Source organism: Schistocerca cancellata, chromosome 11 (genome assembly GCF_023864275.1).
Source record: "Schistocerca cancellata isolate TAMUIC-IGC-003103 chromosome 11, iqSchCanc2.1, whole genome shotgun sequence".
Taxonomy (NCBI): Eukaryota; Metazoa; Arthropoda; class Insecta; order Orthoptera; family Acrididae; genus Schistocerca; species Schistocerca cancellata.
In genome coordinates this window covers 57017353-57089441 of record NC_064636.1, presented here as the reverse complement: position 1 = coordinate 57089441, position 72089 = coordinate 57017353, and the positions used below count along the sequence as shown (strand labels likewise).

At 40.2% G+C, this 72089-nt stretch overlaps 1 protein-coding gene across 1 annotated transcript; it reads left to right on the top strand.

The window, feature by feature from the left end:
- Positions 1-33949: 33949 nt before the first annotated feature.
- Positions 33950-37324, top strand: LOC126108976 (uncharacterized). The gene has a single exon (XM_049914377.1). It carries the CDS (start codon positions 35142-35144, stop codon positions 36537-36539), a length of 1398 nt encoding a protein of 465 aa, XP_049770334.1. The 5' UTR covers positions 33950-35141; the 3' UTR covers positions 36540-37324.
- Positions 37325-72089: the final 34765 nt, after the last annotated feature.

The window sequence follows — 72089 nt, the reverse complement described above, 5'->3', positions numbered from 1 at the left end:
ATCAAAGTTTTTCTTACTGAAGCAAAACGCCACAGAAATAAGCCTGCCTGTGAAATGAAACGCTTCACAATTTGTCTGATGCTGGTTACTCAGCAGACTGATGTGAGTGCAGTCAATCCATGATAAATAACTGATTACTCGAATGCTCTAGGTTTTAGAGTTCAATCTTCCAGTGTGGAATATTCCATTAAAGTAGGACACACAATATTTAAGTTTAAAGTTTTGCACTTTATAAATTTTTTGAAAAGGCTGGACTTTTTACTGTATGGCAACAATGGTTTGTGACCCATTATTGCTTTTCCTCATTTTGTAGCCATTTTTATAATGCCATATGTTTTTTGTCTGATGGGAGTGTGAATTATTAGGGATTTTGGGCCTTCGTTTTAACTAATCTGCAGGTAAGAATTATTAGTATTACTGTTACATACCCTAATGTATTGCATAAGGAGTATAAAACTGAAGTACGTATATTACAGGTTGGAGTAAACAATGTAATACAACAGCATTAACTTTAATGTAACATGAGTCACTTTCATGTAATTAAGTTTTTATACCAAGAGAGAGATTTGAGATAACTTTATCTTGTTCAGTAATTTACTTCTTGGTGTGAATGTGTAACTAATATTACTACTACAAATTTCCCAATGTCAACCAGTATTTTAAAAACAGAAAATTAAATGTGTTATGGGAGTCACGTTATCGGAGTCACAGTTGTATTATTTTAAGATTAGAAGAATAGGATTCCCTTAGCAGCAGCAGCAGCAGCAGCAGCAGAAAGACAGAGTAGGAGGAGGGAAAAGTTAGAGTGAAGGAAAATATGGAGAATTTAAGAAGCATCTGGAAGAAGCTCAAAAATCCAGCAGAAGCAGAAACAAAAGTTTCTGCAGTTGAGTCAAACGTACATTAGCAAGGTGCTGTCAACTGTACCTGAAAATGTGAAGGTAGTTTCAATCTGGTCAGATGGACCTGCCTCACAATTTAAAAAAGAATATATTACTGCTGCTGCACCTCAGTTTGTCATTTCATAATGTGGAAATCTATTGAAACATATTTGCTACATCCCAAGGCAAAGGAGCCATAGATGGAATTTGTGCAGTTGCGGAATTGCTAGTGGGAATGTGGTAAAAAGTGAAAATTCATAGTGGGTGATGCATCAACTTTAGCTCAGGTAGCTGCAAGTACCATGACTATGCAGGTTTTTTCATGTCTCTATTGTTGAAATTCAAGGAATCAATGTGAAACTTAATCTGGCGGTAATATTCTCTTCGGCACCTCAGTACCACACATTAAAAGCATTCATTGTTTTCACTACAAGAAAGGAGTACTACAAACATATCTGCTATCTCCAAAGAATTTTATGCTGCAGATCATCATACTGAAGAAACTATAGAAAGTGTGAAAATTGGAGACTGGTACAAAGTATAATATGATCTTAAATTCAGTGCCAGAGAAGTACATGAAGTTTTTGGAAATTCTTACTTAATCTGTGCACTGGAGTGTGCTGGTCACTATTGGAAATAGCCTGTAAAATATGATGAAATTATAAAGAAAATCAATCCACTTGATGTCGAGGATATTTTCAATTCTGACTTTTAATTGAATTTACAGTTCATTTTCCCAGATGTTGTGCTCTTATAATCTTTCATAGAGTTTGAAAAGTGAAATGTTAATGTTAGGTTTCTTATTTGCCAATTATATTTTTATTTTTCTGCTTGCAGAAAAAATGTTTTTCCAACCAGCAAGTAACATGAGTCACGTAACATTGAGTCATGCGCTTTTTCATTATATCACAATATTTCTCATGGTATAAATATTTTTAGAAATCTGTCACTTGAATGTCAACCTAATATACATTTTCTATGATTTAAACCTGACCCATACTCCTAATATTTTTAGGACACTTTTGACTTAAAATGCACTTTAGGACTAGGATGTCCCAAATTTGTAACATGAGTCACAACATAAATTACATTCTTGTTCTTTAAGTTTAATGCTCTTCCCTGCTTAAACAACACTTAAAGATCTTTGCCTGAATAACACGATTTATAATGATTTACAAAAGAAAATATTTGTTTATAGACTGGTAACAAGTCAACATAAACACTGATTTCAAAAGGTAATTTGAGCCACCATGGAATCTCCCAGTGTATTGAGATGTTTCTTGTTACATATGAGTGCCTGGTAGAAGTTGGTTTTGCTAATTATACAAAGATTTAAATTTGGTCTGGTCTGCTGACCGACGAGGTGAAGAGGCAAGTTGTGCTGAGCAGGTTGTGAATATGAAGATGCGGTGTTCCGCTAGTTCTTTACTGCAATATTGAATGGCAGTCTTATTGAATCTGAGATTTCCTGTTTTCCTATATCGCTTATCTTATTGTTGGGAGTTAGAGTACAAATCCGACATCCATTCTCAAAATAATTCCTTTTCTGTTCCACTCACAAATATAGAGAGGGAAAGAAGACTGTCTATGTGCCTATGTATGAGCCCGAATTTCTCATATCTTACCTTAGTGATACTTGCGTGCAATTTATGTTGGTGGCAGTAGAACCTTTTGGCAGCCAGCCTCAAAAGCCACTTCCCTAAATTTCCTCAGTGTTCGTCAGAAAGAATGTCGCCTTCCTTCCAGGGATTCCCATTTGAATTCCCGATTATGCAATGCAAAAGTGCTTCATGATTTGAAACGTCACAATTATGATGGTAAGGACTAAGTTCAAAAGTGGTCTCTTATTTAACAGATTCCAATTGAGGCCGTGTATATCCAGTTTTCTCTTGTCTCCGTGATGTCACAGGCATTGTCATTGCTGCTCTTCCTCTGACATGCACCATATCTCTGAGGCATTAACTGACAACATGGAATAGACTCCAGAATGAGATTTTCACCCTGCAGCGGAGTGTGCGCTGATAAGAAACTTCATGGCAGATTAAGACTGTGCCGGACCGAGACTCGAACTCGGGACCTTTGCCTTTCACGGGCAATTGCTCTACCACCCGAGCTACCCAAGCAAGACTCTCGCCCCATTTCATATCAGCGCACACTCCGTTGCAGAGTGAAAATCTCATTCTGGAAATATCCCCCAGGCTGTGACTATGCCATGTCCCCGCAATATCCTTTCTTTCAAGAGTGCTAGTTCTGCAAGGTTCGCAGGAGAACTTGTGTAAAGTTTGGAAGTTCTGCAAGATTGACAGGAGAGCTTCTGTAAAGTTGGGAAGGTAGGAGACGAGATACTGGTAGAAGTGAAGCTGTGAGGATGGGGGCGAAACTCGTGCTTGGGTAGCTCAGACGGTAGAGCACTTGCCTGTGAAAGCCAAAGGTTCAGAGTTAGTCTCGGTCCAGCACACAATTTTAATCTGTCAGAAAGTTTCATAGGATAGACTGAATGACCAACACGTACTGCAACTGTGGTATGTTTTTTGTTGTCTGGTTTTGCAGATCAGCTCCATCCATCTCATGTGATGTGTGTAAATAAAACATCATCCAAACAGTAGGTTGTCTAATTCACTACAGAAATAAATTTTTATAGTGTTGATCATCATTTGTTGGTTTGAAAAATGCTTGGACAACACACAACTTCATCCAAGTTGTACGTTGCCCACCCCCCACCCCCCCCCCCCCACCCCCTCCCTCCCTCACAAAGAGCATCAAATTCTCTGCAAAGCATGTTAGCCACATTGTGGAAATTTTGACTGGAGATATTTTGCTGGGATCTCTGGAACACGCATCAGAACTCACCATGGTTCTAATTGGGTGTAGGAGGTTGGTTAGAAAGGTAATGTTTTTGCTACTAAGTTTGATTTCTTGGAACACTGGAGTTTGTAGTTTCAATAATTTTGTGTAATTTGGGGATGACTATTTTCCTCTGTTCAGGCCTCATTTTTGTGTATAACTGGGTGTGTTTGTAACACATTGTCAAAATTTTTATTGCACCATAGGCATAAGTAAACTTGTAGGCTTGACAGTTGTTGAGTCTTTGTTTGCAATCCATAGCAAAAGACATAATGTTTGATTAGCTACTTAAAATTGGAGATGGTGGTAGTAATATAATCACAAGTTCTATATAATAATTACTGCCATCGCTCCATACTTACAAAATCCCTTTCAGTTTATAACAACATAAGCATGATCATGCAATAAGTGCTTGGGTTGTATGCCATTATTCTGTCCTGTGGGCAGTGAAGGTAAATAAAGAATGTGGCAGAGGCTACATCCCATTTTGTCAGTTTTTATGGTTTTCCAATCAGTTAAAGAATGGAGCATTCAAAGAATGTGTATTGTAACTAGTCTAAACTTACCATAGCTGCTATGGGAGCAGTATGTAGAGGGTTGGAACTTACTCCTAGATTAGGGTGAATACGCCCTGGGACAACTGGGAAATCTGGGATGAACCAGGTAATATTTTCATGTGGGAGAAAACCTGGGAAATTTTTGTTAACTTTTTGTAGTTTTTATTGGCAAGAACTGAGACTCTAACAACTATTTATGCTTTAGCCCACTACTGCAGAATAATACTGCAACATTAAAACAAAAATGAGAGGGAAAAAATGCAACTTAAATTGCAAAGGAAATGTGCCATTTACACCAACAAAATACAGTGCACAAAAATTGCCAACAGCAAAATTTGTTAAAGGCTTCATGATGAACGCTACGTAACACTTAACACAAAATGTTTCCAATGAGCATGACATGACGGTTTACATTAGGTTACTTTGAGCAGTTGCCAGCAGGCTCATGTGCACATGCAGTTGAATCCCATATGAGTAGCATCTTCTTCCACTTCCGGCGACTTGAAGTGCGGCTGTTAGCTGCATCGGCAGTAGTAACAAGCAGACGCATGCTACTCCTGAAAAAAAAATCTCTGGCGTGCCCAACCTGCCAGACTTGCGCATGCGCAGAGTGGTTGAGTTATAGTGGGAAGGGAAGGGGGTTAGTCTCCGTGTGACCTGTTTACTTTTGGTGATTTAGCTGTTTTTCTTTATTTACAGCTTCCATATCCAGAAGCTATAAGCTGCTTTAAAATACATTCAAATAATTATGGAAGGCTAAAATATGTTATTAGTTTGATTCTCTATTTTATTTCTTATTTCTAGGTTTTTGACAGTCAGGCATTAATTGCCTTACAGAAAAATGAAGTTATTGATGTCAAATTTCCAAAGAAATTGGCATTTTATTAATCTTTTCTGCAGAGGCAGTAAATTTGTTTGAAACACTGTTGGCTAGCGTCAACTGTTTGCTGAATTTCAAGTGCATGTTTTTCTTATGGCACGTATGGGATTATGCCATAATAAAGAACCAAATACAAGATAATACAATACTAGTACTCTGACAATTTGCATTCCGGAAACCACAGGTTGGGGCCTATTTGTTTGAATCTGGACCTATGAATGTGCACTTTAAGCCAAGTTGTGCATTAGAGTATGGTTTATGATGTAATGTAGGGTCTCTTAATACTGTATACGTATGAACATAGCTTCCTACTTGATTGTAGCTGCACATGTGCAATAACTCGTATTTTGTGGCACTGACAGCTCCTCAAATGAATTCCAACCAGTTGCAGGAAAGTATTGTGAATGGTGGTTTTAAGTGTTACTTTCTAAGTAAATTTCATTTTATGCAATATGAATTGTTACATGTGGAAATGTGCTTTGAATTTCTTAAATCGGTGTTTGATTCTTATTTAAAACTTAACACTTTGAGGACCAGCCACTTGGAAAAATTTCTAGCCCAGAAGACTAGACATTACATTGTAAATAAATTTTACTGGCACATTTGTCTGATGTAGTGGAACACACACACACACACACACACACACACACACACACACACACACACACAAGTGAATGTTATATTATATGTGAAAGTTTAGCTTTTCGTGTAGCTACACTGTGCATGTTAATTTAAACCATTAACTTTTCCTATTTGTGTGTTCGTGAAAAGCAGGGATATTGCTAATGGCTGACTACATGATTTATCCTATGTTCTGAATATCTGGTATCATTGGCTGACACAATCATGTGACATGAACTATGATTGAGCGCAATCCTGATTTCAGTTTTTGGAAACTAATTGCTGTGTTTCGTGGAATTCGAATTTATAATTTTGTAACACGAAAATATGCAGTGTACATGTTGCAGTACATCAAAGAGCTTTCCAAAACATGTTTCTTTCAAGGGGGATCGTTTTCTATAGTTCCAGGGGGTTCTACGCAGGTGTACAAGACATTAACCATTCAAAGAATCGATAAGTTTCATGGTTCCAAGGGAAAATATACTGTCACTGTGTTTTCACCCAGGAGAAAGTGTGGTTTTAACTGGGAAATCCAGGCATTTTTTCCTTGTCCACGTATACATCCTGTAGATGCTTCACTGAAAGCTAGTTCTGTAAATTTCTAGATAATCTTTCATGGGATAGTTTGTCTGCTTCTGCCAGTACATTTTTCCACCATCTCTGAAATGTTCTCCCATGGATCAAACAAATCTTCCACCATTTGTTTTGCCAGTCTTTTAATTCAGTGTCCTTTGTTAGTCATATGTTGTACAGATCCCACACACTTAAACAGTTTTCAATGATGCTTGAAATGAATGCTTTGTTAGCAATCTCGGTTGTAGACTGATTTGATTTTCCTAGTATCCTGCTAATGTTAGAAGTAAAAAAGATTTACAAGTACCGCCCTAAATTAAACTTTCCAAAGATAGCAATATAATGTTTAAAGATCTCCAGAAATGTTGTGTAAAGTGTCTGATGAACAAGAACTGACAGAGGATTTGACAGATGAAAAGATTAAGATCCCCCTTCTTGAATCTTCAACTCAGAGAACCTTTTTTAAAATGAATACCCTAGCCAGCAACCCCTGTGCAAATTAAAAAATCTTCTTGCTTATTCATTATTGGAATTATCTGATGGCAAAACATGGAAAAAACTTTGAAGCTTGGTCCTTTACAATATTTCTCAATGAAATTTGAAGGAACTAGCAAGTTTCTATAGACCTGATACTTCTGCACTGTATAGCTGCTGATGCCTTTGGCTTATATTGCTAGTGAAATTCTTTTGAAACTGAAGGACTAATATCTCTAATTTATTTGTACTTGCTTTAGTGTCTGAAAAGATAACATCCATTCCAGATCAATTGTTCCTGACAGGGATTTTTTTTCATTACTTTCAGGTGGTGTAGCAGAAGTGGTAGAAAATAGCACTGAATGCAGATCCTTTTCGGCTTCATGGATTGGTTCATTATGTGATGTGCGAACACTGAATTCTAAATCTGGAGCTTTTTCACATGAGTTAGGGTAAGTTTTGGTCAGTAACTACCCATGTTACCTTCTCAATTAGTATGATTCAGTGTGTCAAAAATAACCTTATTTTGTGAATAGGAACTTGATTGATTGAACAAAAACAGGTGCATGCTAAGGAATGTGGCATCTGATGGTACCACCTTATCAGAAAATGAGTCTTCACTTCCCCTCGGCTCAAATTGTTTCACATTAATAAAGATACGCATTTAAAGACAAAATACTGGGAATACTTCCTTAAGTGCTTGTCATGTGTGATGAAGCTGCTCTTCTTTATTGAAAGCTATGTTAATCAACTTTATTCCACAAATTGATCTTCTACACTGTCTGCTCTTGTCTGACATCGGGTTTGTATTTGTACAAATTTCAATTGCCTATAGGCTTAGTAGGTGAAAATCAGCAGATCTGACGTCAGAAAAACTGTTTGTGACTTGGCTTCTGCCATTCTTTGGAAACATTAAATGTGCTGAAACAGTAGAGGCCATAGTGATGTTATGGTTGACTGTTGTCTGTTATTCTGCATTCGTTTGTGTATTCTCTGGGGAGAACTGATTGTAAAAATAATTCAGCATTTGAGTTGTTCACCTCCATAGGACAGGCTCAAATGTGTTGTTCCAGATTGAGAATTGAGAGGTACTGTTTGTCAGATCTTGGGTTGTCAGCATCATGTGAGGTGAGTAAAGTGTCAGGTCATCCTATCCCCCAACCCCCTCTTTCTGCCAATCCCTGTATGCCTTCTGCAGAGTGAAGAAAAAAACTAGTCTTACTGTGTTTGCAGTGCCTGCTCGGCTAAGACGTGCTGGCGCGGGCCAGGACACATGCGAATATCAAACCCATTCTTTTGCATTGAAGAGTTCAGACTGGCAGCTGGGTGGCAAGTGTGTGTCTGCCCCACACTGGTGAAATTCAAAATGTTTAATATTCCGGTCACAAACTGGTGGAGCTACATGGCAACATTCTACAGTAAGTGTATCAGATGCATCCCATCCATTATTTTATCAGAAGTATCACACCAAATGTTAACCTGACTCTGCCACTGCATCACTTTCATCAATAGCTCTTCTTGGGAAAGGTAAAAGATTTGCATTTTATGTTATTTAAAGGACAAGTTCCTTATGGCATCAGTATTTACAAGTATTTCTATATCCCAAAATACCGTATTTACTCGAATCTAAGCCGCACCTGAAAAATGACTCGAAATCCAGGAAAAAATTTTTCCTGAATCTAAGCTGCACCTGAAATTTGAGACTCGAAATTTGAGGGGAGAGAAAAGTTTTAGGCCGCACCTCCAAATCGAAACAAAGTTGGTCCATTGTAATGAGATACAATTTAGGTCGAATGAATGACGATACAGGTACAGTAGTTTGGTTCGAGACGTAAGCTTAGCAGTTAAGCTTTACCAGATAGCCATTGCGTTCTGTCCGTATTTATACAGGTACCCTTCCTTTTTCACGTGCTTCGTCTGGTTCGAATTGATTGCTTATTTTTCTTTGATCTGATAAGTGCCATTCTCTTTGTTATAAGTGTTTACGTCACTCTAAGCTGAAGATGCATTACTGTACTGTGTCATGGATTGTTTGTCGCATTCTGATAATGAATCTTTACGGCCTGTCGCTGCTCGCAGTATGGCTTGCTTTTGTGCGTGCTACTGCCGCTTACAATTTAAAAAAAAGAGAGGAATTGTCTCATTAGCGAAACAATGGCAAGAGACTGCTATTTGTTGTTACTTACACGGCTGCTTTCTTTGAAAATAATCAACAAGAACCAAATAACAGACTGCGCATGATAGAAGATGTTCTGAACGAGAGTTTAGCAAAAATTTTTCTCCATTTGAAAATCTTTGCAGACGCCTCTTTAGTACATTACATTCTGCACAGAAATTAGTCATCTTAAGTTTAAAAATCTAGTCAATTGCCGTGCTTCATTTCTGACTGTATCACTACTACGCATAAGAATAATACGAATATAAACATGACATGGTATGATATGTATACTCTTCTGCGTTTGCTGTTGTCTCACTCTAGTTTTCGTAGATTATTAGGCAGACAGCATTTAAATGAGATAGCAGCAAACACGAAAGAATACGTGGCAAAATGTTTATATTCATATTATTCTTACGGTGAAGAGAACACTGCGTGTGATTCACAATTCATAAAAGTTCCTATTAGCAACCATATCTTCTCACAGGTAGGAAAAAATTCGGAACGTAGAGTTGGCCATATTGACAAACATCCCTAACAGTCTTGCCAGTCGGATTTTCGTAGTACATTGAAATGTTGCAACATTCGAAGATGAACAACACGGAATTTGTATTTACTTCGATGGATAATGTATGAAAATGCAGTGGTCGAAACTTGGGGTGGAGGAAAACAAAGCCCGTCTTCCACCTTTTTAAATTTATTTGCTGACGCAGAGGTTTTGGCGCCAGTATTTATCTTTGTGCCTGCAAAGCATGCCTGTGTAGTGCTACATATATTCGACGGCAGAAGTTAGTTGTGGCGGCACCTACCAACATTTTTCAGAACTTCCGCTTACTTTGCACTCGATTCTAAGCCGCAGGTGGTTTTTTGGATTACAAAAACTGGAAAAAAAGTGCTGCTTAGATTCGAGTAAATACGGTACTCTCTCCTTTGTGTTTTGTCATTTATTGGAAAGCTTTCTCTGATATCTTAAACTGTACTAGTATTTCCCACATTACGTGAACCACTGTGTGTAGTTTTCTGACATAGATAATCTTTTCCTGCATTTGTACATACTCCTCCTCCTCCTGCCCCCCCCCCCCCTGACACACACACACACACACACACACACACACACACACACACACACACACACACAAATTGTTATGCACTCATTCAGGCTATGCATGAGAGAGCAAAATGCATCTCTACAAGATGGCAATGTCTTGTAATGTACAGCATCACTAACAAAAAGAACAGTAGTGGGCAACATCCTGGGGAACTTATTAAGGCTCAAAAAGGACGAATCGACTTTGATGAAGGCGCACAAAGGCATAATCCAAAATGACACTTACTTCTTCCTGATGATGAGTCAAAGAAGTGTGATAAACTCATTTTCTCATTAGGGACAAATGTTCTTAAAACTTACAATGCAAGGGCTTGGGTGTTATGAATTTGTGTCAGTGAGTTCAGTACAAAACAATGACTGTGCACTAATTCAACTTTGTTCATTGTACTAGATATTTTTGCTTCTTGTGTTATGTGCCTGTAAAAATGTTCTGATTCAAAAATTTTGTCTTGAATGGTCTTTAGCTGATACTGAAATGTATAAGAACTCATTTTTCAATATGAAAAATTTTCAGGTACTTTTTTGGTTCTTCGTTTAGTGAAGAAATTATCCTAAATGTAAGTCGATGTTCACGAGTCTATAACCACACATTTCTCGTGTGCTTCAAAATTCGACTAGTTACAACAATGTGAAAACAAAACCAACAGAACTGTGAAATCATTGTTCTGTAAGATGGCTCTAATAGGATAGTGGTGAAACCCTTCTGGCAGCACCTGTTATCTTCAACCTTCAGTTGCAGAAGAGAGGATCTTTTGCTGCTGGAGACAAGCCCACCAAATGGAGACTGAAACAGTCACACACACCTCATCCTTTAAACTGGTTTGAACTGCATGAGGATCTGACAAATCAGTCGATAGAAATTCATTTACCTGTCCTGCAGTGTTCGGGGGTATGCCAAATCCTCTCACTTCTTCTTTCAGTTAAAGTAGAAAAATCGAAATGGAAGTGCCTTAGAGGCAAAGAGAATACTTTTGTCATCTAATGATCCAGAAAAATGTCAATAGAAATGCAATTCCACTTTGTCTTGGTTTCATTGCAGTAATTTCTTAAAATAAATGCTTTTCGTAAGAGCTGTGCAGTTATTTGAAAGTGGAGGTAGGATCGAGCTAAAGAATTTAAGTATTTACACCATGTAGTACTACGTAACATCTTATGTATTAATCAAACCTTCCCCCTGCGGGTTCGGGGGTTAGAATAGGCCCGCGGTATTCCTGCCTGTCATAAGAGGCGACTAAAAGGAGTCTCAAATGTTTCGGCCTTATGTGATGGTCCCCTCTCGGGTTTGACCTCCATCTTTCTAAATTATTCCGAAGAGCGAGCCAATTGGGGAAGGGCGCCTTACATGGTGCACTGTATCCGTCGTGCATTGAGACGTTGAGCCAGCTTTTTCGTCGTTGCAATGGTGTCCCGCTTGTTTTCCATCTCTTGGGCGAGGATGCGTCCCTGTGTGCAATTACCACGCTGCACTCTGCAGTGTTGCTTTTAACTGCGACGACCACCTTGGACATTTTTGCACCTAAGATCCAGCACGGTAGCCAGTCCGTTGTGGTGGGGCCGCCATGTACCCTGTTGGTTGTAGCCCCCTGACAACACAGGGATCGCTCTACTGATGCCTGCGCCGTTAACGCCCCACGTATGCCAAGGAGTAGATGCCCATCTCCCTGGGGCATCGGAACTCCCGGCAATGGCCATCCTGCCAGGTGGCCCTTGCTGTGGCTGGGTGGCGTCCGTGGGGAGGGCCCTTGGTCGGAGTAGGTGGCATCAGGGTGGATGACACGCAATGAAGCGTGGCACATCTTCTCTCGCTGGGGGCCAGCCACCAGCAGTCTCTAAGCGTTCGAGGGCCCATTTTAAAGGTAACGTTTATGACCCCAAATCGTTCCCCTCCCTCGCCACACCATGGGAGGAACGAAAGGCATTGAATGAAAGTGAGACGTATTCACCCAGGTATCTTGTCTGTACCAGAGCTGATGGCGAATCCTTTATATCCATGAAACCTCAGTTCTTTGTCGAGCATTTAGGGGACAAGTTTGGGGAGGTGGAGGGCTTGTCGAAAATGCGGTCCGGATCGGTGTTGATAAAAACGGCATCTTCTGCCCAATCACGAGCCTTGCTCGCTTGTAATAAGCTGGGGATGTCTCCGTTACTATCACGCCCCATAAAAGTCTGAATATGGTCCAGGGCATTATCTTCCACAGGGATCTCCTTTTACAGTCCGATGACGAGCTGCGCGCCAACTTGGAGTGCCAAGGTGTCCATTTCGTTCGGCGCATCCATCGGGGTCCGAAGGATCATCAAGTTGCCACCGGAGCCTTCATCTTGGCCTTTGAGGGTGACACATTACCTGAGAAGGTCAAGGTGATGGTGTACCGTTGTGATGTCAAGCCATATATCCCTCCCCCGATGCGGTGCTTCAAGTGTCGGAAGTTCGGCCATATGTCTTCATGCTGTGCTTCCGACCTCGTATGCCGCGATTGTGATCGACCCTCTCATCCTGATACTCCCTGTACGCCACCTCCCATCTGTGTGAACTGTGGAGAATACCATCTGCCTTGCTCGCTGGATCGTCAGATTCTGCAGAAGGAACGGAAAATCATGGAAATCAAGACCCTGGACCGACTGACGTACACTGAGGCGAAACGCAAATATGATAGGCTACATCCGGTGCGTATGACATCTTCTTATGCCGCAACTGTCACTTCTGCTACAGTTCCATCAGCTCCAGTCAGCTCTGAGTCGAAGGACTACACCTGCCCCCTTGATGGTGGGGGGCACTAAACTCCCTGTTGCTCCTGCTCCATCTACTTCAGGAGCAACACCCCCCCCCCCCCCCCCACCATCGGGGACGTCAGTTCCCCCTTCCCAGCCGGAGAAGCGTAAGACTTCTTCGGCTCCTCTCGCCAGGAAAGGGTCCCCAAGGCTAACAACATTGCGGTGGCACCGGTCCCACCGCTTCCTACTAGCTCTGCATCTGGGGATGAGGTGAAGATTCTGGCGTCTGCTGAGGACCTGGATCTCGCCAGTCCCTCGGATGCAATGGATGGCTGTTGTACAGGTGGTGACTCAGTAGCAGCAGGGGCCCAGGAGGCGTAATCTGCCTCCCCAGTTCCTTCACACCTTTCCCATCCATGGACAATACCATCCTCCAGTGGAACTGCAGCAGTTTCTTCCACCATCTACCTGAGCTCCGCCAACTTATCAGCCTTCACCCTTTCTTCTGCGTTGCACTTCAGGAAACTTGGTTTCCAGCAATGCGAACCCCCGCCCTCCGTGGCTATCGGGGTTATTATAAGAACCGGGCAGCTTATGAAAGGGTGTCTGGTGGTGTCTGCATATATGTCCTTAACTCTCTTCACAGCGAGTTTGTACCTCTACAAACAGTTTTAGAGGCTGTCGCTGTTCGGGTGTGGACGCCACAGGCTGTTACCGTCTGCAGTCTTTACCTTCCACCAGATGGTGCTGTCACGCAGCGTGTCCTGGCTGCTCTGATAGCACAATTGCCGCCACCTTTCCTGCTACTGGGCGACTTCAACGCCCATAACCCTCTGTGGGGTGGTTCAGTGGCAACAGGTCGAGGTGCATAACCCTCTGTGGGGTGGTTCAGTGGCAACAGGTCGAGGTGCCACCATTGAGCATTTATTAGCACAGCTCGATCTTTCACTTTTAAATGATGGTTCCTCCACACACTTTAGCGTGGCGCATGGCACGTACTCCGCCATTAACCTTTCCATCTGCAGCCCTAGCCTCTTACCGTCTTTCCAATGGCGAGTGAATGACGACCTGTGTGGTAGTGATCACTTCCCGATCTTTCTGTCACTACCACAGCGTCACTCTTCTGGGCGCCCTAGCAGATGGGCTATGAATAAGGCTGACTGGGATTTGTTCTCCTCCACTGCCACTATTGAGCCTCTCTCTAATGATGACATTGATACGGTGGTTAAATCGGTCACCACCGGCATCGTTACTGCCGCCGAATCTGCCTTTCCCCGCTCCTGGGTCCCCTCGGCGGCGGACTGTGCCTTGGTGGTCGCCTGAGATCGCTGCAGCGATTAAAGATCGCCGGCGGGCGCTACAGTGTCACAAGCGACATCCCTGCATTGAACACCTCATCATCTTCAAACGGCTGCGTGCGCGGGCCCGCCGCCTTATCCGCCAAAGCAAGCAGGAGTGCTGGGAGCGGTATGTGTCCACCATTGGCCTCCATGTCTCTCCATCGCAGGTCTGGGCCAAGATCAGGCGCCTCTATGGCTATCGGACCCCAGTCAGCGTCTCTGCGCTCTCACTGAATGGAGCAGTTTGTACAGACTCCGACGAAATTGCCAACAGCTTGGCAGAGCAATTTGCTTTTAGTTCCGCTTCTCCCAATTACCCACTGGCCTTCCGCTCCATTAAGAGCGGATGGAACGTCGGAGCCTTTCGTTTCACACCCACCACCCAGAATCTTATTATGTTCCATTCAGTGAGTGGGAATTTCGCAGTGCCCTAGCCGCTTGCCCTGATACCGCTCCTGGGCCAGATGGCATCCACTGTCAGATGCTGAAACACCTTTCCATGGATGGCCAGCGACGGCTCCTCGGCCTTTACAGTCGTATTTGGGTCGAGGGCGAGTTTCCGTCGCAGTGGCGGGAAAGTACTGTTATCCCCATTCTGAAACCGGACAAGAACCCTTTGGAGGTGACAGCTACCGTCCCATTAGCCTCACCAACGTTCTTTGCAAGTTGCTTGAACGGATGGTGAGCCGGCGCTTGAATTGGGTACTGGAGTCTCACGGCCTTCTGGCTCCGTCTCAGGGTGGGTTCCGTAAAGGCTGCTCCACCGCCGACAATCTGGTGAGCCTGGAGTCGGCCATCCGTACTGCCTTTGCCCGCCGTCAGCACCTGGTCGCTGTCTTTTTCGACATGCGGAAGGCGTACGATACGACATGGCGTCATCAGATCCTTTCTACGCTTCATGGATGGGGTTTTCGGGGCCCTCTACCGATCTTTATCAGAAATTTTCTGTCGTATCGTACCTTCCGCGTGCAAGTCGCAGCCTCATATAGTTCCACCCACGTCCAGGAGAACGGCGTGCCACAGGGTTCTATTTTAAGTGGCTGCCTGTTTTTAGTAGCCATTAACGGGCTCGCTGCGGCCATGGGAAATTGTCTCCGCTTCCCTGTATGCTGACGACTTCTGCCTTTACTACAGCTCTACTGGCATTGCAGCTGTTGAACGTCAGCTACAGGGCGCTAGCTGCAAGGCGCAGTCTTGGGCTGTAGCTCATGGGTTCCAGTTTTCGGCAGCCAAGACCTGCGTTATGCATTTCTGCCGGCGAACTTCTTTCAGTGGTGGAATCGCACAGGTTTTTGGGGGTGGTTTTCGAAGCCCGGTTCACTTGGCTGCCTCATATCCGGCAGCTTAAACAGGCGTGTTGGCTGCATCTAAACGCTCTGAGATGCTTGAGCCACACCCGCTGGGGCGCTAACCGATCTACCCTGTTGTGGCTCTATCAGGCGTTAATCCAGTCCCGTTTGGATTATGGGAGCCTGGCTTATGGCTCAGCATCCCCATCTGCCTTGCGGGTGCTGGACCCAATTCTCCACAGCGCGATACGCCTTGCCACTGGTGCTTTCCGCACCAGCCCTGTGGACAGCATACTAGTGGAGGCAGGTGTCCTTCCACTGCGGTCACGATGCCAACAATTACTGGCTGCTTATGCTGCCCATGTTTTTAGCTTGCCTGGGCATCCAAATTACCATGTCCTGTTCACGCAGTCAGTCGTCCATCTGCCAGAACGTCGGCCCCGGTCAGGTTGTCCGATCGCCGTACGCGTCAAAGAGCTCCTCTCTGGGCTTGGGTTTTTCCCTGTTCCACCTCCTTTCCGGGCACCTCTGCGCACGCCCCCATGGTGTGTGCCTCGTCCTTGCCTTCGGCTCGATTTGGCACAGGGGCCGAAGGACTCAGTCCCTCCGGAGGCCTTCTGCCGCCGCTTTTATTCCGTCCTGGCCGTGTATCAGGGCTCTGGCATTGTTTACACTGACGGCTCGATGGTTGCTGGTAGTCGGTTATGCGCTCACTCTAGAGGACCATTCCGAACAACGTTCCTTGGCGGCTGGCTGCAGCGTTTACACTGCTGAGCTCGTCGCCATCTTTCGAGCCCTAAAGTGTATCCGCTCCTGCTCAGGTGAGTCCTTCGTTATCTGTAGCGATTCCCTGAGCAGTTTACGAGCTCTCGACCAGTGTTTTCCTCGTCGTCTGGTGATGGCTATCCATGAGTCCCTGCATACTCTTGCGCGTTGCGGCCGCTCTGTGGTCTATGTGTGGACCCCCGGTCATGTCGGTATCCTGGGCAATGAACATGTTGACTGCCTGGCAAAAGAGGCCACGAGACAACAGTCTCTGGATGTTGGCCTCCCAGAGACTGATTTGCGGGCAGTCCTCCGCCGCAAAGTTTTTTAGCTGTGGGACGCTGAATGGCGCGATCGGATCATGCCCAATAAACGCAGTGCCATTAAGGAGACGACGACTGTGTGGCGGTCATCCATGCGAGCCAACTGCAGGGACTCAGTCGTCCTTTGTCGGCTCCGCATTGGCCACTCCTGGCTGACACACAGTTATTTACTGCGCCGGGAGGACCCTCCTGTATGTCGCTGCGGGGCGGCTTTGACAGTGGCCCACATTTTGTTGGCCTGCCCCCTTTTAGCTGTGGTCAGGCAGACATTTTTGCTGCCTGATACGCTCCCTGCCCTTTTATCTGATGACCCTGTTATGGCTGACTTAGTTTTATGTTTTATTCGGGCAGGGGTTTTTTATTCTTTAATCTGAGTGTTTGTTTTATTTTGTCTTGTGTTGATTGTGGCCTTTGGCCTGCGGTTTTAAACTAAGTTTTTAATGTGTTTTCAGTGGTTGGCTTTTCCTTTTTTGTTCCTATGGTCGGCCAACCACCGTCACACTCCGTGTGATTTTATTTCGTTTTGTCTGGTCCTTGTCTATGTTTCTTTTGTTCTGTGTCATCTGTCTCCTATTCTGTTGAACACTTTTTTATTCTCTGTGGGTATTTTTAGTATTTTGGAAAAAGGGACCAATGACCTCTGCAGTTTGGTCCCTTTAATCCTTAAACCAACCATTAATCAAACTTAGACTTAAAAAAATCTATAAATGTAATTATATTTTTCAGCATATGCCATTTTAATCTCCAACTAGAAGGTAATTAAGTAGAATGTAGCAAGCTTTTATTACAGTCCGTCCACAGAAAAGTCTCCTTAATTTTTCATCTCCTCTATTTCCAGATACAAAAACGTACATTCTATTTGTGGGATGTGGATAACAAGTAATATTTTGCCTTATAGTGTAAAGTGTGGCTCGCTGTGAAACCATAGCAGATGATCATCTAGTATAATCTGATGTTGCCGAGGGAAAATTTCATTTATATTTGTGTTTCTCTGGGCAAGGATCATTAAAATAACATGTGGGACCAACAATAAGCCTTAAATGATTGCAGTGGCTTGAGATGTTTAGGTGCTTATCATTCTTTATGCAGCCCTCTGTGCTAGTCTATCCTGTGCGAGCCTCTTCACCTCTGAATAACTACTGCAGCCTACATCCTTCTCAATCTGTTTAGTGTATTAATCTCTTACTCTCCCTCTACAATTTTTACCCTCCACGCTGCCCTCCAGTACTAAATTGGTGATCCCTTGATGCCTCAGAACACGTCGTACCAACTGATCACTTCTTCTAGTCAAGTTGTGCCACAAATTCCTCTTCTCCCCAATTCTGCTCAGTACCTCCTCATTAGTTAAGTGATCTATCCATCTATTCTTCAGCATTCTTCTGTAGAATCTAATTTTGAAAGTTTCTATTCTCTTGTCTAAACTATTTATCGCCTGTTTCGGTTCTATACATGGCTACACTCTGTACAAATACTTTCGGAAAGGACTTCCTGACACTTAAATCTATACTCGATGTTAACAATTTTCTCTTCTTCAGAAACGCTTTCCTTGCCATTGCCAGTCTACATTTTGTATCCTTTCTACTGCGACCATCATCTGTAATTTTGCTTCCCAAATAGCAAAACTCATTTACTACTGTAAGTGTTATTTCCTAATCTAATCTAATTCCCTAAGCATCATATGATTTGACTACATTCCCTTATCCTCGTTCTGATTTTGTTGATCATCTTATATCCTCCTTTCAAGACACTGTTTATTCTGTTGAAATGCTCTTCAAAGACCTTTGCTGTCTGACAGAATTACAATATCTTTGGCAAATTTCAGAGTTTTTCATGCTTCTCCCTGAACTTCAATTCCTACTCCAAATTTTTGTTTGGTTTCCTTTACTGCTTGTTTAGTGTACAGATTGGATAACGTCAGGGATGGGCTACAACCCTTTCTCACTCCCTTCTCAACCACTGATTTATTTTCATGCCCCTCAATTTTACAAGTGTCGTCTGATTTCTGTAAAAGTTGTAAATAGGCTTTCGCTCTCTATATACCTCTGCTATCTTCAGAACTTCAAAGAAAGTATTCCAGTCAGAATTGTGGAAAGCTTCCTGTAAGTCTACAGATGCCAAAAACATAGGTTTGTTTTTCCTTAACCTATCTTCTATGATGGGAATTCTTAAAAAAATTTGTGTAAGGCATGTATGTAGGTGTCTTTCACTGTAGTTAAACTGTAATCACTCTGTGTAAAAAAAAAGACTAATGTCAAGACTTATCATAAAAATGTTCAGTACGTTGTTGTATTTTTCACTGTGAGCAGTCATTATGACTGAAACTTGTTCTACATTCTAGTGAGACCAAATTTATAATCTTTGGAACAAGCACCAGTTAGCCACCTTTTGCGAATAACGTAAGTGCTGACTGATAACATCAGAAACCGACTAATATCTAGTCGGATAATTGTCCCTGACATTTTAAGGAATTTTACAATTTGTGCCTTGAAAATGACAGGTGTTGACCTGTGGAAATACCTGAGTTTTTGACAAATTTATCCAGAGCAGTCTTCAAAGTTATAAGAGAATAAAACTCGCTGGGAAAGGATTAACATATCCTTCGGCAATCTGTTGAACATTATAGTTTGCATACTCCATAGGATACAAATTCCTTATCAGTAGAGACTAAGTAGTTCTTATATACTATGTATACAATTGAAATGTTGGCAAACATTTTTTGAAGAATTTCAGCATGCCACATGCTGAAGGGAGGACATATGTTGCTTCATGCACAAGTGATTCAGTGTCCGCTATCTTGAATTCCTCTCCCCTCCAAACACCCCCCCCCCCCCCCCTCCCCCAACACACCCCACCGCACATAGCCTTTAACCTTTGATAAATTAATACTGTTTGATTATACTGACAGTGATATGTGGTTTGTGGTTAACTTTGTGACCACAACAACGTGCAAGAAAGTAATGTCCGTTTGTTTCGTTGAGTGACTTGTATAAATTAATGAGCTTCAGTAGTTTGGCATGAGTAAAATTTATACTGTACAAAATATTTTTATTTTTAAGCCAGGGTAAAATACCCACTTTCCTGGTGTTTGATGTTTTCTCTGTAACAGCAGCTTAACAACCAGCAATGACCACCTTTGAAGCAATGTATGCCAAGAATTGTTCAGTGTACCACTTCATGAAACTACTGTGTTCATTTCCAAATGGTAGTCAGTGCTTTTTTTATTTATGCAGCTGTTCCAGGAATGATTTTGATCACACGTTTATTAAGGTAATACACTGTTGAATTACCTCCTTATTTATTGTGCATCTGTATAAGTGATGTGGTTTGTGTTACACCTGTGTCCTTTCTTTCAACTAAAATGTCTCCTCTTAACACAATTGAAACCAAAGTCTTGTAAAATTCTTTGATTGACGAAGTGCGACCTTTGGAGCCGTGCATAGTTGCGGCAAGTTTTTGTGATGTTGGGTAGTCACCATTCACAAAGAATGCTTTAAAACATCGTTGTCAAAACTACCCATTTGTTACAGGTTTCTTGCAATTTTGATGCTGAACGGCTGAAAATTGGGCCATCTCACTATATGACATGGACTTAAGTAATGAATATTCTACTTCTACTTTAATATCATACTTCAGACATAAATGAGTAGATTCGCTCTGCTGTTTTTGTGGATTATAATCTATTTTTGATACGGTCTGTACAATTACACGCGATACTTTTTATCGAGGCGAAACAGCATAGATGGTGACACTTCCTAAGGAAGGAGCACTCTGCTCAAATTGTGGTAGACCAGCTGGAAATGTGTGACAAGGTATCACTAAATTTTTCATTTATATTGCTAAGAACACCCCAGTTGCTGCTCAGATCAATGTATTTTGTAGACAGCGCAATTTTCCAACACTATTTCAGAACAACCACAGACAGCAAGAAAACATACATACACTGAAATGATTTGAACTGTGGAAGTTAAATTTAGTTGAGTGAACAACTTGACTCTGCAGAAATTACAAATGACATTTTTAGCAAAGCATACCTGGATCAGCCAAGACAGGAAGTCACGTGAAGTACATATGGGGAATTGAGAAAGAGAAATACCATTGATCAGTGTGTAATTACACCAAAGTGTGAGACATTAACATAACCTATTTTGAAATAATGTTAACTGTTGATCATAAACTTGTGCTTTATACTTTCTAGTCAACCTTATGAACTGCTCATCTAACTCGCCTTCAACTTTCATAGTTTGTCAAATCGGAACAAGTTAAAAATGACAGATTTTTTGAAGTGTTAAATTACCACGTACACTTAAGATAGCTACTGGAGATCACCATTTGCCTCTGCGTAAATGAAATATAAGATAACTTAATCATTGTTTCACAGATGGGTTAATAGCTACTAACATGTAACACAACCGATCAAACTGCTACACGGACAAAGCAATGATGAATTTAGTACTTGCCAACTTTGAGCCAGTAAATAGACACCATCTTCATCGCTGTCGGACTACGACGAATCTGGCTCGTGGTGGTTTAGTACAAAAGGTTCCCTAATAGTCCTACTAATATCTTATTGCTAGTTCTCAGTCTGCAACTTTCTGCATGCTTCACACACTCTGCCCGTGCAGAAATCATGATGCTCTAGATTGCTGCATGTGTAAGACTAGACATCTGCAGTTTAAAGGTATTATTCTTTTCTGCAATGTAAGCTTTGTGGGAATGTAATCGTAATGATACGGTGGTAATAAGAATACTTGGTGCCCGTGTTGTTTAGCGATCTTATCTAGGTACGACAAACTGGCTTATTTGCGTTCACAATCAGCATCAGTTCCTTTCTGGTTTGTGACATTGTCAGGGATGTTATTACTCAGTAACTAAGTGATACATGAAACTTCATTGATTTGCACTGGGTGGACACTGGCACGGCATTACTGATTACAATAACTGAATTTGGGCAAAGGTATGGTAATAACTGTTTTGTGAAGGATTGTTCAAATGCACTGTTCGTCATTTCACTGTGGTAATCATCAGAGCTCTTTGACTTTGAAGTATTAAATACCAGTTTACTCTTAGGAAAAAACTGTATCTGCTGACACTTCATCTATAATAGTAAGTAAACTGCCTTTATCTACTGGAACTTTTAAGACTACCAAATCCATCACTCAATTTCCGGCACACTGACCTTGCACAGTTCCGGTTCATATACGTTTTGTCGATATAATAAGTGTGAGTTGTTTCACTGTCGACAATCTCCTGCATTCTTAGTAAAAACACTGTCCTGCAGTTCAAACCGCAGTATCACTTCCCTCCGTGGCCTTTAATATTCGTAGCGTTGTCCATCGCGCTATTTGTCCACGAGACTCAGAGGGCCATAGACACGGGTTCACAGGTAGATGTGTTCTTGACTTCCGCAAGGTGTTCGATACAGTTCCCCACAGTCGTTTAATGAACAAAGAGCATATGGACTATCAGACCAATTGTGTGATTGGATTGAAGAGTTCCTAGATAACAGAACGCAGCATGTCATTTTCAATGGAGAGAAGTCTTCCGAAGTGAGAGTGATTTCAGGTGTGCCGCAGGGGAGTGTCATAGGACCGTTGCTATTCACAATATATGTAAATGACCTTGTGGATGACAGCGGAAGTTCACTGAGGCTTTTTGCGGATGATGCTGTGGTATATCGAGAGGTTGTAACAATGGAAAATTGTACTGAAATGCAGGAGGATCTGCAGCGAATTGACGCATGGTGCAGGGAATGGCAATTGAATCTCAATGTAGACAAGTGTAATGTGCTGCGAATACACAGAAAGATAGATTCTTTATCATTTAGCTACAAAATAGCAGGTCAGCAACTGGAAACAGTTAATTCCATAAATTATCTGGGAGTACGCATTAGGAGTGACTTAAAATGGAATGATCATACAAAGTTGATCGTCGGTAAAGCAGATGCCAAACTGAGATTCATTGGAAGAATCCTAAGGAAATGCAATCCGAAAACAAAGTAAGTAGGTTACAGTACACTTGTTCGCCCACTGCTTGAATACTGCTCAGCAGTGTGGGATCCGTACCAGATAGGGTTGACAGAAGAGATAGAGAAGATCCAACGGAGAGCAGCGCGTTTCGTTACAGGATCGTTTAGTAATCGCAAAAGCGTTACGGAGATGATAGATAAACTCCAGTGGAAGACTGCAGGAGAGATGCTCAGTAGCTCGGTACGGGCTTTTGTTAAAGTTTCGAGAACATACCTTCACCGAAGAGTCGAGCCATATATTGCTCCCTCCTACGTATATCTCGCGAAGAGACCGTGAGGATAAAATCAGAGAGATTAGAGCCCACACAGAAGCATACCGACAATCCTTCTTTCCACGAACAATACGAGACTGGAATAGAAGGGAGAACCGATAGAGGTACTCAAGGTACCCTCCGCCACACACCGTCAGGTGGCTTGCGGAGTATGGATGTAGATGTAGACTGCAGTTAAAATCAAAAGTTCTCGTTCATTTGTGAAATTGAATTGTTTGCAATTGGATATTCACCTCTCGAGAACATACAAATATTTTCTAACGTAAAATGTTCTCAGAGAAATTGTCCAGATCACTTACTTCCTTCATAAGACTGGGTCACTTCCCTGGAGATTTAAAAGATGCTGACCCACTGGCTTTAATAGACACAATAGTGTTGCTTTATATACGATGCTCAGTACGCAGTCACTCTTGTCTGTCTGTAGACTGTGTTGGGACGAGCACCACGTTGTGGCAAGTTGTCTGCTTTTACCTCTTTTAAAGGATTATACACTCGGAGCACAATAGCTCTTTCTGGCTCGGTAACACTTGGTGCTTTTCTCATGTCAGCCGTAGTGAACATTTCGCAAGTAATATAATTGGCCACACAAGTACACTGGAGAAGAGGTCACCACCACCACACGTTCAGAGCAATGTGTGAAACAGACTGAAGTGGCAGAATGACACTTGTGGCTGAAGCGTCACGTTGTACCCTGTTCCTTGCTACTGAGCATCGCCCCATCACCTGCAGTCTTAGCTGGAGATAGCTACAGCACTGTGCAAAAATTGATGACTGAATTTTTTTTCTTCTAGTCGACCTTTATTGGACTTCGTTGACTGGGCTAATTGTTATGATATGTTTTTTCTGATAATGTACTTATTTGTGTAAGTTCACTGTCATGGTGTAACACATACTAATGATGTACCTCATTGCATATGAATTTGCCTCGTCTTTCATTTTTTACATTTTATTGCACCTGTGTATCAAAGGTTGAGAACAGATAACAATATTCAGTGTTTTGTTTATTTTATCTTACAGGTTGAGAACTGGCAGTGGTCTTTACTGTGTCTCGTGGTACGACACGCATTTCTTCTCGATGTGGAACTGGCGCGGCTTGCAGTCGTGAGAAGCTCTTGCCCTCGGGATTAGCACAAGGCAAGGACGTACTGCAGGAAGCTCTACACTGCACAATGCACGCTGGCAAGTCACTGTCCATTGCAACTATTGTCATGGCCATTCACACTTTCACTTTGAAGAATGAGTATATTGGAGCAGGTAAAAATTGTACGAGGTCTGTCTAAAAGTATCAGACTTGATTTGAGCAAAGATACTGCTTCAGTTTTGTCAAAAGCTTGGTGATTCTCAAAGCGAAACAATTTGTAAGATTCAGCAGGTATTCGGAGAAGATGCGATGGGTGTAACACAAATTAATGGGTGGTTCAACCAATTCAAAAATGGCTTCACATCAGCGGAGAGTGACCATCGTTCCGACAGGCCCCAAACTGCTTGGAGTGCAGCTGTTGAGAGGGTGCAAAATTTGGTGAGGGCAGATCATTTGACCGTGCGGGAGATTGCCCGAGAGGCTGGAGTGAGTAAAGATTCTGCACATGCAATTTTGGATGATGATTTGAATATGCACAGAGTAGCTGCGAAATTCGTGCCCAAGTTGTTTTTGCCTGAACAAAAAAACCTCCTTTTTGACGTTGCGCAGTATCTTCTGGACACTGACACTGTGATAACTGGAGATGAGTTATGAGTGTACGGGTATGACCCAGAAACAAGACAATCGTCACAATGGAAGCATCCTGAGTCTCCAAGGCTGAAGAAAGTGCGGTAGGTGCAAAGCAAAATCAAGGTGATGCTGACTGTCTTCTTTGAAGTCTGTGGAATTGTGCATTATGAATACACACCGGAAGAACAAACAGTGACAAAGGAGTACTATCAATATGTTCTCTGGTGACTCCATAGCGCATTCAGCACAAAAGTCCAACATGGACTGTGAAAAACTGGCAACTGTATCACAATGCCCCCCGCACATTCATCCTATTTGATCCAAAATTTCTCGGCCAAATGTGGAATTAAAGCCGCTCGCCAACCTCCCCACTCTCCAGACATGGCTCCTTGTGACTTCCGGTTGTTTCCAAAATTGATGACACCACTGAAAGGATCCCATTTGAGAGTAAAGAAGAGATAATGTGGAACACGACGACGGAGCTGAACACCATTCCAAAAGACTTCCCGAGGTGTTTCTGGCAGTGAAAGGATCGGTGGCAAAGTGTGTGCAAGCACAAGGGGCCTACTTTGAAGGGGATTAGGGTCCCAACCCCGTCAGGTGTTAGAAATATTTTTTCTGGCTGAAGGTCAGATACTTTTTAGACAGGCCTCGTAGTTATTGAGGTGTTTGCAGACTATTTACAATGTGAAACTGTCAGATTTCATTGAAGGAAATGCTGATATTGATTCAGTTAGAGATGATAAATAAAAGGAATGTGGATTCAGGTCCCTCCTTTCATGCCCAATATGGAACAGGTCCAGCAATGTTCATAGAAGATGCAGAAGTATTTGATGTTTTTAATATAAATTACTTTCCTTTGAACCAGCAAAAAATATTTGTTTCAGTTAAAATGCCTTTTGCAAGCTGAAAAGTAATGTATTTAATTACCCAAGTGCATCTTGCTTGTGTTAACAAGCCATTGTTGCTGTGTGTCCTGATATGTTGGCTTACCAATGTTGATTTTAGGTTTAGTGTTTACATATAAATTTTAATGTAAAAAGAAAATTAGAAGTGGCTCATTTCCTTCAACTGTTGAATTGCACTTTTCCATTCTTTTGCGTGTCATTGACATGTTGGAGTCAAAATTTCTGTATTTCACTAAATCCTTTCATATCTTGTGGTCTCGTAATTGATACAAATGTTGCAGGAAATGGCCAATCCAAGAAACTTGAAATATTTGTTATGTTTTTGGCACATTTGTGTCCTATTGTAGAAATTGTTTTATTTGAACATTTTAGTGTGTGGAGAACATACTAATGGCATTGTTTGCAAATGGACAGGCCTGAAGAATTTTTAATATGCATTCACAAAACTTCTCATATTTTCGAAAATTGAAGTACAATACTTCAAACGATTTTTTTTCCTTCTTCGGCTCCAGGCATACGTATTGTAAACAGAATCTAATTTACAAATTAAAACATATGAAAACAAAATTTTAACTCAAATGTTGCTAGATGATAGCTCTTTGCAGGGATCTGAAGTGTGTGGGGCAATGAGTAAGCTACTTCACTGGTTTATAAAGTTTTGATGCCATCTGCACGGCCACATTCCAGTCCAGCCCACTGAAAGAAAAGTGTCTATTTCCCATTTCTTTGTGGGATCAGGACTATGACTTCAGTAAAAGTTTAAAGTTCCAATCAAGATTTAAAGTTTCTTACAAACAACGCTTAAAATTGCATTACGTTGAATTGAAAAGAGTCTTTCTAATCTAACAGCACCTTTAAGCAGTTCAGAGGAGACCTCTACGGTAACTTCCTACCAGATTGGTTTTCGCCCTGACTAACATCACTCAATTGAAAGTTCGCATAAAAGTGAAAATAAATTCACCACTTGCCACACGGAATTGAATTTCACACTGACGGCACACTAATAGTTATTTTATCGAATTCTAAATGGTCCAGGACGGTGTAAAGTCTTCGCAAGTTCACTATCCGTTTTCACTGCCAAATACGTGCTTGTCACTGCTCGGCTCTGACGTCATCCGAGGCAGAGTGTGATCAGATGTTTAACTGGCGTGGACCTCACAGTGTCTGAGAGCGAACCGAACCTTCCTACTGCTTCGGTGGCTGTATTTATAAGGTGCCATTGTGGACTACCGAGAAAACATCTGTTGTCTCTATTTGCACATGGCGGCAGTCTACAAATGACCGCTATCTCAGGCACATAATACCAATTACTTCAGAAACTTCTTAAGTTTTGCAGATGTGCAGTGTGAAAGCACGTAGAAAGTTTCAGCTCGCTAGAATGAAAATTTTGCTTAATAGAATTTATTTAGTGGAACTAACGGTAGATTGTTCCTCTGAACCATACCTTTGCTAAGACTTATATCAGTTGCTATTTATGTTACAAGTCTTAACCCTTTTAGTTCCAGACGTTTTCTCAAAAGATCATGTTAAAAGTGCCATGCGATTTTACAGTAAAATGCAGACCTCTGCCATACTTGCAATAAAATCTAAACTAATGCATAAAGGAATGTAATTTTTTTAATTTTTAGGGAATGCTGCTGGCTACAGTTATATGTGCAATATACATTGTCAAAGAACATATTTTCAGAGAGAAAAATTATTTTCATGATGGGGTTTATCGAAAAAAATAAAACTTTGTTTTCAGTTTACTCTGAGACCCAGGTGTGTGTGTGTGTGTGTGTGTGTGTGTGTGTGTGTGTGTGTGTGTGTGTGTGTGTGTGTGTGTGTGTGGGAATGACCTGCCTACACTGTGAAGCGTTCTATGTGGGAATGACCAGCAACAAACTGTCCATTCGCATGAATGGACACAGGCAGACAGTGTTTGTTGGTAATGAGGATCACCCTGTGGCTAAACGTGCCTTGGTGCACGGCCAGCACATCTTGGCACAGTGTTACACCGTCCGGGTTATCTGGATACTTCCCACTAACACCAACCTGTCAGAACTCCGGAGATGGGAACTTGCCCTTCAGCATATCCTCTCTTCTCGCTATCCGCCAGGCCTCAATCTCCGCTAATTTCTAATTTCAATCTGCCGCCGCTCATACCTCACCTGTCTTTCAACATCATCTTTGCCTCTGTACTTCCGTCCCGACTGACATCTCTGCCCAAACTCTTTGCCTTTACAAATGTCTGCTTGTGTCTGTGTATGAGGATGGATATGTGTGTGTGTGCGAGTGTATACCTGTCCTTTTTTCCCCCTAAGGTAAGTCTTTCCGCTCCCGGGATTGGAATGACTCCTCACCCTCTCCCTTAAAACCCATATCCTTTTGTCTTTCCTTCTCCTTCCCTCTTTCCTGACGAGGCAACCATTGGTTGCGAAAGCTAGAATTTTGTGTGTATGTTTGTGTTTGTTTGTGTGTCTATCGACCTGCCAGCGCTTTTGTTTGGTAAGTCTCATCATCTTTCTTTTTTTATATATATATATATATATATATATATATGGAATCTCTGTAGTTTCCTTAACAAAAACATCATAAAGGAATACAAAAATTTTTATTACACTAAGGAAAAAACAAAAAGAACATAACATTACAAAAAAATTGTTTTGCTCTGAACGTGTTCTCTCAGTTCTTCAGTCATAAATCATTGTCAAATGTGAGGTTGCAGTTATGACAACTACTTGCACACATGCTGACACAGACATGAAGGATGCAGTCCTTTCTTGCAACAAACACATGCTGTTCATGAGCGCCACTTCTTATCCTTCATAGAACAAACACTGCAGTAGCGTTCCTTTCTCCCCGGAAGAGTCTCTACACCATATACTGTTGGAGCAGGTACATTTATATCTATTGCACTTGTGGTTACAGTCCTTGCCTAAAACCATCGTGAGAGAGTTTGCAAATTACTATGGTGTTGAACTTCAGCCGTATCAATGGTTTGTCATTGGGGTTTAGGCTTTCCTTATACAAAACATATGCATTCAGCAACATCCAGGCGATTATGCTGAACACTGCCTTCTTCCACATCTTGACAGTCCTCCTCTCATCTAAATAGCAGTATGCCATCATACCAGATGAGTCAATGCCACCCATATACTTATTATATTCAAAAATCACATCTGGTTTCTTGACCGGCAGTCTATTACGAATTGTCTTTTCTGATGATGTAGCAGAGGACGTTGTACTCACAAGGACTGGGTTTCTCTCTGATTTCTTCTGTCTGAAGCCACATAGAAGTATAAAAGATTTCCTGAAAAACTTTAGCTGACCTACAGCATAATTCGACAGAAGACCACGTGGCAGGAATTTTGTTTCTTCTAATTGTTCCCGTTAGATAAGTGCCGACTGAATACAGCTTTTCTGCCAGAGGAATAGATGTAAAAAAAAAAGTTATCACAAAACACAAGGTAACCTTTTTGCATGTAGCTCCCAAGAGCTAGTAGTTTCATGATGGCTACATATCCCAGGCCATTCTCTTTTATTTTGTTTTTGTCATCACTTTTTGCACCATGGTATGCATAAAACCCTAGGCAGTAATTTACTACTGAATCACATAGCATCCAAAATTTGACTCCCCACCTGTGATATTTATTGGGGAGGTACTGGATTAGTTGTGAGTGCGCCTTTGTCCCAACAAGACTTTCATCAGCAGTCAGTTGCTGGTGTGGAGTGTAGTAGCGATGGAAAGCATTGTTGGCAATATCCACCAATACTTGAAATTTGGCTGTTGGATCATATAATGGGTGACCAGGAGGGTGAACATTCGAATTGTCTACAAAATGTAAGAACTGCAGCAACAAGTGAAACCTGTTACGTGAAAACATTTGCGAAAACCACAGTGTCAACAGGTTTGCATCATTTGCGAAAACCAGTGTCAACAGGTTTGCATCAGTTGACCAATAACTAAAAATTGTCTATCAGTCCCATATTCAAAATCACTGCTATAAAAGCCCTCATTTCTGCTACAGTCGTTGGTTGCCACTGTTTGATTCTCGAATTTGGCGGTAAACGCGTTGACTGAATCACCTGGCGAGCGTATCTGTTAGTCTGTCACCATTATTGTAAAAAGCTGCTGCGAAAACAACAAACTGAAAAAATCAATTGGTGTGGTGTTTGCTGGTAAATGTTTAGGGCCTGGTAGTTCTGCATACACAAAGCTTCGAGGGGACAGATTATCTGATGCCTTATCCATTATTTCAACAAAAGTATTTGCACTGTAATTCCGTTGTTTGGTTGTCGTCGTCATTTGCTGATGCACAATCGTCACTTGAAGAAGAAAACGAAGAGTCCTCTTCTCCACTGGACACTCACAATCCGATTCACTTTCTGCAAATCCTGCAAATTCATCTTCACTTTCACTACTTATCATATTGTTGCCTAAATCACTCATATTGAACAACTACTTCTTACTTGACGACGCCATGCTGCCGCTAAATACTCGGTAAATAAACACCAGAGAAGTTTATTTTACTCGAAATATTGCACTGACAACCGAAAAGGAGGTCGATATGCTGTGCCTTCGACCTACTTTCTGCGTCTTGGCTAGGAAATACTAACAACTTTGCGTCCAAGTGCGGAAAAAATGAACGCGAAGGGCATCACGATCAGATCGTTAATGGCATTTTTCGCCGAAAATCTGGATCATGGTCAGATTGTATTTGGCACTAAAAGTGTTAAACTTGGTGTAGCTCTATTGATATATTTGATCATCTGGTTTAACCAAAATCCTCATCATTAAAATTTCAAGTACTCAATGTACAACACTTGGGTAAATTTTAGTTACAAAATTAGTTTTTATTTAATTCCTCAAAAACTATGAGGTAGATTAACATGGATTCTGTTATTATTTTTGGGGTGTACTGAAGCATAAAACAAATTTTCTAGTTTCTAAGTTCATTATTCAGTGCCTCTTATTTTTCCGAAAATCGTAGATTCTGGCGTTAATTTTTATTTTATGGTTTTGGAAATCGGCATAACTTATTTATAACTTCTAACTGCACATTCTGACAATTCTGGCTTCCTGGTGTCACTATTTAGCAGCTCTGATTTTTCTCTTAAAACAGCATTTTTCCATAAACTATTAAGTTTAGAACATCGAGACTTGGTATTTGAAACATTATTACACTAAACTATTATTTAACAAAGTTTCAAACATAAAATTTGATTTTTAATTTCATACTAAATTGTGGTGCAATACTTGAGTGCTACATGAAGATGTGTTAAGGTGACGTGGCGCTACTAGCAGTGAACTGGGGTAAGTCCCAGCGCCCTCGCTCGCCTCTGTATCTCACATATGATACAGCGCTTGGTTTGCTTCACCCTCTCGTATGCCAACCTATTTATGGGTCGCTTAGAGGAAGCCTTCTTGGTTACCCAAGCCTGCCAACCCAAAGTTTGGTACAGATTTATTGACATCTCTATGATCTGGACTCACAGTGAAGAACAACTCCAGAATTTCCTCTCCAACCTCAACTCCTTTGATTCCATCAGATTCACCTGGTCCTACTCCAAATCCCATGCCACGTTCCTTGACGTTAACCTACATCTGTCCAGTGGCCAGCTTCACACGTCCGTCCTCATCAAACCCTCCAACAAGCAACAGTACCTCCATTATGACAGCTGCCACCCATTCCATATCAAACAGTCTCTTCCCTACAGCTTAAGTCTTTGTGGCAAACGAATCTGCTCCAGTCCTGAATCCCTGAACCATTACACCAATAACCTGAAAACAGCTTTCGCATCCCGCAACTACCCTCCCGACCTGGTACAGAAGCAAATAGCTAGAGCCACTTCCTCATCCCCTCAAACCCAGCTAGAGCCACTTCCTCATCCCCTCAAACCCTGAACCTCCCACACAACCACCCCAAAAGTGCCCCACTTGTGACAGGATACTTTCCGGGACTGGATAAGACTCTGAATGTGGCTCTCCAGCAGAGATAAGACTTCCTTAAATCCTGCCCTGAAATGAGATCCGTCCTTCATAAAATCCTCCCCACTCCACCAAGAGTGTCTTTCCGCCGCCCACCTAACCTTCGCAACCTCTTGGTTCATCCCTATGAAATCCCCAAACCACCTTCCCTAACCTCTGGCTCCTACCCTTGTAATCGCCCACGGTGTAAAACTTGCCCCGTGCACCCTCCCCCCACCACCACCACCACCACCACCTACTCCAGTCCTGTAACCCAGAAGGTGTACACGATCAAAGGCAGAGCCATGTGTGAAAGCACCCTGGTGATTTACCAACTGACCTGCCTACACTGTGAAGCTTTCTATGTGGGAATGACCAGCAACAAACTGTCCATGCGAATGAACGGACACAGGCAGACAGTGTTTGTTGGTAATGTGGATCACCCTGTGGCTACACATGCCTTGGTGCACGGCCAGCACATCTTGGCACAGTGTTACACCGTCCGGGTTATCTGGATACTTCCCACTGACACCAGCCTATCAGAACTTCGGAGATGGGAACTTGCCCTTCAATATAGTCTCTCTTCCCGTTACCCACCAGGCGTCAACCTCCGCTAATTTCAAGTTGCCGCCCCTCGTACCTCTCCTGTCATTCAACATCATCTTTGCCTCTGTACTTCCACCTCGACTGACATCTCTGCCCAACCTCTTTGCATTTACGTCTGTGTGTGTGTGTGTGTGTGTGTGTGTGTGTGTGTGTGTGTGTGTGTGTGTGTGTTTCTCCCATTAGAAAATAAAATTGCCTCATACCTATTAGTGAGTTCTGTCAGGATTTCATCATAAACCAAATTTATTTCCCTCTGAAAATCCTGTTTTGAGTCGAGATAGTCATCGTGCATTTAGTCTGAAAGACGTTGGCTTATGATCTTCCGTCCTTTTTTTTTTCCCCAGAAGAATTATCATTGATACCAATTTTTTGCACTTGCTTTGTTGCGTAGTTGATTGCTGGACCAATACCTACATCTCGGATTTCTTGACTCGTATTTGACAATCCCTTTATCATTTTGCTAGCCTTGTCGACTGCAACACTCTCTTTCTAAAGTGACTTGCTGATTTTATCAATTGAGACTAGAATCCTTTCCCACAGAAGCAAAAGACATAGGAATTTGAAGTCGATTTGCTTGATGAGTCCTTGAGCCCCCACTGACGTTTCCAGGCAGGTTCGATTTGTCTTGGTTAATACCAGCCAATTCCTCCAGGCTTGCATACAGTTCGTTCTGTGTTCTTTTTAAAGCAGTGGCTGCTCTTCGTTTGGTTGACCACCTAGTGTCACATTGAGCCTTCAACGTAATGTCGAAGTTACTTAACACAGCTTGCCACCTTCCTGTAGAGCCACTGAAGATAGTAAATATCTTTTGAACTGTTCCAAAAAATAATCATTACAGGTGAAACAGTGGCAGCATGCGATCCGATGAGGTTTAAACTATGTGCAACACATGGTACAACCTGAGCAATATCATTCAGTTTTAGGATCTGAACTTGCACATCGCTATATTTTCCAGCCATATTGCTGCCATTATCATAATCCTGACCTTGGCAATTATCAATACTTAGCCCATCTTCTTTAATTTTTTTTAAGAATGTCCACTGAAATGCCTTCACCTGTTTTTTCATTAGTGTCGATAAAGTCAATGAAACTTTCTTTAACTTGACATCTGACATGTCAACAAATCTAATAACTGAGCTCATTTGCTCATTGTGAGCACTGTCTGGTGGGAGTAGCTTGTGCAGAGGCCATTAATTTTCTTCTTAATGTCTGCTGCTTTGCAACCAGGCCGTATCTCACAGCTAATGACCTCTGCAATATTTTTATAGCTCTCCAGTCTTCTTTATTTTCGTATTCAGGGAGCCTCATGGAGTAAAATGCCTCATCAGCTTCATACGTCTCTATTAATTTTGCAGTCAACGGTACGCCAATTGTATTTACTGGCCATGTCTATAAACACACTACTGATGACAGAACGCTGCAGCGATGCTAGTGCTCCACGTGGTAACATGTCACATTGCAGTGAACTGAAGACAAGAGATGTTTATGATCAAATCTACAGCAAGGCTCTAGATGTCATCAAATTTGATGACAGACAAGATTTGACAAAGTGTAATACCGGCGTTAGCTTGTGGTTTACGTCAAGGGTTAGGTGTGTTTCCCACCACGGCTTTACATGACGACCAGGTCCTATGCTTAATGCTTCATGTTCAACAAAGCAAGTTTTAAAGTTTCTCAAATTTACTCACCTTTTTAGCAATATTAGATCTGCTGCCCACCACGACGTTGAATGCTACCTGGAGGTGTTGCGGGCACGTGGCTTGGTAACAAAAGTATGTAAGTGGAGCAGACATGGACAGGGGAACACGCTAGTAAAGATATGGGCTGCAGTGGGGGAAATCTGTTGAGATAAGCAACTTTGATGAAAGGCAGATTATTATTATTATTTCATTACTTTCTCAGACGTTAAGTAATTATTATTATTATTATTACACAGAGCCCGTGAAAAAGTATCTCGAAAATGGCGAAGCTGGTCAAGCGTTCATATACTACTGTCATGAGCATCTACAGAATGATGTAAGAGGATACTGAAATTACTACTAGGTATGAAATGGTTGAGTGTCGATGACTGATCACAGAACGTGGAGTTTGGAGGCTAATCTGCTCTGTCAAGTAGGACAGATGGTTATTTCTAGAATCTTTTGTCACATCTTTCACCAGTGGCAGTAATTTGTTACTGTGAAATATTCCAGAGTTCACATTGATCTGCAGTACTCCTAGAACTGCTTGGGTAAATTATTTCAAAGATCAGAGGAAGGCATGCCCATACTGTCTGACTGGGCCATGCTTAGTATGTGGCATACAAAACCTACCACAGGACTGAGATGAAGACAGTTTTACCAATTAGTTAGGAAAATTGCAGTTGTGGACTTTCATTTGTTTCCCTTTCTTAGTTCTGTGTGCAGTTGTGGTTGGTTGTCTATGGGGGTTTAAGTTAAAGAGACCACTCTTCAAATTATGCCGATTGTGAGGAATTTTTCAAAATTTAAAGTAGACATATCGGCAGAGGTGTCGTCCTGGGCACGACGTTAAACTGCCCCCCAACCCAAGGTGTGGTGCGACCCGTGCCGAGGGGTGCGTGGCACAGGGGAGCTGTGCCTCGAACGGGGCCTCTGGGATACCGGGCGCCCTCCCAGAGTATCCAGCCTAGCCCGGGCACGCGGGGCTCTGCCCGGGTGGTCCACACTTTCCTCAGCGTCTCGTGGGATCATAGAGAAAAAATCTGAAATTAGCTCCGAGCGAGCAGATGCCGAGAATTCTGGGGGACCTCTCTGTGAGGTGACCCGGGAGTCAGAACAGACAGAACGCGAACTTGGTGCGAGGGGACCTCTAGGTGAGGTGACCCCGGGCCTCGTAGATGATAAAGGCTCAGTTGCAGAGGGAGATAGTTCTAAACTCGCAACAGGAGGAACTTCAGCTGCCGTACTTGGTGCTGGGGAAACTGATACTTCCAAAAACAGCTCTGAAAGAGCAGTCGGGGAAAAGGGTGACAGTGCTGCAGAGGAGGAGAGCTCGAACCTCGCAGATAAAATTGTCCCCCTCACAAATAAACGGAAACTGGAGGAAGTAGTCCACAACACTGAAAAAATAAATGAGGGTGTTAAAAAATTAAAAACTAATGCCGACAAAGAGTTTGACGAAAACGGAATGTGTTTGTCGGGTCGAGAAGTGGAAGCGAAGGAGGAAATGTTTCGCTCGATGAGGCTGGCTGTTGTACTGGAGGGTTTTCCAGATAATAAGATGACGGAGAAACAGGCTGAGGTGGTGGAGGCTGCCCTTGTGGAGAGCATCAACCCATCCGACCAGGAGGAACCTATCCAGTTTTCTGCGACACAGTATGAGAATGGGGCCTTGGTGTTCACTTGTGTCAACAAAGAGACAAAATCGTGGCTGCAAAAGAAGGTGAACAAACTTGTTCCGTGGCCAGGGGCCAGGCTGGCTGTCGGACAGGCAGAAACCACATTGACGGGTACCAGGTACGTACTGTGGGTGATGAAGGAGATGGTGAAGAAAAGCAGCCAGCAGATTCTGGATTTGTTTCAGAAGCAAAATAAAGACATCTCCACCACAGAGTGGAAAGTACTCAGGAGAGTGCGAGAGTCAGACATAAAGGCAACAAGGCTGGCTGTTTGGGTAGACGACAAATCTTCTGACCATCTGAAGAAACAGAATTATAAATTATTCCTCGGCTTTGGTAAAACTAAATTTGTGCCGATGTCAGAATGGAAGGAGCAGCAGAGTGGAGCGTCTGATACAAATTCTCGTCCTCGTGTTTCTAGATTTGAAAGTCGGGTATGGCCACAGCGTAATGAGTTCGGATTTGCTGGTGTCAAACCTCCTCACTTTCGTGAAACGCAGTTTACGGCTTCAGGTAGACTCTCGCCACAAGAGCATACAACACTGCAGAATCGCAAGTCTAGATTCCCGGTTTCAGAACGGCCTCGTGAGCGTGGGTTCGCCGTGCCAGAACAGTCACCTTTGCGAGAAGCCAGTTACATCACGTCAAACAGCTACTTTGCTTCAGAACGTCGGCAGCCTCGTGAGACAGGTTATGGAGTCGCAGATCCTCCCCAGCTCCTTCTGATGAGGCTTATTGTTCCAGATGAGCTGTTGCCTCAAGAAACAAAGTATGCAGCTTTGGATGAAGCACCATCTCACGATTCCACGTACGTGATTCCAGACAAAGGTCAATCAGATAACCCGCGGTTCAGAGGCTCGTATCAACCACTGTCCCACGACTCCAGATTTAGAGACCTGAATGAGTCGCCTTTCCGGGAATCCAGGTTTAGAGGGTCAGATCAGATGCAATCCAGAGAAGATAGATATGTGGAACGAGATCCTCTGAACTCTGGTGAACGTAGATCAAGAATGTCAGATTCCCAACAGTACAGAGAATTTGAAAACACATTTTCTCGTGTCCCACGTATCCAGGGAGGCAGAATTTCAGGTTCAGATTTTCCTCCCCCGCGGTCAAGGTCATCTTATGCGAACTCTGCCAATTCTTATTACTCGAGGCGCTCAGGTTCTCACAGGATCAACTGGTAGATAATCCCCATCTGTAGTAGCTCTTGATTGGTATTTGTACACAGTCTCTCTTGTTTGTAGCATCTAACATTCCAAATTCTTGAGACAGTTGTTGAATAATATTGAAATAATTTTATTATTAAGTTGCTGTGCACTGTCTCGTGCTGGACTTGCTCTTAAATTTTTGTGAGCTCATGAATTTTGTCTATGCTTTGAAATATTCTATGAGAATACTGTCGCTCATTTTGGAAATTTTTTGTTTAAATTGTTACACTTGAGTGCCTGGCGATGAGTACTTAGGAACAGGCCTGTCCATTTGCTCTTAATTGCAAGTCATTAAACAGGTTAATAACATGTTTTGATCATATTCATCAGGAAAATTTGCTTCTGTAACTGTTTTTACTAGTTTGTGTAGTGTAATGAAAGAAGTAAGTTTAAGCAAGTATGTCACATTTTGTCCACATAGTGCCATGTGTAAACATAGTCATTATCCACAGTGCCAGCATTTAATATTGTCTTCAATGTTCAGAGAATATTGTAAAGCAAGTAGCTTAAATTTTCATACTGTGTTAGTTGTATTTTTTGTATGTATTTTCATTATTTAAACATTTTTCCGATTCAAAATACTTAATTTTCAATTTTTATGCAGAATAAAATTATAATTTTTGAATGAATAGCAAAGGTGAAATAAAAAAGTGTATTACTGTGTGTTCTATTGTAAATGTGAAATGCTGTTTGAGGTACTAGAAAGGACTGGTGAATTGTTGAAGTAAAGGAACAGTAAAGCTGAAGCATGCATCCACTTATCTGAACACGTTTGCTTGTTATCGAACAAAGCATCTTTTTAGCCCAACTGCAAGGCATTGCACCACTACGGGAACTAATATAATTAGAAATGAGCATGAATTTGCTTTACATATCAAAACTGTCATATATTCCTAATTTCACTGCTTAGCAAAGCTGATGTCTACAAGACAGTGTTTACTGGCATACAATTGAATACAGCAAAAGACTAAAAGGTCAAGACAAATCAGACCAGCAGATGAAAAAGGTTGACTTATAGGTAAGTGCAAAAATATTGTTCTGATGCTGCAGCCTAATATTATACCAAATGAAAATATACTTGACAAAACTGTAAAACTGCAGTACCCGACTAGCATTTTTTAAGGGTAAATTCAAACATTGCTGATAAACCAGTCTAAAAGTTAAACCACTGTATTTAGCTTTCAAAACTATGCTTTCAATATTATATAGTGGAGATGTTGAGTAGCAGAGAGGCACAACAAAAACTCTCTTCACAATTCAAGCCTTCAGCCATTGGCCTTCGTCAACATTAGTCAAACGCACGCTGCCCCCCCCCCCCCCCCCCCCACACACACACACACACACACACACACACACACACACACACACACACACACACTCACACTCACACTCTCTCTCTCTCTAGTATATGTAATGTCAGACAATTATGTTAAGTAGAATATTCCACATACAGTATTGTGGACTTTTTGAGTATATGTAATAGACACTGTTTAGTCAGATTTAAAATATGAGACAAATAACATAATAATTGATAGTACAACAGCAGATAGGTCCAAAAGCTGAACTAAACATGTGTATTTGCAGTAATGAAATTTTGCCTCTGAAGATAATTTAGGCCAACCATTCTGTTTTTTTGTGATTTTACAATGTATTGTGGTGGCACACGTAGTTTCTGAATACTTTCTGTTATTAGATTAAGTGCAAAAAATTTCAGAAAACAAAATATAGAAATAATGGAAAACTTTTCGTTATGCTCTAACAGACCGTTAAAACAGTTCGTGTGCCAAGTAACACGTGCTGTTGAAGTGTTCTTTACTCTTTAAATGTAATGGAATGTGATAGGTTGTAAATGGCAGCTGACTTAATGCATGCTACTCTTGTACCAGGTGAGACTATCAATAGATGGTGTTTCACTAAACATTACCTCCACCTAAGCATGATTAAAGAGAAGAGTGGTAAGTTGATTTGTAGAAATTTAGGCCACATGGTGAAACAACTTCAAGCACCCACAAAAGGTGTTTTTCAGGATAGAAAGTATTCCAGCAGTTAAAAAAATACTTAAATAAGATTTCTTCAATGGGTGGAGGATCACACATTTATATAGGAAATGGAGTACAGTTTAAATAAAGGTGCAACCTTGGAACAGGTAGTGTGAAGACACACCAAGCACATGTAGCATAGGATGTGTGGTGTGCTGGCAAACTACAAACAGACTGATGGTCAAGGCTCGAGTTGAAGTGCTTTTGCTTTATCATAAGGTGTGTTATTGTCCATTCTTGTTTAATGAATTTGTTTACGGTATTATGAGTGAACATCAAAGAGTTGAAGGCTGCAGTATAAAGTTGTGGTGTTATAGTTGCTCATATTTAGAAAAGAAGAAAGAAAAAAAAGGCTCACGTGTTTTGTTCCAGCTTGCATATCTGGCTACAGGAAGGTAAAGGTAAACATTTGAGGCGTCCAAAAAACAAAGTAGAAATTTCAAAATTGGTGAAAGCAATGTCTTGGAAAGACATCAATTTCACTCAGCTGTTCTAATATTGATGTGGAACTTATTACAAAAGCAGACTTATCATTGATGTCAAAAAATGTGAAAGTTTAAGACAAAGGTGGTCTTTAAAACCATAAGTGGTTACTGATTTGTTTCCCAGTTTACCAAAATATCTTTGCAAGTAAAACATTTGCAAAAGAGAAACTGCGGCAAAGACAACAGAAAGAAGCTGAAATGTCTGTTTCTTCTGTTGAGGAAAATTTATGAAACAAACCACTACTGAACATGGCAATAATTTCCTGAGAAAGGACATTGAAGTATAAGAAACTAAAAGTTGTGGGATAATGTAATAAATTAAAAACAGATAGCTGAAATCAATCTATAGCGAAAAAGACTGTTGACGAAAAGCCTAAGACAGCTTTATTGAGAACCAGAAGGTTATAATTGACTGTGTTTAATGTGGTATGACAAGTCTCTTCTGGACAGCAAGCTCTTAATATGTCGCCCAAAGGCTACATTGTGCAAAGTGTTGGTTGCCACCACTTCGTTCTGATGAGTCTCCAAAATATAGTAAAGGGTCTTAAATGCTCAAATGAAATTGATAAGCACTGTGTGCAAGCAATTAAGAACAATTTTTGGGAAGAAAAAGATGAAAACAAATGTTTAGAGGTACCAATTTTTGATCGATTTTAGGTCAAAGAACAACATTTTAGTAACACTTTGTCGAAAGTTTGTTTTGCCAGTTTAGAGAAAGATAATTGGTGGCAGTGCAGTAGTCATTACACAGTGAAAAGATTGTCTGACTTCAAGCTGTGGCTTTAACTCAGTTTCATTGCATTGCTACTAATAAATACCACTTGTGTAGGTCATTGTAATGTTCTTTCACAAAATGGTGAGTTCAGTGTGTCATTTACTGACAGTGAGTTAATAAATGATTGTGTAAGTTGAAGAAATATGTCCAGAGTAAGCTAATTTATTTAAAAACACCAGTTCGTCAGCAAACATTGTGGCTTGAAGAGTAAATGATATTGCTGGGAATATATTAACTGACTTGTATGAGAAAACGCAATACTTAAGTGATTCTCTTTGGGTCTGGACGAATCAACAGATGATGTAGATACTGCACAGGTATTAATTTTTATTTGAAGGATAAACGAAAATTATGATTTTCAGAACCTCATCGTCGACAACTAAAATATTTTGTTTTATTGTTAGTTTGATAGTCCATTGTTGAAACTAACAGTAGCAGTGAAGATCAGGATTGTTTGCTTCCTGGTGGAAAGCATTTGTTCTAGTTCTAGTGGCTCTGCTGCTTCTTGTCATGGACAGGCAGTAAGTAATAATAAAATTATGATGTGTAGGTTCTTAATTTCGCTCATTATTACGGATTAGTAATTTGAATACTTAAATACAATATATAAGAAAGCACAAATTGGAAAAGAGTACTTTATTTGCTTTGTTGTGGTACTGGCTTATATCGTACATTGGCAGTAAGGGGTCATTTTCCTGCAGTTGGTCCGATTTATTTCAGATATAATTTGGTAAAGGAGAGGGACTTAGAGGTTCTAAACATGCTGTTCTACACCGACGACGAAACTTTGTGTGACATATTTGATAGATGTCAGGAACTGTAATTTGTACTTATTCCGCCAAATGATGGTGGGGACACTGATAAAGATGATGCAGATAGTGATGCAGAACAACTCACCACTGTTTCTAGTTTGAGAATGAAGTTTCTAGGACATACTGCAGAGATGAGATCAGTAAATACTGACGACCTTGTTGAAAATGTTACCTCTTTGTCCACTCGAGAGGGAAATCCCTGCTGTTCCAGATCACGATAGTGGTCCCAAGTTAGGAAAAGACACTGGATAGAATAAAGACTGGGTTGAGGCATCTCGTGATCCTACACCTGATATAATAGAAAATCTCCACACATCAAACTCTACTCCAGTAGATCTTTTTTTGTAAAGTTTTTCATGCTGATTTGGTTGAGATTCTGATGACAGACAGTAAAATATGGAACGCAATATACAAATGTCAAGACATCTACAGATACATCGCTATTTTGCTGTTATCTGGATATTGTAAGGTCATGCAAAGACGTATGTTCTGGTAGACCAGACATGACACAAACAATGCCCTTGTTTCAAATTCTATCTCCAGAAATATTTTTGACAAAATTGATAGTTTCTACCATGTCGATGATGACAGCATTGAAAAAGGTCAAGTTTATAAGGTTCAGCCATTAATTTCACATCTTGATAAGAAATTTCAAGACATCATAGAGGCTCTAGGCTCAGACTTCTCCTTGGATGAGAGCATGGAACATCATTATGACCACCACTTAATAAATTAGTTTATGAAAAGCAAGCCAATTTGTTGTGGTTTCAAATGGTGGTGTTCAGCTACATAATATATATATATATATATATATATATATATATATATATATATATATATATATATATATATATATATATATATATATATATATAAAAAGAAAGATGATGGACTTACCAAACAAAAGCGCTGGCAGGTCGATAGACACACACACACAAACACAAACATACACACAAAATCTAGCTTTCGCAACCAATGGTTGCCTCGTCAGGAAAGAGGGAAGGAGAGGGAAAGACAAAAGGATTTGGGTTTTAAGGGAGAGGGTAAGGAGTCATTCCAATCCCGGGAGCGGAAAGACTTACCTTAGGGGGAAAAAAGGACAGGTATACACTCGCACACACACACATATCCATCCTCATATACACAGACACAAGCAGACATTTGTAAAGGCAGACACACAAACAAACAGACACACAAACATACACACAAAATTCAAACTTTCGCAACACAGTTGCTTCGTCAGGAAAGAGGGAAGGAGAGGGGAAGACGAAAGGATGTGGGTTTTGAGGGAGAGGGTAAGGAGTCATTCCAATCCCGGGAGTGGAAAGACTTACCTTAGGGGGGAAAAAAGGACAGGTATACGCTAGCGCGCACGCGCACACACACACACACACACACACACACACACACACACACACACACACACACACATATATCCATCCGCATATACATAGACACAAGCAGACATTATCTGCAGTTTGCCCAAACTGGGTTCTAGCTTTCGCGGCCAACGGTTGCCTCGTCAGGGGGATGGGGGGGACGGGGGGATTTGGGTTTTGAGGGAGAGGGTGGGGAGTCGTTCCGGTCCCGGGGGCGGGGGGACTTGCCTTGGGGGCGGGGGGGGGGGGGGGGGGGGTGCGCTCGCACACGCACGCATATCCATCCACGCATGTGCGGACACAGGCAGACATATGCAGAGGCAAAGAGTTTGGGCAAACTGCAGATAATGTCTGCTTGTGTCTATGTATATGCGGATGGATATGTGTGTGTGTGCTAGTGTATACCTGTCCTTTTTTCCCCCTAAGGTAAGTCTTTCCACTCCCGGGATTGGAATGACTCCTTACCCTCTCCCTTAAAACCCACATCCTTTCGTCTTTCCCTCTCCTTCCCTCTTTCCTGACGAAGCAACTGTTTGTTGCGAAAGCTTGAATTTTGTGTGTATGTTTGTGTTTGTTTGTGTGTCTGTCGACCTGCCAGCACTTTAATTTGGTAAGTCACCTCATCTTTGTTTTTAGGTATATTTTTCCTTCGTTGAATGTTTCATTTGAGCCATATATTGGAGTAATTCAGAGAGATCCCCACAAGCCACTGGGACATTCTATAGTAGAAAAGTTGTGTGTGGGCTACACCCTCAGAACAGGACAGTGTACATTGGTGATTACTTTAACTCTTTGCCCCTATTAAAAAAGCTTACTTAAAGTTGAATCAACTGCATAGGAACCCTGAGAAATGACTGCTTGGAGAAGGCACCTACACCAGTTATAAAGAAGGCAACATGAGGTACTAATCATGTGTTACGTGATAGAAAATTCTGTCACAGTTGTAAGATGTAACGACAATAGTCAAGTGACTCCGGGGACCAATGTACTGGATGAATGTGTATTAGATGAAAGTACATGCTTCAGGTGGAATAGAGAATCAAGCAAGGATTCCATATCACAGCCTTCCCTTGTACAGGAATTGTCACATGGAAGGTGTAGATCTTTTAGACAATCCACGAAGTCTACACTGCACTCGAATAAGATCAAAGAAAGGGTACAGACCAATGATCAGGTTCTGCCTAAATGGTGCTGTTGTGAATGTGTGGATCCTATACTGGGAGCTAAATAACAATGTAAGCTTGCTAGAATTTACCAGATGTATTGTACTTTCAGTTCTGACTTTGCCAAACATTCAAAAGCCAAGAAGTATGAGGCCAAGATTTCTGTCACAGGAGCAAGAAGACATAAGATTTGATAATATTGAGCACTTGATTGATGAGCAGAGCATGCAAAGGAGATGCGGACATTATGGTAAATGCACAAAAATTCACTGTAAAATGCAATGTGGGACTCCATCCAAAGCAATGTTTCATTGTATATCACTGGCACTAAGAAGACTGAGTTGTCTAATAAAATATTTGTCATTTGTTCTTTATTCTTGCAATGTTTTACTTTATTCATGTTATGCAGTACAGTTATTTTGTTGGTTCTACTGCATGCATTTGACATGTATAGATAATGTAACCTTAAAATATAAAGAAAATGAACATTACAATACCTGGAAATTATTATTGTACTTTCTCTTCCTTTATTCGTGTAATGAATTATAATCACGAAAAATTCAACATGTTACTTGTGACAAAATGGTGTAAGGAATTCTAACCCATGTGGGTAGTGGATCTGAAATTATCAAAATCTAAAAAAAAAAATTCTGTAATTTAATGAGTTAAGATGTTTAGCAAGTGGTGCTGGCAAAAACGTGTGTCGTTCGTCTCGTGCCAAAGACTACTGGATCAAAACCATTAATTCAACATTCTGTGTGAGAAATGGACATGACAAGTTTTAAAACAAGTCATGTCAGTTCTTAATTGTATAAGATCAAATGCTCCCAGTTATTGTCAGTTCTCAGAGTTTATTGAAGAGACTGAAGAAAATAACGCCATATTAGTAGAATTTTTATAGCGGTTTCAGGCATTGTGGCACAATAAACGGGGGCGGACATCTTAACGTCTTCTTTTTTAGTGGAAAACGTTAGTATAAATATGAAATCTACCCAATATGGCTCGATAGCTTTGGAAACTGCAAAAAATTGTGGTAATGCTGGTCATTTTGATGTCAGGCGCGCTAGCGGCTACCGCATGGTCAACTATTAACTTAGTGACAAGGAAGAATATGAATATTTTTGCTACTTGATTCACTAGCGGCAATTTAAGCTGTCCTCTGTGGTTCCTGCCTAACCACATACTCTGAAAAACGGTAAATGTTTATTTCACCTGTCACTCAGATAAGAGTGAATGTAAATAACATCCAGTATTGCAGGACATATTTACGTTACATTCATAAGAAAGTAACAGAACATGTTGACAAAGCTAACATGGGAAAAAAATTACACACAACATGATGTGAACCACGACTCCAGAAACTATGACGTTATTCAGTACGCTAGCACTTAGCCTTGGTCGAGCCAGTCTTAGTTATCATTTTCTATTTTGAATACTTGTGTCGTTGATGCATTATTGACATTTAATTATAATGGCAATGATTTTGTGACAAATTATCAGTGCTCCGTTACGTTGAGAACGTACTGCAAATTATAAAATATATCTTTCGTTCTGAATTTGTAAATTATTGACGATAACAGCTCACTCCTAAGAGAGCACTCTTACATGAATGTGTTAACTGTCAATAAATCATTACGTGAAATTTTATTGTAGCAATAATTATAACAAAATCATTCCAAGATTGACGTGTTTTGTATATCTCCAATATGCGCCATTAAATCTCATGAGGCCCGTATCAAATGCTAACGAAAGTCGATAGCCGATCGTGTGGTCGACGATATTGTGTGACGTCACATTTGTGGGAACAGGACCAATGTTTGGGAATTATTGTGAAACAAGAGTTACCCGTGAGAATTGAGATGGCACTGTATGATGTGCTTTTGTTAAACAACCAGGGTACAGGACACATGATCTCAGCCAATCAGAATGAGAGCACATAACACATTAGTCAGCCAATCGTATTTTCAATGCGTGAACACACAAACAACAAAATTTTAATAATAAACACAAATAAAGTAGTAGATATTCCAATATAATCTACACAAAGTATACATACCAAGGAGAACAGTGCTGTAACATACCAGTAATGCTGAGGAAATGGAAGGCGCAGGTTTCCTGAAAAAGCACAGAATTGTAGTAGCTAGTTGTGCTTGCAACATTGCTCGAAAGAATTATTGAATTAAAATTCCACTTGACAGGTAGTGTTCACCTGCTTCAGTAATAAGGTGATGTAATATTTTTCTGGCGATGTACTTGATACTAAGCTAGTTAACCCACGAAATATTTGATCTTTCTGCCATATCGTGGGATGGCACTTGACATCCCACCAAATTCTGTGTGAACGGAAAGATCTTTAGTATCTATGAAGTTAAGATAATGGTTCACTTTAAAATACTGAAAACCTTCAATACGGTTGGTGTTGTATGAACCAAAGCAGACACAATCATTGCAGATCTTTTATTATTATTAACAACACTTTCTTGGTCCAAAATTCAGTGGGCTGAAGGAACGTTTTTTCGATCCTTGCTTAATTTCATTGAACACCCAATTTCCTAAGACTTCACAGACTTTGTTGTGTGTACTTTCCCAAATTTCGCTTCGCTAACTCACAACGAAACTAATGCATTCTAGTCAAATATAGATCTCTGGCTACGCTACAGATTTGTCTTATCACCACCACCAGATTCTTTTGTACCAATTCAAGTTGCGCTCTTATGTCCCTGCCCAACCACACCATAGGAAATTGCGAGATATTCAGAAAATACAGCCGAAAGCGGCTTAATCACACTCCTGGAAATAACTACCTATTCACAGAATAACAGCTAAGTATTTGTGACAATAAAGACTGAGTCAGTGCTTCATTCAGAGCAATTTAACCCTAGTTCACCAAACACTCCTAGAATTTACAGTTGTTACCGAGCTGTTTCCCGCCAACATTTGGATCAGTACAGTTGTTGGTATTGGGTGTAAAGTACATTTTGTACTTACTTTGTATGAGACACTACTGGAGAGCTTGTACTTAACTAGTGTGTAAACTACATAGAAATTGACTTCTTATGAGGAAATTTGGAGTAGTAAAATTTACAATGGTTTAGTAACAATGGTACCCCCCCTTAATGTTCTAGGATTAAGTTCTGTTGTTACGGCCTAGCCATACCATACCCTCGGAAATAGCGATATGGAAACTGACATATCCGGAATGAAAGTCATAATTTCTCTCACGGAAGAGTAGCATTGTCATTGCTTCATTCAAATCAGTTCAATATGTGTCTTACATCCCAGCCTAACTGCATCCCTGACAAAAAAATAGGATCAAAATTATATATGAAGCCATAGCTCTACTCATTTCTATACTGTATTTATTTTAATTTGTGCGCGCATGCGATGAAATAGCCACATTGTCGTTAGCTGAACAGACCACATGGTGCTATGCTCGCTGTAATTGGCTAACTAATCACGTCTTGTGCTCATATTGCGTTACGAAAGCACATCATACAGCGAACTCTCAAATTTAGTTTCCGTAGCTATCGCGCCGTAGTTCGTGGATTTCGTATTTATATTTGCTTATATCGCAAATATGCAGTTTCAATGCTACAGCGCATTAAAGATCATCAATGAGACATCCTTTGCTTCTCGGTTTTTGTATTAGAGTATGGAAGTGGGGTACCGAAGTATAAAAATTGAACGATTCACTCATATGAAATAATTTCGATAAAACATTTTTTTGTTTTAGTCTTAAGTGCACAAAAAATTTTCACACGTTTTAATGCACGCCAAACACTGTCAGCAATCTGGGAATATATTTCTGGTATATTTCACAGCTAAAACTGAAAGATTTAGAAATAAATCTTGAGTCTCCATTTCAGATTTTGATGCAACTGCAAACATTATCAAGATTTTTCAATAGCCATTTAACGGTGATATAGAAAGTCTTGCTCAGAGCTTCAAATGAAAATTGTTAATTTGCGATGTAACGATTTTCATAAAGATAACAACTTAAATTCATCATTGGTGAAATTTTGTAAAAGTCTTTCACTCACTCAGTTTCATAAGTTTGCCCGTGGTTTATCTCTGCTTTTGGCACCACTTAAGTCTGTGAAAAAAAGTTCACCAAAATGAAATATACAAAAAATGAAATATTCAAAAAAATATTTACATATCTAAACTAACTCATTAGCATTGGAAATCACTGATGATAATTTACATTTTTTAAATTGATAAACAACAGTAAGTTGGGTGTTACAGCTACATAAATTTCTTGAACCAGAATTACAAAGCTTAATTTCCTTATGTGAATGCCCTATGTGTGTTACTTAGGTATGGTAAATTTTCAGATGACAGCCAAAATGTTCAACTACATTATATATGTCAATTAATGTATATCCTAATTGATCATAAAATAAAAACATGTAATTATTGTATGTGTTTCTTGTAATTTATATGCCTTGTAAATTTTGTGCTGTACAGTATTCCGTCACTTAATGAACATGATTTGTCCCTGAATTTCATTCGTAATTAACACTCATTATGTGAAACACTTTTTTGGTAGGAATCCATGTACAATAGGCCAGTGCACTGCATTCCATATAATAGTTACACTATTGTAATTTTTTATTGATAGTATAGCAATTTTACAGGAAAGTTGTCTTAAACTATTTGTTTATGCCCATGCTTCAAAATTCGTCAAAAAAGAGACATAGCATTATCATTAATTAATTTTGTAGCTACTGCCTTATGGGAATCTTTAATGAATTCGAGTTAGTTAACGATCACAAATCAGAATGGGAATTCATAAACACATACACTAGGGAAACTGTGGGTTGCCATGTGCCGGGGAAGAAAAGATCTTGCATTATTGTTACAGAGAATTTGCAACACCTTTGTGGAAACCCAAGCAGTGGTACGTGTGACAATTGTTGCACGAGGCACACTGATCAGTACAACTAACTGAATACCACATTGTTGAAGCTTCTACTTTACAGTGTGGTAGTTTATAGTAGAATGCATGACTTACTGTTAATTTACAGTAGTGAAAGAGACAGCCAGACAAAGATGCTTTTTGAAATAGTTATCAAATACAGAAAAAATAACAGGCTCTTAATGTGAAACATCATTTATAAAGTGGCTCAGTTTCTTAATTTTTCTCCTACTCGTTGTGTGAATCACTCATGGGAGGTGCACGATAAACAGGGATTGACTGTAATAAAAAAAAATTATAGTGCGCCAGATACTACACGTTTGACCCATTACCATAGGTTGGTGTTGGTCTGTGGACTGTAGTTTGGAGACTCCTGCTCTAGACAACTGTAAGAATAAACTTTTAAAACATGTTCTGATGTTTATTTGATCCTCTGCTACGTAACTGGATTCAAGCTGTTTCTGTGTACACAAGTAACAAGCAACTTAGTCTTGTAGGTATTGATTCCAGTAATTGTCCAGCTAGAGCAAACTGGAACAAGAATTGTTTTCACCTCTGATGGTAGTCAACCAAATAAAAAGATCTGGCAGTGACTCGGAATAAATGTCATAAAAAAAAATTTGCTTACTGTGTAAATCCAGTAGATGAAACCAGTATAATAAGATAATTACCCAGAATTTTCCAGATTCAAAGTTTGCCACAAGGTAACTTCCACTCACTTGGATCTGATGCCATTTCAGCAAATCAACGTTACTTTGCATTAATACTTAATTACATTAATAATAATATTCCATAAACCACAAGTACGATATTTCGTGATGTGAAACGTGTCAGTTTAAGATTTCTTTACATTGTTTTTATACAATTACACTACTGGCCATTAAAATTGCTACACCAAGAAGAAATGCAGATGATAAACATGTATTCATTGGACAAATATATTATACTAAAACTGACATGTGATTACATTTTCATGCAGTTTGGGTGCCTAGATCCTGAGAAATCAGTACCCAGAACAACCACCTCTGGCCGTGATACGCCTGGGCATAGAGTCAAATGAAACTTGGATGGCGTGTACAGCTACAGCTGCCCCCGATACCACAGTTCATAAAGAGTAGTGACTGGTGTATTGTGACTAGCCAGTCGCTCGGCCACCATTGACCAGACGTTTTCAATTGGTGAGAGATCTGGAGAATGTGCTGGCCAGGGTAGCAGTCGAACATTTTCTGTATCCAGAAAGGCCCGTACAGGACCTGCAACTTGAAGTCGTGCATTATCCTGCTGAAATGTAGGGTTTCACAGGGATCGAATGAAGGGTAGAGCCACGGGTCGTAAGACATCTGAAATGTAACGTCCACTGTTCAAAGTGCCGTCAATGCGAACAAGAGGTGACAAAGACGCGTAACCGATGGCACCCCATACCATCGTGCCGGGTGATACACCAGTATGGCGATGACGAATAAACACTTCCAATGCACGTTCACCGCGATGTCGCCAAACACGGATGCGACCATCACGATGCTGTAAACAGAACCTCGATTCATCCGTAAAAATAACGTTTTGCCATTCGTGCACCCAGGTTCGTCATTGAGTACACCATCGCAGGTGCTCCTGTCTGTGATGCAACGTCAAGGGTAACCAGTCACGGTCTCAGAGCTGATAGTCCATGCTGCTGCAATCGTCATCAAACTGTTTGTGCAGATGGTTGTTGTCTTGCAGTCGTCCCCATCTGTTGACTCGGGGATCGAGACGTGGCTGAACGATCCGTTACAGCAATGCGGATAAGATGCCCGTCATCTCAACTGCTAGTGATACGAGGCTGTTGGGATCCAGCACGGCGTTCCATATTACTCTCCTGAACCTACAGATTCCATATTCTGCTAACAGTTATTGGATCTCGACCAACGCGAGGAGCAATGACGTGATACGATAAACTGCAATCGCGATAGGCTACAATCCGACCTTTATCAAAGTCGGAAACGTGATTCTACGCATTTCTCCTCCTTACACGAGGCATCACCGTGATTCTACGCATTTCTCCTCCTTACACGAGGCATCACCACAGCGTTTCACCAGGCAACACCAGTCAACTGCTGTTTGTGTATGAGAAATCGGTTTGAAATTTTCCTCATGTCAGCACGTTGTAGGTGTCGCTACCGGTGCCAACCTTGTGTGAATGTTCTGAAAAGCTAATCATTTGCATATCACAGCATCTTCTTCCTGTCGGTTAAATTTCGCGTCTGTAGCACGTCATTTTCGTGGTGTAGCAATTTTAATGGCTAGTAGTGTATTATTTCATATCTAAAAATCCATCTATCGATTAAAAGGAGCCAGCATTCAGAAATTCTTCTAATTTGTTTTTAAATTCTGATTGGCTATCTGCCATGCTTTTAATGCTATTGGGAAATTACAAAAGATATTTGAGGTAGCATACTTATCCCTTTTTGTGCCAAAATCAGGTTTAACCCAGAATAGTGAAGATCACCCTTTCTTTTAGTGTTGCAGCTATGTACTTTGCTCTTATTTTTTAATTAGGGTTGGTTATTAATAATAAATCTCATAAATGAATATATGTATTGTGGAGGTACTGTGTGGATATTCCTAGTTTCTTAGATAAATGTCTGCAAGGTGATCTGGTTACACACTTTGGTGCAATGAATACTTTTCTCTTAATGATGAATTACCCCAAAATATGAAGCCATATGAAAGCAGTGAATGAAAGTAAGTGTAATAGACTAATTTATTGGTTTGTTTGTCATCAAAATCTGCAAAAACCATAGTAGCATAAGTAGTTGAACCTAACCGTTTCAGCAGATCAGTAGTGTGTTCCTTTCAATTAAATTTCTCATCAATGCACACACGAACTGCCATTAATTTCAGTGCCCTGCCTTAAAGATTTTGCTATCATCCTGGCCAACTTATCCTTCCTGTTTCTACCGAGATGCAGTCCATGTGGTATGAAGTCCTACCTTCTAATAGTATCAACAGTGCCCAAAACCGTGCATGCCTTACAAAGTAGCCACTCGTAACTCCATACTGACCCTCCTAACATAGCTGTTCAGTTGGGGCCAGTTGAAACACATGAAAGCAGCAACCAAGCCAACATTTGTATGGTTCATTGCAGATGCTATTTTTACCAGATCACACTCAATATTGTAGCCCTGATCCCTGTCAGTACTGTTTCCTGCTCCATCCAGTATCACAACATGACCCTGCTTTGTAAAACCCTTGCACAAATATTCTACATCCTCTGTCAGTTGGCTACCACATGCATTGAGCTTGAAAAAGTCTGAAGAGTGTCAACTACACGTACATCCACTTGAGCCTTTTCCTTAGTTAACTTAGGTAGCAACGGAAAATCTGTAGTTTGTGCCAATGATGAAACTGCCAGATACTGTTCCCCTGCTGTGGCCTCTGTACCTTGCCTCCACGTGACACACATTTTCACCCTTCTCCCCTTATTATCCTCATCAGTTCCTCTATAGCACCTTAAGGGCTGTAATTTTCCCTTCTTAGTCAGCTGTTTTCCTATCCTTGAACATATTTTTCAATACCCCCAATGTAACCATCTGTCACAACAGCTTCTTAGAACCACAGAACTAACTTTCCTACGGCAGCTCAAACACTCCTTGCTCATGGTTATTTACTAAATTGATCTAAACAATAACAGTAACATTCTACCAACTACAGATCACAAGTGTCACTAAAGTTATGCAGAACACTCATGTATGTGTGTACTAATAATATAGTAATGTAATGCATTCAAAGTAACTTGTTACCTGAAAAATTTGGCCTAAGATCACCTATGCAGTTATTCAGTAACTCAATAGTCAATGGCATAAAATTCTGAAGGGAAATTAAAGCAACAGGATTCGAAGGCAGTGAATCTACTGTATCATTCACTAGATGTATGAACAATTTCTTGGATGCCTTTAACCCTTTGTTTCGTAAGGCTGCTTCATACAAAAACTCAAAGGCTCCCAAAACGTATTTAAAATGGAGAAGTATTCTTGCTCATGAAAGTAACAGCTTTGATTGTGGAAGAACTCTCCAGCCTGTAAGAGTAACCATTGAAAGTACTCCAGAAATACATTAAAATGTCTGGAAAAGAGGTTTCAGCTAATTTAAGTCCTGAAAGCATAATTAAATCAACATCTACTTGAATGTCATTTCAGTATCATAAGGTCTCAGAGTTTCAGTAGTAGACTTCCTCAGCTTGTCTGCTACATTGTGTTTACATTCTTGTTAAACTTTCATAAATGAGAATTTTTCATTGAGTTCGCATGTAAACCAGATGCAGATGTTAACTTGACATTTGCAGAAAAGAACAGAGACAAAGTTCTGGAACTGAGAAACAATTAAGAAAATGCTGTGTGTTCTACATAACTTCACAGAGGCTCAGTCGGGTCCACAATATATGCCAGAGAGTCTTGAAAGCAACTCAACAAGGGAATGTTTAATTTATCATCTGGCAGGTTATGTGGTGCGTCAAGCAAGGAGAAGCAAAATGTCCAGACTGTTTGTGCCTTTTAAGGGAGAATTCTGATATGCCATTCTCTTTGCTTATGTCTGTTCGAGATTATGGATCTTCTACAGGAAAGACATTGCTCACAAACATGTGGAAAGGAGCCTTCAATGTTTCTGTGCAGGTGGAAAATATTGGCACGATAAAACTCCGTGATGACAGCAACATATTTTTTTATGTATGTCGTAAACATTTAGATACACAGAAGGTTTGAATTATCCAGTATTGTGTGCTGCTAAGATCATGTAATGGACGTCGTTCCTAAACTGATTCTTCATTATATGAAATGCCGGTTTTTCGTGGGCATTAAACAAATTTGTAAGTAGCTGAAGTCTACAACAACTTGTGAGACTGCTCAGAAACTATCCAAACTAGCTGACAGTTGATGTTATTTAAGCCCACACAATTCTAATTTCAGTATATAAATGTCATGAATGAATAAGTTCATGTGTTGTTTGCCATAGTAATGTACTTCCGTGGGTTACAACAACTGACAGCTTGTGGCAAAACCAGTGAACTAGGGGAGTCGGTGCACTGTCTCTTCTACTTGCTATTGTAATATCCCCCCTCCTTCCTAATTTCGTCTATTGTCCACATTAGTTTTTTATGAAGATTTGAGAGGAGCGAAGATTACAATAAACTTTCTAGTTTACGTAGCTTGTTAATGTAGAGTTAGCTCCAGTTCTTCTTACCTAGGGATCTGATTCTTGATATTTAAAATGTCCTCACAGTTGAATTGATCTAAATAAATTTGAAAATTGTTGTTGCAGAATTTTTGTTTTTATGTAAATCTATTTTCTTACATTTTAGTATATTGTACAGTCTTTTGATTTTTCACATTATCAAAGCCAAATTTACATTGTTTGCACAAAATACAAAAATATCCGATCACATCAGAGGCATGCTTAAGACTCTCACACTCTTCCAAAGGGTTTACAGTTTTTATTAACGAATGAATTTCTACTAGTTTCTATTACATTTTTACTTTCAATTATTATTTCATAAATGAATCCAGAAATAGACCCCGGCAGAGATTGGCACCGTAACAGGCAATTTCTGCCTAATACCTGAAGACAAGATGAAGATGAATCGAGAAATAAACATAGTAACCAGTACAGTATTGCGTAACTAATAATAGAAATTTTAAGTGTGCCAATAATTCGCAATTTCAAATGTTTCTTAAAAAAAAAAAAAAAATTACTGTGCATTCAGAACTAATATATATTACAGAGTATAGATTATAACAACGAGACTAAAACATTTTATAAAGTAATTCATTTTCTTAAATTTTAGCTTGAAACATAAAATACTGTATTTAAAATATATGAAAGTTATCAGAAAAGCTACTGAGATATTACTGACCTGTCAAAAATTCAAAAAATAATACTGGTATCGATAACTACTGTTGATGAAAAGTAATGCTAGAGGAGGATGTTCCGTTATAACATCCACCTCACATAATGTGGAAACAGTGTGTTTACAGTATTATGTGACCTACTATAAGGTTTGCCAAACAGCGTACAAAATGATGCCATAATATAGATGTATAGAAGTATCTGATACATAACATATTACAGAAAATGTAAGAAAAATATCTACCATACATGTCGTAATCTATACGTACATGAGGACATGGCATTCAGATTTTCAGATCTGTGGAACATTCTGTCCCAAGACAAATGATACAGAGTCAAAACTATAACATTACAACACTTAAACTATAGAAATAAGTGCAGAAGCAATGCAATAAAACTGGAATCACAAATTGCCACTTTGCGTCTATAAAGTCACGCTTTCAAAATCATCATAAGAGAAAAAAATATTCAGACCCTAAGTTTAGACGAGTGAGCTGACTCAAAAAAATCATGACAACGGGTACTGACCAGAAGAATCTACTCAGTCACAAGTAAGAGTATAGCACAAATTCAATCACCCACATAAACCAGAGTATGTAAGGATATGTTGACTCACAAAAGGAGAAAGTAATGAAAATCACACTGGGTACACACCAGCAGAAATGTTTCAACACAGCAAAATGAATAAAGTTCATAATCATATATCAATAAGTTCAATCATATGTAAAGAATAATTAGAGAAAGTATCTAGCCTCAATCAAGAGTTGCACTCTCTCCTTGAGTACACACAAGAGTCGCGATGACCAGTGGTACCCAAAACAGATTTAAGCACGAGTTAGCACACAACTCAAGTTCCAATGAGATACAATAATGCAGTACACAGGATAAGTACAGGTAATCAGTCATAAGTAGCTTTGAATGATGACATTATTGAGTAGCATGAGGACCAAAATCAGTGTGTGACTTCAGAAATGTATACTTCTTGTTACACAATCTATACACATTCATGATCACAAATGTAAATGTCTTCCACACTGTTTGCTAATTGTTCATACAAACTAACCTACGTACATAGAAACATAGAAGATTCATTAAAAAAGAAATAAATAAAAAAATACGTACTGAGTGTTGAGATAAGGAAATTCATTGAATTGTATGACTACCAACCTAACAGTGCCTAATTTTATCAGATTCTGATCATTATTTACAACATGGTTCACAGAATATACTCCTAAACTTTTTAAGTTTTCACATTTCCGTGTTGAACATTACAAGTTGTCAATCATACAACAAAAACCCAAATCAAACAAGATTTAAAGTTACATAATGTATTGGAAAGGTAATCCCCCTACTTGAAAAAAAAATATATTTATGTCAAATAACGCTGCCCATAGCAGTGACTTCTTTCCTAAACAAACAGTTCCTCGAAATTTATACAAATAAAAGAATTTTGCATATAGGATAATATCTTGGCTAACAATTTACAAATTTCAGTCTAAAGACTGATGTAGTTGACAGATGCTTGAGTACTTTGCCCACCACCTACGGTCTCTTGAGTCGACTGGACCAACAAGGGTGCAGCCGTACAGTAGTGTGGGAGTGGATCCAGCCGCATCTTTCAGATTTCTCCCTAGATATCTCCTCACACGCTCCAACAGATAGGTAACTTCTAGCATTCGCATCAGATGCTGAAACATTGTTTTATGTACTGAGTATGCTGTTGAGTACCTCCCTCACATCACACGATATACTGGGTGGTCGGAAATTCCCGTTACAAACTTCTTTCAGATGTGTACTTCGTCAGTGTCTCAGAGTTCCCTGTCCTGATATGCAACAGGGTAGACACGATGACGTGTACTATGTCAAACGATCCCCAGATGTCACTTATTGTCTGCTTTGCTGTGAGACCGAGTCAATACCTGTGCTTCACCGATAGAGGAAACATGGTGCAGTACACATTTGTGGAGTACACAGACATGCTCCTTGTGTATGGCGAAGCTGGAGGTAAAGGAAGAGCTGCTAGTCGGCTGTATCAGGAACGTTTTCCACACCGTCACACTCCATCGCACAAACTTTGCCCAAGTTACACAATGGCTACGAGAAACGGGTAACTTCACCATGAGGAGGGAGGACTGCGGTGCTCCACAGTGACGCCACACTCCCAAATTTGAAGAAGGTGTACTGCGTCGCATTGAAGATAGCCCGTCAACGAGTTAGCGAACAATTGTGCGTGCAATGACTGTTAGTCACAGTACCGTCTTGGACGTCCTGCATGAGCAACAATTACATCCGTACCACTTACAAAGGGTACACGCTATGGGTCAGCAGACTTTCCACAATGCATCGCTTTCTGCACATGGTTCCTGCACCGTTTCATCAACGCACCGATGGTTCCACACTGAGTAATCCGACAGTGAGCGCGGACGCTTATAAGCATCAGCCGCACTGGCTCGTGGCTTGTTGTGACGCTTATAAGCATCAGCCACAGTGAAAATGTTAAGCACGAGCTTGCACACAACTCAAGTTCCAATGAGATACAATAATGCAGTACACAGGATAAGTACAGGTAATTAGCCATTCTCAGATGAATGTAGGTTCACAAGGGATTGTGTTCTGAATGCTTGAAATAGCTATGTCTGGGCGGACGAAAACCCTCATGCCATGCATGTTCAGGGATTTCAAGACAGGTTTGGAAATAACATGTGGGCAGGTATTCTGGACGGTCATGTGATTGGAGCATACCTCCTTCTATCCGAGCTCACAGGTCCATACTTAGTCTTCCTACGACATGTAATTGACACGTTCTTGGAAGATGTGCCATTGAATGTCCGTCAGGAAATGTGGTTTCAGCATGATGGAGCACCACCTCACTTTTCACTGGCTGTCCGGAGACATCTCAACAGATGGTATGGTGAAAGATGGATAGGCCGTGGTGGTCCAAGCATGTGGCGCCACGATTTCTGGATATAACCCCTATGGACTACTACTTGTGGGGTGGTGTGAAGAGCCTAATTTATGAGACACCTGTAGAGGCAGAGGAAGATCTGCTGGCATGAGTTCTGGTTCACTGCACAAGACACTGAAGAGACACCAGGTGGGATGGAGAGAGTGTACCAGAACATGCTTCGGAAGTACAATGTGTGTAACAACGTCGGTGGTCGCCACATCGAGCCGCTGTTGTAATGCATCGGTACATTGCGGCTGGTGCTGTAGATGCTGGGTTCTTGTTGTTGTCAACTAATGTAAACCGTAAGGTGTACGTTGTAATGCAAATGCATAAGTAATAACGGAACGAGTCAGTATTCTTTTCAAATGGATTGCAACAATTGTACTGGGTCATGCCTAAGTACATTCCTCACGTAGGTGTGGATGAGATAATCATCCGCATTGAAACTGTCGTAGAACGGAAACGATACGTTTCCGGACACGGGTTCCTATTCAAAACGTTACGTACTCACTACCCTCTACATGTCCTAGAAGTTTGTAACGGGAATTTCCGACCACCCTGTATGTTTTGCGTATCTATTTTGAAAAAATAAGTATTCAGGGTTCACATCAGAATGGATTAAAAAGTGTTCACACATATGGTACATTAATAAACAAGAGTTAAAAGCAATGAAAAATATATACTTAAGATATCTCAGAGTAACATTTACTTCGCAAAACACTAGTAGAATTCTAAAACAAGAAGGCTATCACTAGATATTTAATGGCATTGTCACATTTCAAAATTGTAAAAGGATCTGCCAATTTAGTCGCAAGGTATATGTATTATAAAAAGAAGCACAAATCTATTGCGTGACAGAATTATATAGTTGTATGAACCTGCAAATATAGTGTGGCATAGACAAACTCAGTCCATAGATAAGTCAGAATTTAGAAATCACGTCATCTTATATACTACCAGGAGAAAGAAAAAAAATAGGTACTTATGGATCATGTCTATAAGCTTTCAATTCGGTGATATTCCGTAATCCAAACAACTTAAATTTAGGATATACAAGTCCGTATGCATTAGGATGCGGATTTTCAAAAAATTTCAAATGGTCCTTTATAAATATTGAAGAATTTCTTTATCTCAGATACAAACACTTCAGATTTCTCTTTGGGTTTCAGCAGCACAATATCTCCTACCTTAAACTTAGAAAATCTGCCTTTACCATCATGTGTCTGCCTTCTGCTATCCCCCTGCTTTTTCATCATCTCCCTGACACACTCTTCTCTCACTTGCGGTGACAGAATTTTATGTGACGGAAACTCAACACTCTCAGAAATAAAGTTAGCTGGTCTGCAATTAAACATGATTTCAAATGTTCAAAACCTGTTGAAGAATGTTGTAAAATGTTCATAATATCCTCAAAATCACTGGCATAATCCACCCAATCTATGTTCTAAACAGTATTCCAATTTCTCCCATATATCTTTCTGGAGGATTACTCAATGGGTGGTACACAGAGGGTAGAACATGCCTTATTTTTGCACGATCAGCAAAATCTTTCCAAGCTTGCGATGTAAACTGAGAACCATTGTCAGATAAAATTGTGTTACGAATACCCGCCTGATGAAAATATGTGTTTTCAAACTTAGAAGTGATTTGCTGACTGGTAGCTTTCTTAAGAGGAAACAGCTTGATGAACTTTGAAAATACATCAACCACCACAAAACGTAACAACATCCATTCTTAGACTTAGCAAAGGTCCATTGACGTCCACAGACACAAGTTCTAGGTTACTATTAGGCAGTATGTTTTGCATTTTACCTCTATTTGTTGGTTACTTCCCTTCACTCTTTGACATCTGGCATTCTTCTTCTTCACTCTCCATCCTATGTTATAAAAATGGATGTTCTCCTGAATCTTTTGTGTACATTTGTTTGATCCACAGTTAACAAAACTCTCAGTGTATAAGTAATTAAAGTATCAGTACATTGTTTCTGGCCAACATAATTTCCAATCCTCCGAGTCAGTCTTGTGTCTCCTGAATAAAATACCCTTGTGTGCCTTCTAATATTGTCCAGTCTCTTCTCCTCCTTTCTTACCCAACATGCTCTTAACCAATTTCCAATTTTGATTATGATTTTGATACCTGCAGATGTCTTGGCAAATTTTTAATATCTTTTTTATCGTCTCTCACACCTCTCAAGTACATAATTTTAAACTCCTTCTCCAAAGTTGTTAGATGATTCACTCGCTAAAGGTAGGCTAGACAAAGCATCAGTAACAACATTGTATGTGCCCTTAATGTATCTGACTTCATAATTGAATGGCTTTAAAATAAAGTCCCAATGAGTTATTCTGTTATGGTATAGCTTACACTCCTGGAGATAACATAATGTTTTGTGATCAGTATAATAATTTTTAAACTTGTTGAATGCCCAATGCGCAGCCAAAAGTTCTTTCACAGTTACAGTGTATGTCTTTTCATACACTACTAGCAAATGCAAGAGATCCGTGTTCATTAACACCTTCAACTTCAACCTCCTGAAATAAATGAGCACCTAAACCAACATCACTAGTATCTGTCATAATACGAAAAGGAAGAGAGAAATCCAGTCTGAACCATATCTGACTTTGACACAACTGTCCTTTGATCTCTTTGAAAGCATCATTGCATTCCAGATCCCAATCCCAAACAATGTTCTTCTTCAAAAGTTCACACAGGCATGAAGCATTCAGAGCTTGGCTGTTACAAAATTTTCTATAGAATTCAGTTAACCCAAAAATGATTTAAGCTGTTTTTTGTTGCAAGGAGCAGGAAACTTGGCAATAGCATCAAGTTCCTCTATCAGGTGCAATTCCTTTCTCAGATATAACATGTCCTAAACAATTTACTTCTTCCACACCAAATTTACACTTACCTATTTTCAAAGTCATACCTCAGGCTCCAAATGTTGTTTCCAAGTCTTTTCAGTGACTGCACACAATTAATTTTGAACTCACTTCACTTCCCAAGACAAAATGCAGAGCTCTTATGAATTTAGCTACAGATACATTTAGCCCAAATGGCACCACACAGTATTGAAAATACTCACCTCCATACAAAAATGTGGTATACTTTCTAGAATTAATTTCAAGTGGAATCTGGTGAAATCCAGGGGTCAAATCCAAACTACTCATAAATTTTACATTATTTGTGCAACAGTTCATACATAAAATCAGGATAGTCCTTCTCTCTGATAAGAAACTTATTAAGATGTCTAGAGTCCAAAACAATTCTCACTCCACCATTTCTTTTTCTTACCACAACCAACCTCCCCCATGAACCATCGAACCTTGCATTGGTGGGGAGGCTTGGGTGCCTCAGCGATACAGATAGCCGTACCGTAGGTACAACCACAACGGAGGGGTATCTGTTGGGAGGCCAGACAAACGTGTGGTTCCTGAAGAGGGGCAGCAGCCTTTTCAGTAGTTGCAGGGGCAACAGTCTGGATGATTGACTGATCTGGCCTTGTAACACTAACCAAAATGGCCTTGCTGTGCTGGTACTGTGAACAGCTGAAAGCAAGGGGAAACTACAGCTGTAATTTTTCCCGAGGGCATGCAGCTTTACTGTATGGATAAATGATGATGGCGTCCTCTTGGGTAAGATATTCCGGAGTTAAAATAGTCCCCCATTCGGATCTCCAGGCGCGGACTACTCAAGAGGGTGTCATTATTAGGAGAAAGAAAAGTGGTTCTACGGATCGGAGCGTGGAATGTCAGATCCCTTAATCGGGCAGGTAGATTAGAAATTTTAAAAAGGGAAATGGATGGGTTAAAGTTAGATATAGTGGGAATTAGTGAAATTCGGTGGCAGGAGGAACAAGACTTTTGGTCAGGTGAATACAGGGTTATAAATACAAAATCAAATAGGGCTAATGCAGGAGTAGGTTTAATAATGAATAAAACAATAGGAATGTGGGTAAGCTACTAAAAACAGCATAGTGAATTCATTATTGTGGCCAAGATAGACACACAGCCCACGCGTACTACAGTAGTACAAGTCTATATGCCAACTAGCTCAGCAGATGACGAAGAATTTGAAGAAATGTATGATGAAATAAAAGAAATTAACAAGATAGTGAAGGGAGACGAACATTTAATAGTCATGGATGACTGGAATTCGATACTAGGAAAAGGAAGTGAAGGAAATGTAGTAGGTGAATATTGATTGAGGGTAAGAAATGAAAGAGGAAGCCGCCTGGCAGAATTTTGCACAGAGCACAAGTTAATCATAGCTAACACTTGGTTCAAGAATTGTAAAAGCAGGTTGTATACGTGGAAGGAGCCTGGAGATACTGACAGGTTTCAGATAGATTATATAATGGTAAGACAGAGCTTTAGGACCCAGGTTTTAAATTGTAAGACACTTCCAGGGGCAGATGTGGACTCTGACCACAATCTATTGGTTATGAACTGTAGATTAAAACTGAAGAAACTGCAAAATGGTAGGAATTTAAGGAGATGGGACCTGGATAAACTGACTGAACCAGAGGTTGTAGAGAGTTTCAGGGAGAGCATAAGAGAACTATTGACAAGAATGGGGGAAGGAAATACAGTAGAAGAAGAATGAGTAGCTTTGAGGGATGAAGCAGTGAGGGTAGCAGAGGATAAAGTAGGTAAAAAGACAAGGGCTAGTAGAAATCCTTGGGTAACAGAAGAAATATTGAATTAAATTGACAAAAGGAGAAAATATAAAAATGCAGTAAATGAAGCAGGCAAAGAGGAATACAAACGTCTCAAAAATGAGATCAACAGGAAGTGCAAAATGGCTAAGCAGGCATGGCTAGAGGACAAATGTAAGGATGTAGAGTCTTATCTCACTAGGGGTAAGATAGATATTGCCTACAGGAAAATTAAAGAGACCTTTGGAGAAAAGAGACCCACTTGTATGAATACCAAGAGCTCATATGGAAACCCAGTTCTAAGCAAAGAAGGAAAAGCAGAAAGGTGTAAGGAGTATATAGAGGGTCTATACAAGGGGGATCTACTTGAGGGCAATGTTATATAAATGGAAGAGGATGTAGATGAAGATGAAATGGGAGATACGATACTGCGTGAAGAGTTTGACAGAGCACTGAAAGACCTAAGTTGAAAGAAGACCCCAGGAGTAGACAACATTCCATTAGAACTACTGACAGCCTTGGGAGACCCAGTCCTGACAAAACTCTACCATCTGCTGAGCAAAATGTATGAGACAGGTGAAATACCCACTGACTTCAAGGGGAATTCCAATCCCAAAGAAAGCAGGCATTGATAGATGTGAAAATTACCGAACTATCAGTTTAATAAGTCACGGCTGCAAAATACTAACGCGAATTCTTTACAGACGAATGGAAAAACTGGTAGAAGTCGACCTCGGGGAAGATCAGTTTGGATTCCATAAGAATATGGGAACACGTGAGGCAATACTGGTCGTATGACTTATTTCAGATGCTAGATTAAGAAAAGGCAAACCTACATATTTAGCCTTTGTAGACTTAGAGAAAGCTTTTGACAATGTTGACTGGAATACTCTCCTTCAAATTTTGAAGGTGGCAGGGGTAAAATACAGGGAGCGAAAGGCTATTTACAATTTGTACAGAAACCAGATGGCAGTTATAAGAGTTGAGGAGCATGAAATGGAAGCAGTGGTTGGGAAGGGAGTGAGACAGGGTTGTAGCCTCTCCCCGATGTTATTCAATCTATATATTGAGCAAGCAGTGAAGGAATAAAAAGAAAAATTTGGAGTAGGTATTAAAATCCATGGAGAAGAAATAAAAACTTTGAGGTTCACCTATGACATTGTAATTCTGTCAGAGACAGCAAAGGACTTGGAAGAGCAGTTGAATGGAATGGACAGTGTCTTGAAAGGAGGATATAAGATGAACATCAACAAAAGCAAAAATGCGGATAATGGAATGTAGTTGAATTAAGTCAGGTGATGCTGAGGGAATTAGATTAGGAAATGAGACGCTTAAAGTAGTAAATGAGTTTTGCTATTTGGGGAGCAAAATAACTGATAATAGTCGAAGTAGAGAGGATATAAAATGTAGACTAGCAATGGTAAGAGAAGCATTTCTGAAGAAGCGAAATTTGTTAACATCAAGTATAGATCTAAGTGTCAGGAAGTCATTTCTGAAAGTACCTGTATGGAGTGTAGCCATGTATGGAAGTGAGGCATGGACAATAAATAGTTTGACAAGAAGAGAATAGAAGCTTTCAAAATGTGGTGCTACAGAAGAATGCTGAAGATTAGATGGGTAGATCACATAACTAATGAGGAGGTACTGAATAGAATTGGAGAGAAGAGAAATTTGTGGCACAACTTGACTAGAAGAAGGGATCGGTTGGTAGGACATGTTCTGAGGCATCATGGGATCACCAATTTAGTATTGGAGGGCAGTGTGGAGAGTAAAAATCGTAGAGGGAGACCAAGAGATGAATACACTAAGCAGATTCAGAAGGATGTAGACTGCAGTATGTACTGGGAGATGAAGAATCTTGCACAGGATAGAGTAGCACGGAGAGCTGCATCAACCCAGCCTCAGGACTGAAGACCACAACAACAACAACAACCACAACCAAAGGATTAATGTAAGCACTCCTGCTTCTCTCAATAACTCCCCACGTTTCCATTTTCTGAATTTCTTTCTCTACATTTTTCCTTGTTGAAAATTATATATTATATGGCTCGAGAAAGACAGGTTGATAATCTCTGAGGTAAAGCATGCACTGATAGCTTTTCACTTTCTCTGGTCTTTCACTGAACATATTTCTAAACTCCAATAACAAATTCCTACATTGTTCCTTTTGGTCATTAAGAATTTTCACTTCCCTCACTTTAGAATCTACTACAGTTACAAAATCCTGGTCATCAGTCTAATCAAAATTTATATCATCATAAAACATCTGGCACTGTCCTTGTTACAATGTTTTGTAAATTGTTACAAATTTTCCCACAGTTTAAAATACAGAAACTAGTTTTCACTTAAGTATTACTTTTAGATTCCAAACTAATCAATTCTTTTGCACTCGAGTATAAACAAGCCTCAATTTCCACTATCCAATCCATACCGAGAATTATATTTTCTTCCGGACTAGGGATCACTAAGCATCCATGTTCAAAGATTTTGTCTTCTATACTACAAGTTAAAACTACCTGAGATTTTACCAATTTGCTTTGCTTACTGTAGCTCCCTCCACCCATGAACTATGGACCCTACCGTTGGTGTGGAGGCTTGCGTGCCTCAGTGATACAGATAGCCGTATCGTAGGTGCAACCACAACAGAGGGGTGTCAGTTTAGAGGCCAGACAAACGTGTGGTTCCTGAAGAGGGGCAGCAGCCTTTTCAGTAGTTGCAGGGGCAACAGTCTGGATGATTGACTGATCTGGCCCCGTAACACTAACCAAAACGGCCTTGCTGGTACTGTGAAAGGCTGAAAGCAAGGGGAAACTACAGCTGTAATTTTTCCCCAGAGCATGCAGCTTTACTGTATCATTAAATGATGATGGCGTCCTCCTGGGTAAAATATTCCAGAGGTAAAGTAGTCCCCCATTCAGATCTCCGGGCGGGAACTACTCAGGAGGACGTTGTGATCAGGAGAAAGAAAACTGGCGTTCTACGGATTGGAGCGTGGAATGCCAGATCCCTTAATCGGGAAGGTAGGTTAGAAAATTTAAAAAGGGGTATGGATAGGCTAAGGTTAGATGTAGTGGGAATTAGTGAAGTTTGGTGGCAGGAGGAACAAGACTTCTGGTCAGGTGAATACAGGGTTATAAATACAAAATCAAATAGGGGTAATGCAGGAGTAGGTTTAATAATGAATAAAAAAATAGGAGTGCAGATAAGCTATTACAAACAGCATAGTGAACATATTATTCTGGCCAAGATAGACACGAAGCCCATGCCTACCACAGTAGTACAAGTTTATATGCCAACTAGCTCCACAGATGACGAAGAGACATGAAATGTATGATGAGATAAAGGAAATTATTCAGATAGTGAGATAAGATGTAGTGGGTGACTGGAACTCGATAATAGGAAAAGGAAGAGAAGGAAACGTAGTAGGTGAATATGCAATGGGGTTAAGGAATGAAAGAGGAAGCTGCCTGGTAGAACTTTGTGTGGAGCATAACTTAATCATAGCTAACACTTGGTTCAAGAATCATAAAACAAGGTTGTATACATGGAAGAAGCCTGGAGGTACTGAAAAGTTTCAGATAGATTGTATAATGGTAAGACAGAGATTTAGGAACCAGGTTTTAAATTGTAAGACTTTCCAGGGGCAGATGTGGACTCTGACCACAATCTATTGGTGATCAACTGTAGATTAAAACTGAAGAAACTGCAAAAAGGTGAGAATTTAAGGAGATGGGACATGGATAAACTGACAGAACCAGAGGTTGTAGAGAGTTTCAGGGACAGCATTAGGGAACGATTGACAAGAATTGGGGAAAGAAATACAGTAGAAGAAGAATGGGTAGCTTTGAGAGATGAACTAGTGAAGCTAGCAGAGGATCAATTAGGTAAAAGGACGAGGGCTATTAGAAATCCTTGGGTAACAGATGAAATATTGAACTTAATTGATGAAAGGAGAAAATATAAAAATGCAGTGAATGAAGCGGGCAAAAAGGAATACAAACGTCTCAAAAATGAGATCGACAGGAAGTGCAAAATGGCTAAGCAGGGATGGCTAGAGGACAAATGTAAGGATGTAGAGGCTTATCTCACTAGGGATAATATAGATACTGCCTACAGGAAAATTAAAGAGACATTTGGAGAAAAGAGAACCAGTTGTATGAATATCAAGAGCTCAGATGGAAACCCAGTTCTAAGCAAAGAAGGGAAAGCAAAAAGGTGGAAGGAGTATATAGAGGGTCTATACAAGGGCGATGTTCTTGAGGATAATATTATGGAAATGGAAGAGGACGTAGACGAAGAGGAAATGGAAGATATGATACTGCATGAAGAGTTTAACAGAGCACTGAAAGAGCTAAGTTGAAAGAAGGCCCCAGGAGTAGACAACATTCCATTAGAACTACTGATAGCCTTGGGTGAGCCAGCCCTGAAAAAACTCTACCATCTGGTGAGCAAGATGTATGAGACAGGCAAAATACCCTCAGACTTCAAGAAGAATATAATAATTCCAATCCCAAAGAAAGCAGGTGTTGATAGATGTGAAAATTACCGAACTATCAGTTTAATAAGTCACAGCTGCAAAATACTAATGCGAATTCTTTACAGACGAATGGAAAAACTAGTAGAAACCGACCTCGGGGAAGATCAGTTTGGATTCCGTAGAAATATTGGAACACGTGAGGCAATACTGACTCTATGACTTATCTTGGAAGCTAGATTAAGGAAAGGCAAACCAACATTTCTAGCATTTGTAGACTTAGAGAAAGCTTTTGACAATGTTGACTGGAATACTCTCCTTCAAGTTCTGAAGGTGGCAGGGGTAAAATACAGGGAGCGAAAGGCAATTTACAATTTGTACAGAAACCAGATGGCAGTTATAAGAGTTAAGGGAAATGAAAAGTTAGTAGTGGCTGGGAATGGAGTGAGACAGGGTTGTAGCCTATCCCCGATGTTATTCGATCTGTATATTGAGCAAGCAGTAAAGGAAACAAAAGAAAAATTTGGAGTAGGTATTAAAATTCTCGGAGAAGAAATAAAAACTTTGAGGTTTGCCAATGACATTGTAATTCTGTCAGAGATAGCAAAGGACTGGAAAGAGCAGCTGAACGGAATAGACAGTGTCTTGAAAGGAGGATATAAGGTGAACATCGACAAAAGCAAAACGCGGATAATGGAATGTAGTCGAATTAAATCGCAGGATGCTGAGGGTATTAAACAAGGAAATGAGATGCGTAAAGTAGTAAAGGAGTTTTCATATTTGGGGAGGAAAATAATTGAGGATGGTTGAAGTAGAGAGGATATAAGATGTAAAGTGGGAATGGCAAGGAAAGCGTTTCTGAAGAAGAGAAATTTGTTAACATCGAGTGTAGATTTAAGTGTCAGGAAGTCTTTTCTGAAAGTATTTCTATGGAGTGTAGCCATGTATTGAAGTGAAACGTGGACGATAAATAGTTTGGACAAAAAGAGAATAGAAGCTTTCGAAATGTGGTGCTACAGAAGAATGCTGAAGATTAGATGGCTTGATCACATAACTAATGAGGAGGTATTGAATAGAATTGGGAAGAAGAGAAATTTGTGGCACAACTTGACTAGAAGAAGGAATCGTTTGGTAGGACACATTCTGAAGCTTCATGGGATCACCAATTTAGTATTGGAGGGCAGCGCGGAGGGTAAAAATCGAAGAGGCAAGAGATGAATACACTAAACAAATTGAGAAGGATGTAGGTTGCAGTAGATACTGGGAGATGAAGAAGCTTGCACAGGATAGAGTAGCATGGAGAGCTGCATCAAATCAGTCTTTGGACTGAATACCACAACAACAACAACCACAACCAAAGGATTAATGTAAGCACTCCTACTTCTCTCAATTACTCCCCATGTTTCCATTTTTTGAATTTCTTTCTCTACATTTTTGCTTGTTGAAAATCATATATTATATGGCTTGAGAAAGAAAGGTTGATGATCTCTAAGGTAAAGCATGCACTGATAGTCTTTCACTTTCCCTGGTCTTTCACTGAACATATTTCTAAACTACAATAACAAATTCCTACATTGTTCCTTTTGGTCATTAAGATTTTTCATTTCCCTCACTTTAGAATCTACTACAGTTTCAAAATCATGGTTCTCAGTCTCATCAAAATTTATATGATCATGAAACATCTGGTACACACCTTGGTACAATGTTTTGTAAATTGTTACAAATTTTCCCACAATTTAAAATACAAAAATTAGTTTTCACTTAAGTATGATTTTTAGGTTCCAAAATAATCAATTCTCTTGCACTCGAGTATAAACAAGCCTCAACTTCCACTATCCAATCCATACCGAGAATTATATTTTCTTCGAGACTAAGGATCACTAAGCATCCATGTTCAAAGATTTTGTCTTCTATACTACACGTTAAAACTACCTGAGATTTTAGCAATTTACTTTGGTCACCTGTAGCTCCTCTTCTCTTTACACCACAATGGGCATTTCCACAAAACTCTCACTGCATTTGATCTTGTCTCTAAATTGTTCAGATATACCACAAATCAGGCTATGTGTATCAATGAAACAGTTGCATTCCCACTGATCATTCTTAATTTTAATATAAGGCCACCCAAAATCTGAATCATCCTCTCTCTAGTCTGACACTTCATGCAAAAGATCACTTTCAATTTCATCAAATGCTACATCCACATTTTCTTCACAAGGTTTTATCAACTTTACAGGTATCATAACATTACATTGATTAGTCATGCGGTCAGGTAAAGATTGGACACAGTGAATAGATTCTGTGGCACAACTAACATAACTTGTTACAGAAAGAACACAAAACACATTACTGTCAAAATTACACTTCCTTCTTAGATCCTCTCTCGCTACATTCCACCAACTGGGATACAAATTCTGACTAACCATAGCTAACTTATTCCAGAATGCACTTTTATCTGTGCTGTCATCAATCTGGTCCAAAAGAAACTTCAAATAGTTTTCACCTTTATTCTCCAGGCTCGCAGATACCTCACCTTTACTGTTTGGATCACTACTGTGCATGACATTAATGAAAACTGTTTTGACTGGACTGGTATTCCACGATCCATACTTACAACATCACATACATCACTTACCTTACCTGTATTGTCAACATCATTTACAAATAGCTCTGAAACTTCATTAATCTTAAACTCCACAAATAACTGATAATCATCATCTTCTTCTTCTTCATAGTCCTCCAAAACTACTTCATCAACATCACTGACAATAATAGTCTCATCTCCATCAAAGTCACTTACCTCACCTTCCTCTTTCAGATCAGTATGCCCTTAGTTCTATCATCAGTGTGTACCAGCCAGTGTCTTATAGTTGCATGCTATTTGTGGATAATATTAATGCATCATCCTCTTTAAGAGTTAAACTTCCCGCTCATTATGGAGGAGTGCCGACTCTGTTTTTCAGGCAAGACAATGAGATGTTACAGTATACGTAATGGAAACCAAACTTCATCATGTCACGTTATGACGAATGTAGTGCTACATTATGAAATAATGTGTGCATGCTGTGCACAGTGATCAGTAGTGAGTACTGAGTGAACAGTGTAGCACAAATTTTTTATATTATTAAATAACTTCTTTGCAAAACAGTATTGAATGCTATGGATAATGGCTGAAAGCTTTAATTGTGAGAGTCTTTGTTGTGCCTTTCTGCGACTCGGCATCTCCACTATATGGTGATAGCAAACTTTCCTTCTCATAATATTGTTACATAACATTCAGGATTTTCCATTGTTTGACTGAGTGGCCTTGTATTTTAGAAGTCAGAGGATCCAAACTGCTTCCCGCTATTGTGAGTTAGTTTTCTGTAATTTTTCTAAATTGCTTCAGGCAAATTCCAGGATGATTCCTACTGAAACACCATGATCGACTACTCGTCGGAACGGTACTAAACTGGTTGAAGCCTCGTCTTCTTGTTCTTCTCAGTAGTGATCAAGTTCATTGTCTCGAAACTGAAAATTTTTGTGTATTATAACTATGTCACACAATAATAGTATTTTTTAGTTTCATGTGGTCACACATTTATTACCTTTAAATTGGCCTATTGGGTGATGATAGTATGGTGGATGTTCGCCACACATTGGTCTTACCAGTCCATCCCATTCCATGTGTGTCTAGCTTGCTACAGTTATCTGTGAGTTTGTTTCTTCATATGCCTATTTCTGTATAGAGCTCTCAACCCTGCCACACAATTGTACACCCGTCAACTACGGTCGCTGGCTACTGGGACCGAGGCAATAGCTCTGGATCTAGCTAGGCTTATACCTGTATAACATTGTCTTCACTTCTCATCTGCCTTCCATAGCAACAATATCAGTCAGTCATGCACCATGGTGGACACACTACATTGTTATGCACGTCATATCTGTGATGCTCTGTGGCAGATCGGGTTGGTCTCTCGCTATCTTTTAGACAATCAGTCCACCTACCTGGATAGGTTTCAGGTTGTCTGCCCCTTCACTCTGCAATGGTAGATACTGGTTTAGACAACGAAAGCACCACTGATGAAAATTCGACTAAATACCGACCACGCAACGGCCGCATAACTCTGGTCCGTGGGCCAGAACCTGCAAGTTATTTAAACTATCGAGCTTTCGGGATTCTTGCACAACTCATTTGAAAAAAATGTCAAAAATTTCCTTTAAGTTTGTTTACTGTCTTTAAAACACTGAATGGCTATTAAGTCTGTATTTAATATCCCGACATCAATTATGCAATGTTACTGGCTGTCTCTGTTACAGTTTCATACCCAAAAGCAGCCAGAAGATATTTAGTCGGACACTATATTAAGAACAGTCTCAACAGTCACTGACCCAAGACTACATGCAAGTTAGCACCTTCAGTCATTCAGTAGGCTTCTCATAAAGAAGTACTCACCATAATGTCTCGTAATTTGCACAAAACACACCAGACGGTGTATATGTATGACACAAAATGTTCACACTTGAATATCTCCTAAAATAAATCCCTTCAAAAGCTCAGACTTTCAGAAAATAGTCAATACTGTAGTCACTTTTCATCAAAAACATGAGAACTGATCAAACACGTGCATTTTGATACAAATTTGATCAGCGCGGTTTAACATAGGTGTTTACCAGAAGATGGCTCCCGAGCAACTCTACAGACCATTGATATGAGGCACAAATACCTACTCAAATGCACAGGAAATGCTGATTTCCTATTGGCTAGTATGTTAAGCAGCCAATCATATCATCTCAATCATTTCTATAATTGTGGTATTTCTAATGTCAGCCAATCAGATTAACACAAGTAATTTACACTAGAAATCTCGTAATTCCGAAACTAAATAAAATTTAGTGAAAATAAAATATGATTATTTTCCACAAAATAAATTACTAATAAATTTAATACTTGTCTTCTCTTTGCAGTGGCTTTTACAAAATCAAGCTCGCTCGGATATACATCACAAATTCCGCTATTGTACAGCAACTTAATACGTATGTCCTCCATTCACTCTCTGTCTCTCCAAAACACCCACACAACCAATGAAATAACTATTTTCCAAAGTACTTTTAATTTTGCCAGAAATCTGTACTCATGAAACTAAAGAAAATTCCAGAGGATTAGATTATATGAATCTATCCTCTTGGTTGTAGTTTCAATCAATACTGTAAATGAATATGTAGCCATCCCTAAATCAGTCTCACAATGCCAGCAGAGTTATTACGTGTTTCAGGTAAAATTTATATCTCCAAAAGTATTGAAGTTATTGATTTGAAATTTTAATAGTATGGTTGTGTTATCCATAGAATTTGATATACTAAGTATGAAACAGGTCAGTTAATATTTTATAGTACTTCTTCAGATTCATAGAGAGTATGTGTAACGTACTGCACGCAGCATTAGGCAAGTACACGGTTCGTTCAGCTCGGAAGCCAGTATCAACTGTGCATGCAAGAGAATCAAAATCTGCTCTCCTCCCAGCCCCACGGTGAGCTATGCTTTCAATGCAAGATGACAACTCACAATAATTTGTTACATTACAGCTTGTCGCAGTGTATTGACCTACTCACACCAGCTGTCTCTACACTTGTAATACAGTTTGATACATAAAATGCTTCTTCCCACCACAGGAAGTTTCCTCTGATTTTCAAGTGCATGTGCCCACACGGATACTAGCTGAGATTCGAGCTCTCACCTGTCAGCATCGATACATTCGCGTGATAACTGTGTTCCATTCATTTGAACGTTACTCTGGACATTTATCCCGAGAGAGAAAATCAGTTCCTTGTCTCATGTTGTAAAAATCTTGTACTAGTGATTACTCAGTAATGAGTTTGTTTTGTGCCCCATACCCATATGTCGAGCATTTATTTCTAGGCAAGTCGACACAAATGACACCATTGTTCCTGAACACACTTTTATTTTGTCTCATGAAGGTTAGCTGTATATGACTTTTGTATTATTGTATCACCAAGTG

What these genes read in the sequence shown, in the direction of transcription:
- LOC126108976 (XM_049914377.1), top strand. Translation starts at nt 35,142, where the DNA reads ATGTGTTTGTCGGGTCGAGAAGTGGAAGCGAAGGAGGAAATGTTTCGC.